At 42.2% G+C, this 68,915-nt stretch overlaps 1 protein-coding gene across 2 annotated transcripts; it reads left to right on the forward strand.

The window, feature by feature from the left end:
• Positions 1-12,062: 12,062 nt before the first annotated feature.
• On the forward strand, positions 12,063-39,178 carry GATA5 (GATA binding protein 5). 2 transcript variants are annotated; one of them, XM_027851508.1, is made up of 7 exons: positions 12,063-12,125; positions 13,510-14,280; positions 19,280-19,455; positions 33,836-33,961; positions 36,479-36,566; positions 37,404-37,525; positions 38,386-39,178. In XM_027851508.1, exons 2-7 carry the CDS (start codon positions 13,752-13,754, stop codon positions 38,539-38,541), a joined length of 1,197 nt encoding a protein of 398 aa, XP_027707309.1. In that variant the 5' UTR covers positions 12,063-12,125; positions 13,510-13,751; the 3' UTR covers positions 38,542-39,178. The 2 variants fall into 2 exon arrangements, with proteins under 2 accessions (XP_027707309.1, XP_027707318.1); XM_027851517.1 differs by having other exon boundaries at positions 38,389-39,178.
• Positions 39,179-68,915: the final 29,737 nt, after the last annotated feature.

Consider the following 68,915-nt stretch of genomic DNA (forward strand, 5'->3'; position numbering starts at 1 on the left):
CTCTCTCTCTCTCTCTCTCTCTCTCTCTCTCTCTCTCTCTCTCTCTCTCTCTCTCTCTCTCTCTCTCTCCCCTCATTCTTCTTCCTCTTTTCCCCTCCTACTTCTCCTCCCTTTTCTCTTCCTTGTCTTCCTCTCTCTTTCCTCTCTAATCTTTTCCTACCTTCTGCCATCCTCCTTTCTTTTTCCTCCTCTACTTTCTCTTCTCTTTCCTCCTTTTCTCTCTTTCTTTCCTCCTTCTTCCTTTCTCTTTTCATCCCTCTCTATTTCTCTTTCTCCATCCTCTCCACTTTATGGAAAATTGAGAGCTGACTACAATTACGTTAGTTCTGTTGATCTCAGAATCTTAAATTAAGGCTGAATGATCACTCGCAGCTAGGAAAAAAATAATAACTCCCACTTACATAACATTTCCTCCAAACAAGCCTGTAATACAGTAGTGAAAATATAAAAATTTTATGTTATTATTTTACAGATGACAGACCTAAGACTTTGAGGAATTAAATGACTTGTCTATACTCCAATGGCTAGTATCTGAGTTAGGAGTTGAAAATAGAAACTCAAGATTCGTCAGGTCATCTCCAGAGCTATGTCCACTAGGCTAAGGGAGACTGTTCAGACTGGTTTTTCACATGCCAAGCATATATATGGAGCCATTGCCCTGGGAATAATTCCCAGGCTTTTGCTGAAACATTCCACTGGTTGTCTCTGTTCTCTACTTTGCTCAAAAGGATTGGCTTTTGTGGTAATCTAGAAAAAGGATCCTTAACTATGGAAATTGGATGAGTGGGTGAGGGACAATACAGGAGAGGACATTGAGGACATGAGCCTGTGAACACTCAGCCAATAATCTGCTCTGAACCCTGATCCCCTCTCCAGGAGCCTGTACCAGTTAAGTGGTCCTCAAATATGAAGGCATAGCCAAGAGTTGCAAGTAACAAGAATCACTGACATTTAAAGCACACACTTATTTGCTCCCTTAGAAATTCTGTGAGATGGAAATTATTCTTCCCATTTTCCAGATATGGTAAGGAAAGTCATAAAGGTTAAATAACTTGCCTAAGGTTACATCCTTGACAACTGGAAGAGATGGGTTTTGGACCCCAAAATGCTCAGGTCCAGTTCCTTTCCAATACACTACCCTCCCTACACAAATCATTAATGATCCCTCATCAGAGCCCATCCTAATGAGGTTACATAAAATGGTTGAAATCCTCACAAAGCCAAAACAATGAAGAACTGTTCCTTTTTTTCCCACCTATAAATTTGTCTGAGTTAACAGTTCCCAAGCTCTAAGAGCCCCAGGCTGGGGCTGAGAGAGAACTTACTGCTGTTGCCGATAGAAAAGTGACAATCTGAAAAGAAACGCAGAGCCAACAGGCAGGGGAGGCAGGCAGACCGGAGCCTGGCCTTCTCCCTTCGAGATTACTCAGACTCCAGCTGCTCAGACCCTCACATTCCCCAAAATCCTAGCAACAAAGTGCTGTCGCTCAGCCTGCCATGAATCATGCTAATGTAACCTTTTCACCTGGCCACCAGAAGGTTAATTCAGCAAAATAGATGTCTTTATTTATTGCCTCAGTGTAGGGTGGGGATGGGGGGGTGGGGAGTGGTGCCTCTGAGCATGCTAAGGAGAGGTTAGCCTCTGAAATACACACACACACACACACACACACACACACACACACACACACTCACACTCCAAACTCAGGCCCACCCATCTCCTGGGGTACCCCTGACTGGCTTAACTTCCAATCTGTCTGCTCAGTGATTAGCATTTCCCTTTACACCCAGTCTGGGAAACCTTCCTGAGATGGCGATGCCAGCCACAGCAAAATTACACAGAGAGACAGTGAAGTGACCCTCCCAGAAAATGTATGCAAAGTAGGGCCTTATTTCTTGGCCACACACCCATCCTCTCCTCCTTTTCATGTACCATAGGGTGGTTAGTTGGCATAGTCCATAGAGCATAAAACTGTTAGCTCCTTGAGGGCAGGAACTGTCTTTTGCCTCTTTTAATATCCCCAACACTTAGCACAGCATCTGGCACATTTTTGTTGTTGTCATTCAGTTGTGTCTGACTCTTCCTGACACCCCCCACCCCCCAACAGGGAGGAATATAGCACTCCAATGCTGTCCTTGGGGTTTTCTTGGCAAAGGTATTGAAGTGGTTTGCCATTTCCTTCTCTAGTGGATTAAGGCAAATGGAGGTTAAGTGACTTGTTCAGGGTCACACAGCTAGTAAGTATCTGAGGTTAAATCTGAACTCAGGTCTTCCTAACTCCAGATTTAGTGCTCTATCTACTGAGCTACTTAGCTACCTCACCTGGCACACAGTAGATGCTTACAATGTGTTTATCATTTGATTGGTGTGCAGTTGGGAAGTCCTGAGTTCAAATCCTGTCTCCAATATTTACTAGCTGTGTGACAGTAGGCAAATCACTTAATCTCTTTCAACATCAGTTTTCTCACAGGAGGATAAAGTGTAAGATAGGAATAATACTGGAATCTACCTTACAAGATTATTGCAAGCATCGAATAAAATAAGATAGTATATGTTAAGTATTTTCAAACCTTAAAGCTCTAGCTAAATAAACCTTGATTCTTATTACCCTCCCTCACAGATGTCCTCTACTCCCCCACATGGATGACACACACCCCTACTTCCCTCAGATTCCACCCCTTTCTCCCTCACACTCATCTCTCATTCCTTACAGCCCCAGAAGTAGTTGGTAGAAAGCCCAAGGTCAAAAAATTAGGTTCATAAAGGAATACCTTGAATTGGAATATTGTTATGACCTGAAAAGTCCAGATGGAGACATCGGCCAGGATAACTGTAATCTTCAAAGATGTAGCTATACTTTAGCCCAATTCATAGCTCTCCTATGTTGCCTTCACCAAATGGTCATGCAGTCTCCACCTTAAGAATTCCAGTGATGGGTAACTCACTATCTCCAGAGACAGCCCATTCAACTTAGAGGTATCTCTAATGAGTAGGAAGTTTTTCTACATGTCAAGATGAAACTTCTCCTTCTACAAATTCCATTGCTCTCCTCTGAGACCAAACAGAACAAAACTAACTCACCTTTCACATAACAGTCCTTTAAATATGGCAGTTATTTAGTCCCTTAAATGTCTTCTCTAAACTAAATATCTTCAGTTCTTTTAAGCAATCTTCTTATGATGTGGTCTCCAGTCCGCTGAAGATTCATGTTCTTTATCAGGATCATCCAGATGTTATCCACATAACAAAAAGATCTAGGATTTCATTCTGTGGGACACTACCAGTTTGGGGACACCCTCCACCAACCCAGATTCAGGTATGATTTCAACAAGCCTTGGGGAGTTGCCTGAGGCACAGAGAGGTTAAAATGCCTTACCTAGGGTCACAAAGCTAGTGAGAGTCAGAGGAGGCATTTGTACCCAGTGCTTCCTGACTCTAATCCCAATAATCTAGTTACTACATACCACTATGTCTAAGGTCCTGGTGTTATTTAATAATTGGGTTATTGTTTGCAAAGATGAATCTGATTATAACTCCAAATCATAATTCTTATTCTGTTGGGATAGTAATCATGGAATTTTAGTATATGCTTCCAGTTTTGTGATTGAAATTAATTGAAAAATATTACTGATATTATCTAATTTAATTAAGTTCAATTTAATAAAAATGTATTAAATTATGAAAAGTAATGATCTAGTCTAGGAGCCAGAAAAGTTCAGGTTGGAGTCTTGCCTATGATACATATTGTCTATGTGACTTTGGATAAGTCATTTAACTTCTGAGTATTCTAGGGCACTTCCTAAGACTATAAATTGCAGGGAAGATGCCAAAATGCATAGCTAGAAGGAATTTCTTCATCAGGGAGTTCCCTACATCAATGAATTTATAGGTCCAGCCCCTATCTCTATTATGAAATTATTATCAGCAGAGCAATCTGCTATGTGCTAGGAATACAAAGACAAAAATGAAACAGTCCTAGCCATCTACCTTCTGCTGGGGGGGCGGGGAGGTGGAAAAACCATGTCAAGCAGAAAGTACCATATTGGTGTTTTAATTTTATTTTTATTGATGTCATCTCTTTTTGCATTACCTTCATTTCCTAATACATCCCTTCTCTTCCCCTTGTAACAAAAAAAAATAAATAAATAAAGGAGAAAAAGTATCATTTCAGCAAAACCAATCACTATATGGATATATAATACTATATACTATTATCATGTAATATAGTATATTAGTACATAATAGTATATAAAATATTCCACACCTACAGACCTCCCACCTCTGCAAAAAGGGGAAGAGGAAGCACATTTATATCATGCTTTGGGGCATGTGTCAGAGACTGAATTTGAACTCAGATCTCACCTTACAGTCATGGTTTCTTTCCACTTTACTGCAGAGATTACTTTCTACTGCGGTGGGGCAGGGCAGTGAATATAAAATGAATATCTATACTGACAGAAGGAAGTCCTGACACAGAGGTACATAGAAGCTTGGCTCTGACTTATCAACTAAATCCTGAGAAGTCGTTTGAAGCATATAGAGGTGGTGACAGAGACACACAGATTGTGTTAACAGTAACACTTGAACTCAGGTCATATAGACAGCCCCAGAATTCTATCTACGAAATGCTTCATTGACATTTATTTCCAGAATTCACCAATATCTCTATGGACAATTGGATAATGAATGAAGACAAGAGTATTGACCCTGATCCCCTAGTTACAAGGTTCCCTTTGACTTCTGAGTTCTCAATTCATCACACCCCAGTCTCCTTTCCTAAACAGCTAGGACTCTGCCTCCCCTTACCCCATCCCTATTAACTAGGGTATATGTCTCTGACCCAGGGTTACCCTTTCATAGTCACTGCCCCTGGCTGAAAAGAAAGGGAAGGAGACCAAAGTGTCTATCTAGGGAGGCAAAAGCAAGCTTAGACTGGAGCCAGTCTGGGGAGACTGGATAAGGGAGAAGTAAAGAATCAGAGGGTTTTAGACCTGAAAAATACCTGAGTCTTTCCAACCCCCACTTTTTTCAGATAAGGAAACAAAAGCCCAGAGAAGCATGACTTGCCCAAGGTCACTCAGGTGGTAAAGGACTGAGCCTAGGTTCAAAGCTAATTCTTCAGCCATCATATCTAGTGAGCTCTGCACTAGGACAAAGGGGAAATCCATGAAAAGTCAGAGCCTCCCTCCACTGTAGCTTCCTTTACAACCCCTGGAACATGGAACCCCCAGTTAGAATAGGAGTTTTTCTTCTCAATCCTTGAGATCAGGGACCATGTCTTTGCCTTGCTTTGTATCATCCATGCTTAGCACAGTGCCTGGAACACAGTAGATGCTTAATAGATACTAGTTAAAACTGACTGAAGTGGTTGGTGGGGCATGGGGGGGGTTATTAAGTCCTCGTCCTTCTGTTCTGCTCAAGTGCTCCGCTCAGTTAAGAACATCTAATTCTCAATGATTCTTCTTTTAGGGGTTCCTCTACTCCCTTTTTCTTACCCAAGACCCCCCTCCCTTATCAGTCTATCCTCTGACCTTCCTGTTCCAGAGAACTTTGCATTAGGCTCATGAAACCTTCGGTCAATAGTGAACTTTCAGTTCAGCCCCGCTGAAGAAATACCTTTCTGCAGGAGCATTTGGCTCTTCAGTCATACAGCAAACCTGAAGAGAGTCGGTGAAGCATGACTTACTGGGTGGAAGGCTAGCCTTGAAATCAAGAAAAGCATGATTGAAGTACTGCCTTGAACACATGCCTTGGCTACTAAGCAAATTATAACCTCTCCATGCCTCCAAACAGTCCTCTAAACATATAAATTCCAGGCCATTTGCCTTGGCGGAAACTCCAAAAAAAGGATAAGTTCAAATTATATCCCACTTCTCCTTGTCCTTTTCCCACTCCAACCCACCATGGGATATGGGACCTGCTGCAGCTGAAGTGGAACCAAATCAGTTGATAGGCGAGCAAGCTGAGTGTATTTGTGTGCAAGTCTATGATATAATTGTGCACAATATGACTGACTACTGTCTGTCTGTGAGAGCAGCTTGGGGTAATGAGCCATTCTCTGAGTGTAGCCCCAAGGCTCAGGTTCCTTTCTCCCACATTTGGGAGCTTGGTGGCTTTGAGCAAGTCATTTTTACCTCTCTCAGTCACAGTTTCTCCTCCATAAAATGATACTGTAGTTAACAGCTGATTTATGTAATAGAACGGTGTATGTGAAATGCTTTATGAAGCCTGTGTAAATGCTAGCTCTTATGAAACTGGGTACTTGTGAGGGGTGTGTGTAATTTGTTTGGCATACAGAACATCTGTGATGCTGTATTTTATAACTGGCTGTTACTGTTGAAATGTATCAAGTTTGGTTCAAAGGCTGGGGTTCCCGTGTGCTACCTATCCTCTTGGTTTAGGGGAATATTTCCATTTTCTGTTTGAAAGAGATGAAAGGTTTTGGGGACAGTATAAGTGACTGGACGCTACAACAGCATACTAAAAAAGTAATAGACACATAATGACCAAGTTGGATTTCTACCAGCAAAAAAGGTTTGGTTCAAGAGAAAGAAAATGGTAAGCCTAAAAGACCATATTATTTAAAAATCACTGTTTACTTAGAGCTTTAAAGTTTACAAAGTACTTTAGGTGCATATTCTAATTTGACTCCCACAACAACCCTGTAAGGTAGGTAGTGCAGTTATTCTTATCCTGGTTTTACAGAGGAGGAAACTGAGGCTCGCAGAGGTCAACTTCCCGACACACCACCAAACGTCATACACAAATGTCAGAGGAGGAATTTGAAGGGAGTTCTTCGCTGACTCCGTTTCGACAACTCTTTCCACTATACTAAGGATCACGCAGGAGTGAGGGTTTTTGTTTTTCTCCCTCTGGAGGTAGCTTTAAGCCTTAAAAGCTTGAGTCATCGCCAAAAGTAGGCATTGGCACTTGGTTGCACTCATCTCCCAGACCTATCTTGGGGCTTCACGGTTCCAAAGTTGTGACTCTGTGTGTGTGTTTGTGTGTGTGTGTTTGTGTGTGTGTGTGTGTGTGTGTGTGTGTACAGGTAGCTGAACCTTCCCCGACCGCACTTCCCGGCCTGTGTCTAAAAGTACAGGGACAATCCCTCCTTTCCTGGAGCTGGGGCAGGGACCCTCTGAGATATAGAATGGCCTTAGAACGAAAGGAGCAGGTGGGGGCAGGGGAAACCCGGGGAGAGGTGGTGAGGAAGGACTGGCAGGGAGTGGATGGCACTGCTTCCCAAAGAAGATCTAAGTCCAGGTCTAGGAAAATCGAAGGAAAGGAGCTGTTTCCACCTTGGAAATTATTTGGGGGTCAAGGAGAAATAGAAGTTTCCTCTAGTAGGAAAGCAGAAGAAAGAAGTCCAAGGCAAGAAATCCTGCCCTGGCTAATGATGCTGTAAACTCCCTCGAACTTGGGTTTTACACAGCGCAAATGCCTGTTGGGGAACCCCGACCCGAGACCACCAAAGCGGTGGGAAATCCTAGATACCTTCAAGTACCCTCCCTGTGTTCTGCGGTTGAAGACCAGGCTGTCAATTTCATTCTCTCTCCCCAATCCCTTTTGCGGATCCTGGAAGACTCGGTCTCTACAGCCAAAACCGAAAATTGAGACTTATCTAGATATTGCAGGACTCATAAACATCTTCCAATGCTGTTTACCGATATCATTCGGGAATTTGCCTCAATTATCTGTTTGCTTTGGCCATGGAGACAAAAAAAAAATTGCATAAATACCTTGCAAATCTTCTTAGAGTTTTCTTTACCATGCTCCCCCCCTCCCCCCCCCACCCCCAACCTCACTGTAATCAGTAACCTTAGAGACTCGGAGCCCTGAAACCCACACCATCCCCAACCTGAGCTCTGGCTGACGCCAAACCCGCACAGAGTGAACGCCTGGCTGGGAGGAGATGTGCTCGAGCCTTTCTCTACCCCTCGTTTCGCCCTCATCTTCGTCTTAGTTCTCCACTTTCCCGCGTCCTCTTCTCCGACTCTGGGATCTATAGCCTTGTATTGGAGACGAACTCAGCTAAATTCCTGCTCCCCCCAAAAAAAGCCAAGCTATGACTTCAGCCATTGAAGCAAGTCCCTTAGCCTCCCGCAAAGGGCAGTGGAAAACCTTGAAGTGGGTCCCAGCGAACTAGCTATCGGCTCACTCACAGCCCCCGCCCTCTACCTCCTAACACCGGGTTCACTCCTTAAAGCTGTTTTGATGCCTGACCCTGGTAGCACGCTCACATAAACCTCGGGCTTTAGACATCTTCACCTGCCCAGGCCCTCAGATCTTGCTTGGAACCCACACCTGCACACCTCAAAATAAGACCTGGTTCAAATGCCCAGCGTCCGGGTGGAAGTTGATCTAATTTTCCAACCCTGGCTCCAATCCCTTGAAACGGGCCTGAGTCCCCGCTCCCTTAGTCTCCTGCAGGACCTTCTCCCTGCCCCCAACTTTTGTGGATGGCCGTGGAGTTCCGAGGCTGGAGGAGACTGGACAATGTAAACTTGAGGGGTGAGGTTCGAAGAAAGACTGGTCGCGTCCGGATGCGACGGGACGGCACTAGATGGGACGGGCCAAGCCACCCTGCTTACTGCACGATAGCCAAGAAAGTAGTCGAAACAAGTGTCCCCACCCAAACAGGGCTCCATTGGCCGAAGGAACTCACCCGGAGAGAGCCAGAAAGTGGGAGGAGGTGCGGGGTTATCCTTTGCTCCCTTCCTGACTCCTAATTTTCCCCGACAATCAGTTTCAGAGTTAGCAGACTCCATTTAGAGCAGTATGCTAAAGCCCAGAATGGAAACGGTGAATTTGCCATAGCTGAAACGTGTTGGATAATATGTGCCCAGCACGTTCCCAGCACCTGGGAAATGTACCCAGGTCTCCCGAGTAGGAACTACTCCGTGGGTGAGGAATAACAAAATATTAATATATTCCCACTTAGAGCTCCATCACAAAATATAATAACACCTCAGTATTTCAAAGGTCTGTGGTTTCATCGATGTGGAGTATTCCCTTCACCAAAGCAGTTCACAGTCCTTATACCATTTAAAAGATGGTTCTCAAAACTCTCCCCGACTAAAAAATTCCTCTTCTTGCAACCAAGTAGGGACTAGTCTCTCCAAACTTAGTTAGCCCGGTCCTTGGACAACAGACTTAACAGGCTTTCATTTAGTCACACTGAAAATTCTCCGGTGACTGGGCAGAACCTGCTAGAGTCCGTGCTTCCCTTCGAGAATCCAGGGTCCCCTTCTTGCCTTGATGAGAACTCAAATTAGAACTTTCCTGGAGGAAGATCTAGGGAGATACAGGTTGTAATCTATAATTATTTATTTACCTATGATAGTTTTGTATTTCACATATGTGTACATTACATATTTTTTGATAAGCTCATTATAATCACACATGCAGGAGATATGTGATTATATATAATCATATATGTGTGTATATAATCATATATATAATCATATATGTGTGTATCCAAATGGTTGAAATCACAAACACATATGCAGAGGGAAGCCTGAGTTGGGAGCTAGCCTTTGAGTTAGAATAACTTGGGTCAGTCTCTGAAACATCCTGGCAGTGCGACATTGAGCAGGTCACTTAACGTAAGTGTAGATAGTGATGATGATTTTGATGCTACTGATGAAGATAGATTTGTATATTCATATATACACATCCATTTATACGGGTATACACATATACACCAAATGTTGTGTCTTACTGGGATAAGATAGAAATACACACACACACTGGGGATGCTTGATGTGGAGAGACAACTTTGTAGAATAACCAAAACACGTAAAATAATGCGTTTGGAGTTCTAGCTTCTCATTTCCTTCTCCTATGTGTGACTGTGGTCAAGTCATTTCAATTCTGAGTCTCCTTTTTTAGTTTGTAAAACTGTAACAGGTTTTTTGTAGGGAAGATTGTGTAAGCTATTTTTTTTTTATTAAAGACAGAGCATCTGATGTATTACTGAAACAAGAGTGATGGGGTAGTTATAGTAGAATATCTATCAGCTCTATAAAATAATATATCCATTAGGGTAGAAGATAATAAAATATCATGTGTATGTGTCTACACATGTATGTGTATATATTATGCCTTATGTGTACCATGCTTTATAGAACAGGAGGGCAGAATGTATTACAAATCATGCCAGCTTCCAGAACAAATATATATATATATATATCCTTATGCATAACACTTTACAACATGGAATAGCATTATGCCCCGCATTTTATGTCTATTACAGGACACCAGTACATTGTGCTATGCCATGCAAATGCTTCTGTCCCGGAGAGATATAACCCCATCATTTGATCTTTAAACCAGTTGGTTTCTGGGGTGTCCCAGCTCCAGGTGGTTGCCAGGGCAGGGCTGCGAGCTTTACGAAGTTGGACTTTCTCCTCCACCTTCTGCGCAATTACAGAAGCCATGTTGCCCCCTTATGTTTTAGGACCAATTTGAGCGAAATTCTCCGTACCCCAAATGAAGTTTTGACAGTTGAGCCAGGGGCGCTTTTGAGTTAATTTGCAAAAGGCCTTATCAGGAACAATAGTGGAGGTGGGGAGCCCAGAGATCTAGGTATTGGGTCGGTGGTCGGATAGACATACAGTCATTGCCTCACAATACAAAGACAGCTGAACTCGGAGTTTGAAGAAAACCTTTCGATTCCTGGCTTCTACACTCACTAACTTAGCGACCTTGTACAAGACAGTTAGCTAAGGCCATTTTATCGTTTGTAAAATGAGGTGGGGGATATAGGGGAGTAATACTTGGATTAATTACCACACAGGTAGTTCTTCACAGTTGTGAAGAAAGTGCTTTGTAAGCCTTAAAGTGTTGCTATTAGTATTAAGCCTGTGTCAGCTGCAGGAACACTAGTGCTGGGTTCCTGCAATAGAGAAGGCTGCTTTGGGCTTCTGGACCCCCAGTAGCATATGGATGACGTGGAGACGCAACCATCAGACCTGACATTTGGTTCCTTTCGTTGACTTTAAAATGTCTTCTGTAGCCCTGGCGCGGCTACTGGACGGTGCTAGGGGTAGGGAATCCAATCGCTGGAGACTTCAGGAAACTGGCCAGGCCCTTCTCCAACAGCTGGGTCCCAACCCTGAAGAGCAGCCTGGGCTTACCGGATGGCTCTTTTTTGAGCTTGAGACCCAGAGTAGGAAACTTTTGCCTAGGGGCTGAGGGCCCTATAGGTGTTGCACTTCAAAGCAGAGACGCGTACACACGCATCTCTTCTGGTCCCTCCAGAAACCCACCTCTAATATCCACTCCCACCTACCACCCCAAGGCTTTTGCTGGGGGCCAGATTAGCGAGTGTTTCCACTTGTTTTATATTTCAAAAAAATCCCACTCCGGTGTAGACAAGAACACATAAGCACATTCTGTCTTGGGGCCCATAATTCCGACTTCCTTGCGCCAGGTGTCCTCAAGCTTTCGCGTGTGTGCGTAATGTTTGTCGTGGGGAACAAATATCGAATTTGGACTCACCCCCAGCTTTCAGCCGCCCCTCCAGGCTTCGGCTGGCTTCCGGATCAGACAGGCATAGGGGTTCAAGATCCCGCTTTGGCTTTTAAAACCACTGCTTAGCCCACTGGGTGGACTGCGTGCGGGGCTTGGAAGCGGACAAGACCCAGGGGGACACACCTCTGGTTTGAATTTAGAATAAATAATCAACCAATTCATCTCTTAGTTGCCTTCTATTCCAACATTGGGAGACTGGGCCAGAGGACCCGGTCCTGGAAAATGACTATTAAGGCCCCTGCCAAAGGAGCCTGGGATTTCTCCTACTTAGCTCCAGCCTGAAGCCAAATTCCCAGAGAAAGCCGAGCAGGGTCACGTGCTCCCTCAGGCCAGAGCCCTGGCGCTGACCCGGGCTGGGGGCTCAGAGCTGCCTGGAGCCCCCCAGGAGGGCGCCGGGAGATGGGGCGGGCCGAGTCGGGCGGGGCCGGCGCTGACCTTTGGAGAAGCTTAGCGACAGGGGGTGGGTTCGAGGGGAGGGGAGGGGAGGGGCTGGGGCCGGCCCGGCCCTCGGCGGGATTCCCTGCGGCGCAGCCTCTGGCTCCCAGTTGCTCGTCTGCTTCGGCTGCTGCCCCCTCCCCTCCACGCCACAGTGAGTATGATGTCTCTGCCCACCTTTTATCTGCCCGCCCGGCCTTATCTGGTACACGGGCCGCCCTGCATCCGTGTGGATGCGGGATCCCCGTGGAAACAACTCTCCCTGAGGCCCCCTCCCACCCCAGCCCAGTTCAGCCTCCCCTTCCCAGTCCGAGCCCTGGGCCATTCAGGCCGCTGCAGGGATCTCTGAGCCGCAGCTGGCCCTGCTGGTTTATTTCAAGGCAAGACTTTGTCATCCCGTTAGGCCTTGATGATGCCAACCCAGGCACTTCCCGCGGGCGTACACTTAGCCCCCGGGGGCCCTTGCCGCTCCTTGGGCGCGCCAAGGAGTATCAGCGACTCTCCTTACCTCCCGATCCTCAAATGCTATCCTGCGACAAGCTGAAGAATTAGGTCTAATGGGTGAACCCAAAGACTACCCTCCCCCTCGCCGTTTTCTCTTTCCCCTCATTTCTCTCCCGAGGAGTCCAGGTCCCTGGAGACACTCGCCTCCGCCGGTTCTTCCCTTATTCTCCATCGTGCCCCAGTCCTAGAAACTTAGCTTCCCGGAGTCGACTCAGTGCAGAGGGTTTCTAAGATTAGTGATGGTTTGGTGGTTCAATTTTTCACAAATTTAGTCCACTTCGGAGTCCCCAACCTCGGAAGATCTTAGCTTAACTTTTTTTCTTTGGAGGGAACCTGATGCCTGCAACCTGGGCGGGGGTAGAAGTGTGGAGGTGGAATAGTTAGCTAAGGCTGATTCTGTCTTTCGTCGTTTCTTCTTGGTCCCCCTCCTCCGGAAAAGAAAAAAAAAGGGGGCTGAAAAAAAAATCATCTTTGGTTTAAGACATTTGCCGGGTTTTAATTAGAAGCGAGTCCGAAAACGTAGTACCCGGGTTATAATAATTACCCCATCAGTGACTCTTGCTTGTCTTGGAGCATAGAGTTCCTAGGTAATAGGGAGTGGGGTAAGAGATGAAGAAGGAGAATTGAAAATTAGCTACATTGAGAGCTGTCTTAATCAGCCAGGCCTTTCAGTCCCCCAATCTCCGAGCCTATTTCACTTTTCGAGGGAGCCGGGCATATTGCCTCTAGTCTCAGCCAAGCACTCTGGAAAGTGTGGAGGGGCTGGTATATCGAACTAGCCGAGCTAAATGGGAAGTAAATCTTCCACTGGTGTTCCAGATCTGGTTGGGGTTTCTCCAGGATAAAGCAGGATGGATCTACCAGAGGTTAAGGAAACAGGGAGAGGACTCAAACTCAGAGGGCAGGTGTAATACTGAAAGCTGGTGGAGTGTTTGGGGGAGGAGGGTGATTTGGGGGTGCAGAGAAAAGTTCTGGGTCCATAAACAAAAGAGACCAAACTGATGGTCTTGTTTCTCTTTTTCATCTCCCTCCAGGTAACATCCTTTCCTGGCAACATCTGGATACCAGTCCCCTAAGTCGACTCAGATAGCCAGCCAGATAAGGGAGAGAAAAGCACCCAAGTCAGACACTGGGGGAAAATATAACCGAATTCTAACGCTTTGTTCCTTTGGTCTACGCACCTGGTTCCTGCTATACCCCTCCCGCTGAGCTTCCAATTTTAATCACACCTCCAGTCGCCCCTTTCTGGGCCAGGAACTACGAAGCCTACCTAGAGATGTACCAAAGTTTGGCCCTCGCTTCAAACCCTGGCCAGGCGCCCTATGCCCACGACTCCAGTAGCTTCCTACACTCTTCAGCGACTAGTTCCCCCGTATATGTGCCCACGACGAGGGTGCCTTCCATGCTACCCACGATGCCCTACCTGGCGGGTTGTGAGGCTGCACACCAGAGCCATCCACTGGGCAGTCACCCGAGTTGGGCCCAGGCAAGTGGTGAGGCCTCAGCTTTTAACCCCGGCAGCCCCCACCCGCCTTCTGGTTTCTCCTACTCTCACAGCCCTCCTGGGGGCAGCGGCGGAGGACGGGATGGAACCTACCAGAGCCCCCTGCTCCTGGGCAGTGGCACCAGGGAGCAGTATACCAACCCGTTGGTGCGCTCAGTCAGCGGAACATATTCGAACGCCTACCCAGCCTATGTAAGCCCGGATATGGCCCCCTCCTGGACCGCAGGCCACTTCGAAAGCAGCGTTCTACACAGCCTACAGAGCCGCCAAACTGGCCTTCCCGGCCGGAGGTCCACCTTTGGTGAGTTCTTTTCTCCTTCAGCCAGCCAGTGCCCCTCACCATGTTTTCCTTTGCCTCGACTCCGTACTCCTAGTCGTTCTATCTGTGAGTTCCCCACCACATCTCCGAGACCCAACCAGAATTCGTCCCTGTTGCTCCTGGGGTGGAGTAGGACGATGGGAAGAGCAGAATGGTGGGAAGTAGTTGGGAGGGTAGAAGACTCTTTCTGGAAAAGGCTACCTAGCAAAAGGGTGACAGGGGAGTGTGTGTGTGTGTGTGTGTGTGTGTGTGTGTGTGTGTGTGTGTGTGTGTGTGTTTAGAAGGGAAAAACTCGCTTCTCTTCTTTATCCTTATTTTGGAGCAAATTATATTTTTATTTTTCCAAAGCTGCAAGTCCTGGTCACCTGCTCCCCTTTTCTGAAATATCTTACTGCCTGAGGTCAAGTTCAGAAGCTCAGAATTAGTCTAGAGGAGTTCCCATTCCCACCCTTTACCCCCCAGTCTAGGGGGTTAGGGGATTAGGTCCAGTGTCTTTGAGATATGAGGCTTCCCTTGAATCTTTACCCTTCACCAGAGAGGCGGGATTAGGATAAGGATCATTTCTTTCAGGGACTGGCACTTTACCCTTTCTACCTTACTCTAATCCCAAAAATCTCACAGGTTTCTGAAATGGTGGCACATATCCTCAACTGTTAGCCTTGCCTATACAAAGGAAGTGTGGAGATGTTAAATTGAGAGATTCATTATTTGGTTATTTAGATAAATTGAAACACTCTCAGCCCAATTAAAAAAAAAACCTCATGTAAAAAATAGCAAAAACTTTCCCTCTAAAAACTCCCTTTCCATCAATAAGAGGAATTTGGGAATGAATTGCCTTCATAATTATTCTGAACACCCTTTATAGCCATGCCAGGCATAACGTACAGGCCACCCCACACCCTCTCGGAAGTCTGAGGATTGGGAAAGGGGTTTTTAGCCTAGGTGGTGCTTTGCTCTAGCTCAGTGGAGGAAAACGTCTTTGAAAGAGTCTGTAAGCTCCAAGCTTTCCGTATGAGACCTTCAACCAAAGTCAAACTCTCCAGGATCTTTTTCTTTGCCTTCACTTGGGCTCAGTGACCCCTATCCACTGAGTTGAAGGCCCAGTGTTTAAGCCAGAGGAGCATATTTACAGGGCTTTAACATTTAAGTAATTTATTGAGGTAAATTAGTTTATATCTGAACAGACTTTTGGTCTGCTAATTCAGCTTCTTCCAAACAATTTCCAAGTTGCCTTGTTCTCCCCCTTCCAAGGAGATAGTGAAATTCAATTAGGCAGTGGTCAATAAAAGCCACTTGGGTTGAGGGCCACTTTAGCCCATTCTTTAAGCCACCACCCCCTCCTTTACACACACAAACTCACACACACACAAACACACACACACACACACACACACACACACACACACACACTCCCTTGTCACCCTTTTGCTAGGTAGCCTTTTCCAGGACTAAGTGTTGCTTCTTCTTTCCAGGACTAAGTGTTGCTTCTTCTTTCCCTATACTGCTCAAGACCCTTTCTGCAATTGCTGAAGTTCCTCAATTCTCCTCTCCTCTCTGTTTCCTTTCCTCCTCTCTCTCTTCTTTTTCTTTCCTTTTTAGTCCTCTCCTTCTCCCTGTTCTCTCTTCCTCTGTCTTTTTCACATCCTTTCTTTTCTCTCCTTTTCTCTTCTTTTTTCTTCTTCATGCTTAGTGCTTAGTCTCCTTCTCTCCCTCTCTTCCTTCATTCTTGCATCTAGCTCTCCTTTCCCTTTCCCCTCCTCTATATTTACAACTGTCCTGTCAGTCCTCTCCCACCTCTCCTTTTTCTCCACCCTTCCCCTCCTCCATCCTGTCTCTTCCAGCCCTTTCCAATATGAAATCCCCAATTCCACCCCCTCCAAACTTTATGTTTTGTTTTGAAAAGCACTCCAAGCCCTAGGCAGAGTTATCTCATAGCCTGCCACCCTCCCCTCCCCACCCCCCATCAACTCCAAGCCTGGGCTCCAGCAAGCTTATCTCTACTGAGAACAAAGTCACCCAGAGAAGAGGGTGTGAGGCCTCCGCCTTCTCTATCCCTCCTCCCCCACAATTGCTTGGCTCTCAACCTAAGTTGGGAAAATATTCTGTCCCCTCTCCCCCTGTCATAGACCCTATCTACACATCTTAATTCAATGGATAATTTAGATACACTCAGTCCCTTCCAAGACTCAAAGTAACATCCAAATAGACAATGATTGCCTTAAAGCCAACATAACTTTCCATTTCCCTTCTGGTTTGTGCTGTGTGGGATATTCTGAAGATTCACCTTGGGGTAGAAGGAAAGGAGAATTTGGGGCTGAATTTTGGTGAGCGCGATAGTGGAGAAACTTGTGGTTTAAGATCCAGAAACTGAAAAGCTGAGCCTTTCTTTGCCTCACATTCACTAACCAGCATTGCCTTCCCTAGTGAAGCTTGGAGTTCCATAATGGCTCACCTATTTATTTGGTTACTTACCACCACAGATTCCCAGTGCCTCCTCTCCTCCAGGAATGAACTGCCCAAGAACTAGAAAGACTCTCAGTCAGCTACTGGGGAAATGGAGTAATTGGCCTGAGAAATTCCAATTCCGGTTTACATCTGGGGGGAATATCAGATAGGAACTAGCCTACCTCTACACTCCCTCCTTGCCGTTTGGATGCCTGCTGCTTTCTTTATGCATTCATAAGGTCTACAACTGGAATAGATGTTAGAATATAAAATGTCAAGTGCTGGAATGGGCTTAAGAACATAGAATGGCAGAATTGGAAGGGACCTTAGAACATTTATTGTTAGAGCTGGAAAAAACGAACTTAAAGAAGGGAACTAAAAGATCTTGGTCAAAACCCTTCATTGTACATAAGAGAAATGGAGACGCAGAGGCAGAGGAAGGGAAGTGACTTGCTCAAGGTCACATATGTAGTAAGTATCCAAAATGACCAGAACTGAAGACTACAGCATACTGTGCTGCTGAATAATTAGGTCATCAGCGAATTTTAGTTTCTTGAGGTTTATCCATCACCTTCCTTGGGTAATGTTTACTGGAGGAATTGGGGAGATGCTTCGGAGCTAGATAACACAAGGGAAGCTGAGAGTTTCAATTTTTCAAAAGGAAGTAATCCAGCTCCAACAATCTATGCATGTGGCCTCTAGCTGCTACTAGCCAGAAGACAAAATAGAGCAGTCTAACCCCCGAGCCTCGTCCTTCTCAGCTCTGTCCCGATCCTAGGTCTAGGGTCTCTGGTCCCGGGTCCAGTACCGCCTCCTCTCTCCCCCACCCCCGCCCCCATCCTGGCGCGGCTCCTCTGTCGGTCCGTGGCAGCCGGGCCCGAGGTGTGATTGATCCTGCGTCACCTCCCCCTGCTCATCCCCCCCCCCAACAGCCCTAGCGCCCGCGGCCCCCACACACATTCCATCCGTCTTGGCCCAGCCTGCGCGTCGCCACCAGTCAAAGCCCCCAAAGGTTTGATGGAAATCAGGGAAGCCCCCAAGTCGGCCCCCAGTCCCTCCCACACCCACCCACTCATCCACCCCCGCCTTTAATCGCCTTACAATAACATCGCTTCTGAGCCCTGTTTAGACAACCCGGCCAGTGGGCCAGTTTGTTCGCCGTGCCGGCCTCAAAGTTCAGCCGGCCCGTGGGACGCGCGGAGGCCAAGGGCTGGGTTTAGACTGCCAGGGCTCCGGCCTTGGAAGAAAAGAAGGCAAAAACCGCAACATTAACACCCCAAGCTAGGGGTGGGGGGAGGAGCGGGGGTAGAGTGAGGAAAGAAGGAGAAGGAAGACGGGAGGGAGAGGATGCGTGGGCGTAAGGGATAAAATCAAACTTCTTAGCTCGAGGCCCAGGAAGGTTAAGTAGAAACGAAAACAGGGAGACCTGGCTAGGCTTTGGTTAGCTGATCCGTGCTAATTTCCCATCCTCACCCCCAGTTCCCCAGCCCTCATGTGGTAGGGGTCTTCCTGGGAGCTTTCTGGATTTCCTAAGACCTCGATCTAGAGGGAGGGGCAAGGATGCTTAGCAATGTGAATTGGTGAAGAAAAGACTAGCCCAGTAAAACGCAGGGAAAGATATCGGTCCCAGTGGTTCTTTGCTGCTGTAGACATTCCTTCCCTAAGCGACTCTGGCACAGAAGAAAACGAATAGGGGAGATACTTGTCAAGACAACCCAGAACCTGGGTTTCTGGGAGTTCTGCTTTCAACTCCCCATACTGATACTCACTGCCAGACTCTGGATAACTAAAATGTAGTGGTAAGACCTTGGACAAGTCACTTGTACTTCCTGATGTCTCAGCTTTCCGAGATTGTAAAATGGGGTCCTTGGACTACATGATCTCTAGTTCTTTCAGCTCTGAATTCTGTATTTTGGAAAGTTGGCTTAGGATTCCACCATGAAGAAGGTGGACATGATCGCACTGAATTCCATGTCGCACTTCCCTGTTCCTTGTGTTTCAACGTGAAGTCACAAACCTGAAGCCAAGGCTTATAGAAGTCGAAGCTTCGGGCCTTTAGGATTCGGTTTTGGTGCTGTTGTGGTTGTTAACACACAATACGTTCAATTTTTCCTTCTTCCTTTCCAATGAGAAAAGCCAAAACCTATCATCTCCTACACTCTTCCCTACCTACCCCCCCCCCCCCAAATAACATTCAAAAGCCTGGAAATTAGGTCAGTCTTCTGTCCTTGGAGATCGAGGACTTAGATATAGGGAGAGATTAAGGAGGAGGAAAGAGTACTGGATTCTTAAGTCGGAAGATGGATTTGGTATTGAATCCTGGCTCTGCATTAACTGACTAATCTTAGATGAGTCACTTTACCGCTCTGTCCTCAGTTTCCCCATCTGCAAAGTCGTGAGTTTGGCGTAGATGGTCTCAGAAGTCTTTTCTAGCCCTCAATGCTTTGAAGTGGAGGGAAGGGCCTCCCCGGCTCTGCATATGCAGCATTCCCCTTTCTCAGCGGACAGATCCTGAAACCCTTTCCTCTTCCCTCAGTTTCAGAATTCTTGGAAGAGTTCCCGGGTGAAGGCCGCGAGTGCGTTAATTGTGGGGCTATGTCCACACCGCTGTGGAGGCGAGACGGCACAGGCCACTACCTCTGCAACGCCTGTGGCCTCTACCACAAAATGAATGGCATCAACCGGCCGCTCATCAAGCCCCAGAAGAGGCTGGTAAGTCAGAGCTTGGGAAGGCAGGCACGTCGGGGTGTCGCGGCCAGTCACTGCTCTTTCTATCTGGGAGAGAGACTAGGTCTCCACCCTGGGGCTAGGAGCTGAGGGGATTAAACTAGTGAGGCTAACAAAAGCAGCATTTTTCTAAGTCTTTGAAGTACCTGGGAAATTCACTCCGGGTTCTGTTCTGACTTGGAGACCCAGAACACTGAAGCGGAGGAAGAGATCTGGAGGGAGAGGAGTGGAGGAACCGGAGGAAGGTTGGGGTAGGAGGGCACAGGAGAGGTGCTGCATCTGCAAAGCAAGGCCAGCTAGGTGAGATTTCTATCCAACCCCACAGACCCAGAGGCAAAACTGGTGAGCTAGGGCTGACCTCTTGGGATGGGAGAGATGGACTGTGCAGTTTGTGTTAGAGTATCTCTTCCCCTGCCCCCACCACCACCTTGGTAAAACATCTGGGCAGAAGACTAAGTTCAAGTGAATAACAGAGCTGGATGGGACCTAAGAGGCCACGTTGTAGTCGAACTCCCTCATTTTACAGATGAGGAAACTGAGGCCTAAGGATGTTAAGTAACTTGCCCAAGGTCACAAGATAAAGCATCAGAGATGAGATTTGAACGCTGCTGCCCAATGGTTGGTTTCTATTCAGGCAGAGGGAGTGCCTGCCCATTACAGAGCTCTGGAATAAAACAGGAAACTTTTGCTTGACTCTTTCCCACTCAATTTAGGGTAAATGGGTGTGAGATTTAACCTGTCAGTGTCTCCTTCCTCACCTCTCCCCTCTTCCCTGCGGCTTTCAGACTAAGCCTTATTTGACGACTTGCACTTTCTAGTTGACCAGTTCAGGATAGACTAACCAGCAGGATTGTTTTCGGGGAGTGTAGTCGAGGGTTTTTAGAGCACTTCTGAGCTTGAGGCAAAATGCTTATAGCTGCCAGTACCTTCGAGCCTGCCCCAGCCACAGGGGAACTCACAGCTTTTAGAGAATTTCTCAGTTTGGCTGATTAAGAATTCACCAACTTTGCCCTTTGGAAGGGTACAATTATAAATAAACTATTTTTAAAAGACGTTTTCCTACCCGTATGAAGTTGATCTTTCTGGATTTTGACTGCGGACCATAAGAATCGTCCCGTTAGGAAATATATTCAAACAAAATTTATAGAGCTCCTAGAGGAGGCTCCCAGCTGGGATTGTGACGTCGTGAGGGGTTCTAAACACTCCAATATAGGATTTCTCTGAAAGCAAATTCTCTGTGATCACTGAGCCAAAGAGGTTGAGCAACCTGGGGTTGTCCATACCAGGAAAAAGTGTAGACTCCGGAAATACTGTATCCCCAGAGTTAGTTAGAAGTCATGTCTGATGTTCTATTTAAGATATTAATATGCTTCTCTCTGCAACTTTCCTTCTTGTTTTCAAAAAGAAGCTAGTTAGTGTGGTGCAAAAAAAAAAAATTTAAATTGGGAGTTCTTGACACATCCTGACAAGTTTTACGCTCTCTGAGTGAAACAGCACTTCTCAGTTTGACTCACACCTGCCAAAAGGCTACTTCTTAGGACCTTGTATAAAAATGTAAAATTATTCTTCCCCAGAAAGAGGGAAAATATTCACAGAAGCAGAACTAAAATGTTTCAGCCAAACTGAGAAATTCTCCAATTCCTCCTGCAGAGTTTAAACTACTGGAAGGCTAAAAAAAACTAAAAACAAAAAACAAACAAACAAAAAAAAAAACCAAGCCTAAATGAAATACCTTTCTAAATTCTTTCGCAATTAGCCATTTTAATGGTATTGGATTTCTGCCCTTAAACTGAAGCCCCAGAGCAAGTGGCTGAATTTTCGTTTCTTAATTTGGAATGGATTATCTATGTTGGTTTCTATCTGAACTTTCCATTTGTTTTGAAATGTTCAGCCTCTCATGAAAGTGGAGAGCCTAGGAGATCTGGGGAGAGAAAACAGAAATTGTCTTAAACTTCTGGTTGGTTGACATTGATCAGAGACCACTGGCTTCAGAGGGACAAGGAAGCTGCTTGTCTTTTTTAATTTTCCACAATCTAAGATATGGTTACCTTTGGAATTGGGCTGGGCTGAGTCTAAAGTAGTTTCTCTTGTGTAGGACTTGGGACTAGATCCTCTTTTTATGGCAGTTTGTGAGCTGGCTATTTGGTTTGGGAGTAGGTGTTTAGAATATATTTTAGACATTTCCACAGTACAGTCAGGTTTGTGTTCACTTTTCCTTACAGGGTGCTGAGTCCAATGTACTCATGCCCTCAGCTAAGACCAAATAACCAGGTTTAATGCTTGATCCCATATACCAAGAGTTGAATACATTTATATTTAAATATTTTGCATAATAACAGTAAATATGGAGGAGGCAGTATAAGAATTAATTCAACTGAAAAATATTTATCTTAGTCTTTGTCACTATCATGAGGATCAATTGAGAAAATATATGTAAAGTACTTTGTAAACCTTCTAAATGACTTCCTAAAGTGCATATCTGACCATCTCTCTCTCTCTCTCTCTCTCTCTCTCTCTCTCTCTCTCTCTTTCTCTTTTTCTCTCTCCCTGTCACACACACACACACACACACACACAACAGTGGAGTAGCCCTATCAAAAACAAAACCCTCTTTTTGGGATTTAAAGGCCTTCTTAACTTGGTTCCCTCCTACCTTTCCAGTTTTCTTACACCTTATACCCCTTGGATGTCTTAATGTACTAATATAGAGTGTCCCCAAAGTCTTAATGCATTAACAGTTTAATATTAAACATTAAAACTTGAGCTTTAAGAACTTACAGCTGCACTGAGACTTTTGGGACACTCTATAGCAGAATATTATTAAACCAAATTTGGTTGATTAAAAAAAAAGTTTTGAATTATCATCTATTCACCAGCTGATTTTGTTTGAATATAATTCAATGGTAAAAATCCATTAGTTCCAAGCCTTTTCATGTTTTATTTTTTTTTACATCTTTCATTTTGCTTTAGTAATAATAACTGACATTAATATACAGGGTGTCCCAAAAATCTTAGTTCTGTTTTCAGCTTTAATAGCTTAAAACTGAACTAAGAGAAAAGAATAAGCATTTGCCAAGTGCTACTCTGTGCCAGGCATTGTGCTATAAGATCTTTACAAATATTAGTTCATTTTATTCTCACAATAATCCTAGGAAATGGGTGTTATTATTATCCCCATTTTACAGTTAAGGAAACTGAGGCAGAGAGAGGTTAAGTGACTTGGCCAGAGTCATATAGCTAGGGAGTGTCTAAAGCTGGATTTGAACTTGTCTTCCAGATTCTGGGTCCAGCACTCCATTCACTGTGCCACTTAACTGTCTCAAGACATTGGGGTTACTCTCCCTATATAGACCTTTAAAGTTTTTTTTTAAAGCATGTTACAGTCATCTTATCATCAAGTCTCACAAAACCCTATGAAGACGGTACTAAAGGTGTTATTATTCCCACTTTTCATATGAGAAAACTGAGGCTCAGAGAAGTTAAATGACTTACCCATAATCACTAAGCTAGTAATTCTTCAATGAAGTTTTAGACATCGGCTGCAGTAGTATCAAGTCTGAAATTAAGGCTGTTGAGCAATTCACCTAAGGGGTATTTTCACGCCTTATTACTCTGAAGAAAAAAAATTCCAATGTCCTGGATCAAGAGTAAGATGAAAAGATTTAGGATAGGACTAGAAATAAGGAAGCCCTAGATGGGGCTCAGCACAGTTAAATTTAGGTACATCATAAGTGCTCTCAGATGAAACATTCAGGTAGTTTCTATACAGGGTTTCCAAAGTAGCCATTCGACTGAATCTGGCAGCCCATTTGGTCGTCTGATTTTCGAAAACTGAGTTCGGTGTTTGTTCTGGAAATCTATAGACTTTTCCATTAAAATAATTTCATGGAATGAGGGAAGCTGACTGGGGGGTTGGGGATGGCTTGATGTAGAGAATAGCTAGCTAGGCTTAGAGTCAAGAAGACCTAGGCTTTCTTCCTCTAACAATGGCAAGGCAAGTTTCTTAACCTCTATGAGCTTTATTTTCCTCATCTCATGAGGATACCAATATCTGTAGTACCTACCTCAATGGATATAATTTAGACAAAAGGCTTTGTAATAAGTGTGTATATGTATGTGTTATGCACATACATATATATCCACACAATATGTATATATACATATATGTATATGTACAGATAGATATATAGGTATCAGTTATTACTTATCTAAATCTACTAAAATCCCTCAATGAAGTTTTTCCATTAATGGAGGGGAAGGGTCATTGTCTTGAAGAAAAACTAGAGATCTAGTCATGTCATTATAAGATATCAGAGTTGGGAGAGGTGAAGTATTCTAACCTCATTTTTTGGGGAAAGCTGAGGTTCAGAGAGGGTAACTGACATACCTATGTCACACAGTAAGTCTCTCTCACACACACACACACACAAACCCAAAACCCTAGAACATAGGTATCATGACTGCCAATGAATCTTCTGTAGTACTACTTTTGGAGGAAAGGAGGGAGGGTGCAGACCCTGCTCCAAGGGACTCACCTTATTTGTGCCACAGTTAATGTGACAACTCAATCAACTTTAGCCCTACATGATCAACTTTAGCTCAGAACTCTTGAATTCAGGTGATCCATTAGCCTCAAGGTTCCCCAGTAGCAGATATTATAGGCATGTGCCACCATGATGTACATATTACTTTTAGAAGAATGGGTATAACTGATGGAACCATTTGTTATCTTGTACACTAAATGAAAATTTCCACTTGATAACCTACTTTAAAGATCCTGAACTAGATGCAGAGATTCTGCCTAACACTTCTGACCAGCAAAAAAAAACCAAAAAAAAAAAAAAAACCAATGGCCATTATTTAAAAATGTGGAGGAAAACTTTGGTATTATTTAGAAGCAAATGGGGTGAGGGGTGACTTCTTAGGTAGAATAGTTTTTTTTTCTCACTATCTGAGAATGTGAAGGAATGTTTATTTTATTTATGATTGAGCCCCAGGAACTTAGGGGCTGAGTGTAATGTAGTATATTGTAGCCTGATAATTTCTAGCTTCCTTCTTCATGGATGGCAAGAGAATCTTGCATCTTTTTCTCCTCTTTCTCATCCCATCCAATGCCACCCTTCAAAAGAACTAGGAAAGGGCCTCCCCCTCCTCCACACCATGGTAGTTCCATGTTTCTCTCTTCTTTCTCATTATCTTCCAGTCTTCCTTTCTAAGACCCTGGGGTCTCACCTCTGACCTGTTGTGGAGCAGGAGGAGTTCAACTTGATTTTTCATCTCCATTCTTACAAGGCCCTCACTTCAGGTCCCAGACTTCCCTGGCTCAGAATCCACAACCTGAATTTAATATCTGACATCTTCCAATTAGGGAGTTAGTAAGATGATCCTCGGTACTAGAACTTAAAAATACACAATTAAAGAGACAACCTGAGAGACCATCAACCAAAATTAGCATTTCTTAGGCAAGCACCATAATTCAAGTCTCAGAATCTCTCAAACAGGTAGAGGGGTGAGTGGAGGCAGAGGAAATATTACCATTTCTTAGGCAAGCACCATAATTCAAGTCTCAGAATCTCTCAAACAGGTAGAGGGGTGAGTGGAGGCAGAGGAAATAATAAAGGGTATAGTTACTTTTTTGGTGTTATAGTTACATTTTTTAAGCTCAAAGACACCTTAGTGCATCTCAGGGTGAAAAAAGTCATTCAATCCTGTATATGAGTATAGGAACTTGGTTCAAATAAGCAGTATCCTCTCAAAGTTATGCTCAAAGCATCCAGAGGACATTACTAGAGATATCATTGAAGGCTAGGAGGCTTCTTGACATCTACTTTTTTTTTTCGATATCTCTAAGCTTTTGGGCCTAGTTTGGAATTTCATATCTCTGAGTCAGGTACATCCCAACCACATTGCCAAGTTTAAAACCAAGCAAAAATTAGATCATGTCAAAGGTGATGGTGGCCATCAATCAATCAACAAACATTTATTTAGTGCCTACTGTGTGCCAGGCACTGTTCTGAGCACTGGGGATATCAGCAATAATTGTCCTGCTTCATACAACTATTAGAGTCTTCCAGTCCTCAGCTTCTCCAGCCTGCCAATGCCAACAGCAGTTCCAAAGGCAAACTTTCTGGTGTTCACCTCACTCATTCACTTGATCATTCATTCATTCATGCATGCATGCATGTATGTATGAGTTTACTTACTCCCCTCATCAAATATTCATTCATTGCTTGTTGTCTGCAGAGCCCTGTGCTAGTTATTGGAAGAGAGACAAAGTTTAAATAAGACAGGCTCCCTGGTCTTATGAAGCTCATTCTCCAGTAGTAGGCGCTGATATAGATAGCTACAATATACCTATTATATGATAAGTACCATAGAAAGGGGGCAGTACAAAGTTTTCTAAGAGGTCTGAAGGGGAAGATCATCAATGAGCAGGGCCACTTCACTGGGGCTCTACAGTGGAAATCCACAGACTAAGGAACTGATCTCACCTAACAAGGATGTCTTCAGATGTGTTCCTAGGATGCAACTATCACTTTGTGGAGGGAAATGGGCCCCTCTGCACTATTTTGACTACACTGGCTATATTTTTTAATGATGCACAAGTTCCCCATCCTCCAAGTTAAAGAGGCTGGTTTCTATCATTGCTTCTAATTGAAGTTCTATTGGCTTCTCTACTATCTTTGCAAGTGTTGTTATAAGAAAAGCAATCAAAGGTGATAGTCCTCGAAGAACTGTCCCATTGACTCATAGGGGACATGTTCACCATTCAGTAAACACAAATCATTTTCTCTTCTGTTCTCTTCTGTATTTCATTGTGAAAATACTTCATTTGTTCATTCATTCATGAGGCAGTTAGTGGCATGGTAAAGAGAGCACTGGGCCTGGAGTCAGGAAGACCTGAGTTCAAATTCAAGCTTAGATACTTATCAACCATGTGACCCAAGGCAAATCTCTTAACTTCTCTCTGCCTCAGTATCCTCATCTGTAAAATGAGGATAATAGCACTTATATCCCAGTATTATTGTGAGGATCAAATGAGATTATATTTGTAAAACACTTTGCAAACTTTATATAAATGGTAACTAATTTGTTCTTTTGGTGAAGCAATTGGGGTCAAGTGACTTGCCCAGGGTCACACAGCTAGTAAGTGTCATATGTCTGAGGTTGGATTTCATCTCAGGTCCTCTTGACTCCAAGGTCTGAGCTTTGCTACCTACCTGCCCCTATGAACGGTAATTATTGAAATGGGCATGATACAGCTGATATTTCATTTTATGGTGCTACTGCTGAGCAATGTGGTAAGAACAGAGGATCATCCTAGTTGATGCCATAAAGTAGTGGGTGTAGAGGAAACTGGGACTGGGGCTTATGACCCTCTCAGGCCATTGAAGTCCAGTTTAGGAGAAAACTTCAGTCATTATCCTTCGGCAATTCTGTCACTAGGAGCAAGCAATACTCCATAGCACCAGACATGCCCTAAAATCATCTTTCATGATGTGAAAAAAATACAGGAAATAATTCAGATGCATTCAGTTGAATTGGAAAGGGAATTAGATGTTATAGTAGCTCACTGATTGATATATCTGGTAGCTTCCTTGTTTTAATGATTTGTTTTTATTAATTAGAGCTTAAGGTCAGTTGCTTTTAGATGTATGTTATGAGCCCTCTAAATTTTAGTGTCTGTATGTAAAGTTCCTATGGCTATACCCTAGTTATAGTTCTGCCTCAGCTAAGTGAACTGAGGGCCCCGAGCCCTCTCATTTCTCCACTAATACACCTGTGCTTGAGTAATCACAGGAACTCAGGGAAAGCCAGCCTGAATTATAGTAGTAACCTATTACACATAATTGCCAGTTACAGGTATTTATCCAGAGAGGCAGGGAACATCCACAGTACCTATATCAGAATGTCCATGGCAAAAGTTTGTTATAAAAGTGGTTAGTTACTCAGACAGGCCTCCATCCTGGCTCAAATTGGACTGGTATTGGACATCAGTAAATGTCTCCCACCTCTCTGCTGCATCTTCTTACATTGTAGAAAGTTCCCTAACCTGAGTCATGGAGGCTTGAACTATTCACTATCTTATGAATTTTGTATCAATCTAAATTATATGAGCTTCAGTTTATACATCCATAAAATGAAGGAGTTAGACAAGAGGATTTCTAACATCCCTTCAAATCCCCAAATGCCAGGATCCCCTGACTACCAACCTGGTTAACTGAATTATTCCATTAATCCAGCAACTTCACCCCTAAGCCCAGCTTCCACCTCCCAACAAATAAATAACCTAAATATTTTCCCCTCCTTGGTTAAGTTTTCCCTTAATTATATGGATGATTATCTCAATTCTCTACTTCATCTTACCTGTATGGACATAACCATAGTTCTATTTCCTAGACCTTATAAACAGTTACTTAAAGACTTCAGCAGCATCCTGTCACTGAGATCTGGTGCCTTGCAGGGACTGAGTACTAAATTTATGTTTATCAAATGCATAAGAAAGAGGAGAGGGAGTGAAGGGAAAAAGAGGAAGGGAATAAGCATTTATATAACAATTACTGGTATAATGGATAGAGCGAGCTCAGGGTCTGGAGTCAAGAAGACCTAAAGTCAAATCTGCCCTCAGATACTTACTAGCTGTGTGACCCCAGTCAACTCATTTAACCCTCTTTGCCTCAGTTTTCTTACCTGTAAAATGAGCCGGAGAAGGAATGGCAAACCACTCCAGTATCTTTGCCAAGTAAACCCCAAATGGGGGGTCACAAAGAGTCCAGCATGACTGAAACAACTGAACAATAACAAATATGTCAGGCATTGTGCTGGCACTTTTTACAAATATTATCTCATTTAATCCTCATAACAACCCTATGAGATAGGTGCTATTATTATCCCTATTTTACAGTTAAGGAAAGTGAGTTAAACAAAGGTTAAGTGACTTTCCCAGGGTCACACATCTAGTAAGTATCTGAGGCCAATTCAAACTCGGGTCTTCCTGACTCCAGGCCCAGTTCTCTATCCACTGCTCCACCAGCTGCTGAATGAATGAACGAATGAATGAATGAACAAGTGAATTCCTTCCCTAAGGCAACTGCCCATGAATATAAATGACAATGAGGTTTATATGAGGCTCTGACTTGTTTATGAAACCTAGACATTCACCATGTAGGTGATATAGAAAAGAGAGCTCTGGACTTCGGTTTGAGTCCTGGCTCTTCTTTTATCTATAAGGCCTTTGGTAGATTCCTTCACCTCTCTGTGCCTCAGTTTCCTCACTCTTAAAATGGGAATCATAATACCTACCCTGTCTACTTCACAGAATTGTTATGAGGTTCAGATGAGTTGGAAGATACACAGACATTTAGAAAGTAATTCCATGTTTGTGGAATTGAGTAACACTGCTGTGTTGAGTTCATATCGTACTTTGCAGTTCACAATGTGCAATGTCCTATGCTCGGCACTGGGGTTTCAGAGAAAGGTGTAATGTAAAGGCTCCAAGTTTATCACTTGTTCATGACTATGACGAAATTTCCCCCATCAAAGAAGGGGTTTCCGGAAGAGAGATCTGAGAAGCAGATGTCCCAGCTCCCCTTACAGCTGGTCTTGCTGCTGGAATTTTACTTCCAGAGTCTCTTATCCTAAAGCCTCATATCCCAGGAATGAAGAGGAGAGAGCCATGCTATGTGAAGTCATTCCTAACCAAGGCTCCTTCCTGTACAAGGTCTCTGATGTGAGAGCCCTCAGACAGAATCTCCTCACCTAACAATAGTGCCACAAACAGCTACATCCAGATGTTTTCCAATGCATTGACCCATTGCCTCTCAAGGCAGTATCACAGAAGGTTGTCTCTAGCACTGCACACCCTAAGCTTTAATGGAATTTTGGTGGTTTATCAGTTACACGTGGTGTTGGAGGAGGGGCGGGGGATAATTGCTAGCTATGTTAAAAAAAAATAAACATTTGAGCACAATGTTGAAGGCAACAGCTTCTTAGACAAGGTCATCATGTGGAAGAGGGGCTCCGAAGGAGGGGAAGTTGGCCCAGGGGCCCTGCCTTTGGAGAAAGCTGCTGGTAAATTCAAAATAATGTATTAAGCTATTTGTCCTTCAGTGAGCAGAATTGTAGCCTTGATAGTAGTTCCCGCCTCCCTCAGGATGATGAATCCCAGCAGAGAAAGCAAAAATAGATTGGAAGTAGGCCTTTTAGTCCAAGGGTGATGATACCTCCTGAATTTCTTCAGACTCTGCAAATTCAGGTTTCATGGCAAATGAAACTCCCCGATTTTCATTGAATTCAAAGTTCAAAGAATATTTCTCTCTCAATCTTTATAACTAAGAGGATTCCCATCAGAAATTCATAGCTGTTTCAAATGAAAAGAACCAAGAAACGAAGAATTTTTTCAATTTTTCAGTCTAGTGATTCATATACTTTGGTATTGTATAACACAGGTCCATTTAGGATTCTAACTTTTTTGTTTTAATTTTTACTTAGTGATGTTCATTGTATCTTAAGCAATGATACACTATGTACTTTAGAGCAACAGAATATCATTTCTCTTTTAAAAAAAATGTTCCCCTAACTGGGAGCATAATATAATAGAAAAACACATCTATATTTATTTTCAGTTTCCTCACAACAGTGCTGTGAGATCATACATATTATCACACTCATTTTATAGAGACTGTGAATGTGGTACAGTGGAAAGGGGATTGGATTGGGGTTATAGTTGTATTCCAGTGTGAACTTTGCCTTTGGGGCAAAATATTCCACTTCCCTGTACAACAGTTTTCTCATCAGTCAAATTGAGACAGTAACACCTTCCTTTTCTCCCTCAGAGGGTAAAGTAGAGGTGAAGAAAGGGATGAAAAAAATGTAAAGTGCTATGAAAGAAAGCCAGGATAATTGCATTTACTAATTTACTGTGTGGGGGAAGGGAAGAGAACAAGTATTTATTATACCTACTATGTTGCCAGGTACTGTGCTAAGCACTTTTTACAAATACTATCTCATTTGATCCTAACAACAACTCTGTGAGATAGGTGCTATTATCCTCTCCATTTACAGCTGAGGAAACTGAGGCAAACAGGTTAAGTGTCTTGTCCACGGTCATACAGCTAGTAACTGTGTGAGGCTGGATTTGAACTCATCTTCCCAATTCCAGGTCCAACATTCCATCCACTGCACCAGCTAGCTGCCTCTTTGGGGTGTCCATCCTTGTATTCAAAATGCATTTAGCAACATATGCCTCAGGTGTTTCTCACCAAAACAAACAAAAACCTCTGAGTATTGTTTGTTTATTTATTTGTTTTTTTTTTAATAACTGTTATAAAACACTAAAATGGAAATATTCCTGAAGCATGAGTCAGGAGAGCTGGTTTCTAGTTCTAGCTCTGTTGTGTCACTAGAAAGTTACTTCATTCCTTATCCGCAAAATGGGGATACTACTGCAGCTCTCTGACCAACCACTACTATTACTGCTACTAATGATGATAAGTATTCTCTTCCTCTTGAAATTATTTTGCATAACTTTGCATAAGCTTTTTATGAATTTGTGCATATATTGTACTCTCCCTCCACCAGTAGGATGTAATTTCCTCAAGGTCAGGAATCTTTTTTTTTTTTTTTGGCCATTGTGTCTCTAACAAGCACAGTATCTTACACACAATTTAATAAATGTTTGTTGCATTGCTTAATTTAATTCAACGATTGCTGAGGGCACGTTTAATTTATTTCAGCAAATGTGTACTAATGTGCATGGTAGCATGGAGTGGTAGTTAGAGAGCAGACTTCAGTCAGTAAGGCTTGGGTTCTGATCTGTTCTTGGACTGAGCATGTCTCTGAAGCATGCCCCCAGGCAAGTATATAAAAACTATAAATTGTAAAACCTGAGTTGATCAGCATTGATAGAGGAGGTTTCCTCTCCAAAAATTTCCTACATACCATGTATGAAATCACAGGTACAGACCACATGCAAGATTAACTCTGTTTTGGAGCTCTACCAATAAAAAAAAGACACCATCTCTGCCCTCAGTGAGCCTATGTTCTACTAAAATAAACTGAAAGTGCTTTGTAAAGGAAAAAGAACTATTGAAATGAGGTGATATTAGAACCAAAGGCCTACTATCCAGTAAAAGTTAGAAGGGGTCTCCTAAAGCAGCATCTGGTCCAACCACCTTATTTCACAGAAAGCTGAATTCCAGAAACAGGAAATGACAACAGAGAATGGACTTCATTTCTTCTGATTCTCTGCCCAGTGTTCTCTTCTAGGCATATTACTGCATGTTGTTTTGGTTTGGGTTTTTGCTGTTAGACAAGAAATGAAATTAAAATCCTCTTCTGAGGAAAGTAGATATGTTCTGCCTTCCTTCTTTCAAACCTAAACCCAAATCTCAAAGGGATTAAAACTCTCCTTCGCTCTCCTTTTCTGTTGTCTTTGAGATGTAAAACTGCGCTAGATACAGTTAACTAGAATGGGACCTCTATCTGCCTTTTCAAAGTACTCTCATCTTTACCAGGCTCCTGGCCTTCCTATTTCCTTCCCCTTTAGTCCATTTATCATTTAGCCCTGGTGGCTGAGATGATTTGGCGTCAGTCTGGAAAAGTAAACAGGGCTGGAATTCTTATAAGCATGCCTCATTTCTTGCCCAGTCACTGGGTTAGGCCTGGGGAACCCAAGAGGAGGAGGCATTCTGGGATGGGTTTTAGGGTTTTATGGATTTTTTTTTTGGTAGGGACTGAAGAATATCACTCTAACACCTAAGTGGAAAGATAGCTCACACTCTGTAATGTGACTCAGAGATACACGGACACTCATTCCAGGCTCCCATTAACATTGCTAAAATGCCTTTGGTCCCCAGGCATTAATAGGAAACACCCCAAGTGCTGAAGTTGACAGGTGAAGGCTAGAGAAAGAGTTGGCAGCCCCATCAACGTGAGAATAGAGTAGGGGAAGGGGGGAGCGGTCTCTTCTTTAAGAAAAAATTCACAGCAGGACAGACCAAGCAGAATTGTGTTGGTCTCGTTAGAATCATAAAGGGTCAGAGATGAGAGAACTTTTAGAGATCATCTAGTCTCACCCTTGTCAGAAAATTGACTCCAGGGAGTGACTCACCCAATGTCACTGACTAGAGGGGTACAGAAGGAAGTAGAACCTAGGAAAAACTTCCCAAAGGATATTCACATTGAGATAAGCCTTGAAAAATGGGGTGGGGGGGAGGAGAATCTCAAATTCTTGAATCTTTAATTTGTCTTTTGACATCACTCCTACGTGATTTGATGGCAGATGGTCAAGAATGCTGAGTTTTAATTCTGACTCAGATGCTTACTAGCTGTATGACCCTGGGCATGTCACTTAACCTTCCTTAGCCTCAGTTTCATCTTCTGTAAAATGAAGATAATATAGCACCTGTCTCATAGGATTGTTGTGAGAATCAAATACAATCATATTTCCAAAACGCTTTGAAAACCTTAAAGCTAATATGTAAAGATTAACTTGCTATTATTAGTTTTCTTATTATTTTATAGTATTTCTAAGGGAGGGGGGAGGGTGTGGAAACTTTTCTCAAGAATGAACTGAAGTACCCTGAGCTCCTAATACTATGTCAATTGGTCTGGTCATGGAAGATAGGTTTGACCAGTCCTAGAGACAACCCACCTTTAAGCAGACCACATCACCAGGTCACTGGGCTAGGATGGAGGTTTCCTGCTGAGACTGTCCTCAAAGAAGGCTGTCAGCTCTTCAAATCCTCCCTCTCCATCCCCCCTCCCCACCCTGGCCCAGAGAAGGAGATATTACACACACACACACACACACACACACACACACACACACACAGAAAGAGAGAGAGGCACACACTTCTTTCTTGGTCATCCACTCCAGTATCTCAAAATCTTTTTGCTAGAAAATACAGCCCAAATTCCAGCCTGGTTCTCTACTTCTACATTTGCTAGGAAATCAACTGAAGAACCTTTGGAAAGGGAGTGAGGTTTGCACCCTAACACTCATTTGAATGTCTCTGGTTCCAGTCAGTTCCAGGCACTTAAGGGCCCTCCCTGGCTTAGGCCCTCCCCACCCCTCTTTTCTCCATTATGAAATATGAATGTGACAGCCAGAGCCCATACATTCTCAGGCAGAGAGGCATTAGGAATCTGGCCAGGTTTATCAGCTTTAATGAAAGGGCTCTGGGGATGAGGGTGATCTCAGACATGGGCTATGCCTTTCATCGGCCCCTTATCTCTCCCCTGACCCCTTTCCAACGTTTTCTTCTCCTAGGAGAAAGTCATGGGGCACTGAAGTCCAATGGGCAAAGAAATCCCTCTTGCTGCAATCAAGCTCACCCTCTCTATCTCTCTTTCCCCTGTTTAGTCCTCAACTCGCCGGGCTGGACTTTGCTGCACTAATTGTCACACAACCAACACCACCCTGTGGAGGAGGAATGCAGAAGGGGAGCCAGTGTGTAATGCCTGTGGGCTCTACATGAAGCTTCATGGGGTAAGTGGGACCTTGGGGCCAGAACTTGGTTATGGGTGAGTGTGAAAAGGTGGCCATCTAACCAGAGAGGTGAGATAGGTATTCCATGTCCTGCTGAGTCTTTGGTTCCTATCTAATTACTCTCCAAAACCAACACCCTTTTTAAGACCTTCCCACTCATCTCAGAAGGACTACATCACAACTTTCAGAGGAGTGAGTGAAAGGATGTCTCTGGTCCCTTAATAATCACAGACTATCAGGTCTGAACAGGACTTCAGATACCATTCACTCCAGCAGTTCTCAAAGTCTAGCTTGAAGTTCCCTGGGGGTAAAAACTATTTTTCCTATAATACTATGTTAATTGCCTTTTAAAATTTTCTTCCATTTTTTATCTACATGTCTGTGTGAGGCCAGATTTTCTTCACATACTTTAACTAAAACAATATCTTGAAACAAACTGAATGCAAAAGCAGATGTGACAATCCAGCTTCTATTAAGCTAGACATTAGAAAAAGAAATGTGTAAAACAATACCACTTCTAAATTTAATTTTGTTTTTTAAAATGTAGAGATTTTCATAAAAATAGGTTATTTCTGTTCACACGCAATAGGTTTATTGTGGATTTTAAATGAATATTTTAAACATTTATCAGTTATCATAACATAAATATAGATAGATATGTCCAACATTTAAAAAAAAGTTCTTTGGGGTTCTTAATATTTTTTGAGAGTGGAAAGGTTTCCTGAGACCAAAAAGTATGAGAACTGCCAATCTAGTCCAACAAATGGGGATATTGAGACCCAGATAGGAAAAAGGACTTGCTGTCCTTTAGAGTTAGTCCACAAATCCGTGACTCATCAACAAATATTTGCCAACCACATACTGGGTGCCCAGCTATGGGAGAAACATGTCAAAGAGAAGGTATAGTTTCATGATAAAATAAGAAAAAATCTTTTAGAAAAGTATATTAACACATTGAAGGCAGGGACTTGATTTTGTATTTGTACGCCCAGTGCTTAGCAGGGGGCCTGATACACGATATTTAATGATTTTTCATTGAAAAAAGATACAGAATGTACCCTCAGGAAGCTGGCATTTTAAGATTTGCATACTGAGCAGCCGCTGCTAGGACTCAGTGTGTATGACTGAGTGCTGCCTTATGTGACACCGGAGAACAGCACAGCAAGACAGGAGGGGGAGTGGTCAAAGAAGGCTTCATGGGGAAATGAGAGAGGGGGGAAATTCTGATTATAAATGATGAAAGGAGGCCTGTGAGGACAGAGAAATTAGAAGGAACCACTACAGCTCTGGGAAGAACACATGCTCAAGCCTCAGGTTTCTCCCAGTGCTACACTAGATAATGACAATGGGCTTGGACTATAGAACTGACCTGAGGCAAGGAAGCCCCCCTGGGGGATAAAAGCAGAGTGCTAGGGACCTCAAAACAAAACAGAATTTGTCTGTTCCCCAAAATACTCACTTCCCTTTACTTTTTTTTTTGGTGAGGCAATTGGGATTAAGTGACTTGCCAACAGTCACACAGCTAGTGAGTGTTATGTGTCTGAGGTCGGATTTGAACTCAGGTCCTCCTAACTCCAGGGCCAGTGCTCTACCCACTGTGCCACCTACCAGCCCTTTCCCTTTACTTTTGAAGGTACCACTATCCTCCCAGTCACCTAGGCTCACAGCTCATCATCCTCAACTCCTCACTCTTTCTCACTCCGCCCTTATAAATTATCAGTTGCCAAAGCTTGCCATTTCTCCCTTTGTAACATTTCTCATCCATGTCCCCCTCTTCTTCTACTGACACTGCCCACTGCCTTGACTCAGGTCCTCATCATCTCACATCTAGACTATTGAAATAGCCGGCTTATTGGTCTCCCTGCCTCAAGTCTCTCCAGTCCAATCCATTTTCCAGTCAGCTGTCAAACTGATCTTCCTAAAGTACAAGTTTGACCATGCTGCCACCCTCCATTCAATGAACTCTAATGGCTCCATATCACCTCCAAGATCAAATATAATTTCCCTCTCTGGCTTTTAAAGCCAAGTCTGGCTCCTTCCTACCTTTCCAAAGTCTTCTTATCTCTTCTTTCCCATACTCTTCCATCCAGAGACACTGATCTCTTGTTGTTCCTCAAACACAACACTTCATGTCCTGACTCCAGACACTTTCATTGGTTATCCCGGATGCCTGAAAATATCTCCCTTCTCATCTTTGCCTTCTAACCTCCCTGGCTTCCTTCATGTCTCACCTAAAGTCTCTTCTTTTACAAGAAACCCTTCCCAGACCTCCTTAATCTTAGTGCCTTTCCTCCAAGATTACCCCCCTCCCAATTTATCTGATGTCTTTTTTTGTAAAGAGTTGTTTGTATACTGTCTTCCCAATTACATTGTGAGCTGCTTGAGAAGGGGAACTGGGTTTTTTGTTTTGTTTTGTTTTGTTTTTGCCTTTCCCTGTATCCAAAAAGTACTTAGCACAGTGCTCAATAAACTCTTATTGTTGTTGACTGTTATTGATGCTTCTGTGTTCTTGTTAAGGTACCTCGACCCCTTGCCATGAAAAAGGAGAGCATCCAGACACGGAAACGGAAGCCCAAAAACATTGCCAAAGCCAAGAGCTCCACAGGTACCCATGGCTTGAGCCACTAATCAGTGGAGATAGGATGGGCTATCTCCAATACTGTGGGGAGGAAGCTTCCTGCACTGTTTGGGGGGTGGGGGGAGGGAAGTACCTAGGGGTGAGAATAGGCTCAGTGTTCAGGAGAGAGGCTCAGCTCCGGGCCAAATCTCTTATGCCCTATTTCACATTAGGGTTCTTTAGAGAGTGTGTTTTTCCAAGTAGGGAGGGACTTCTGGTTAGGCAGAGTATGTGACTGCCTGCCCAAAGTGATGAGAATAGCATCAAGAGTCATGATCCAAAATATTTCCAGACCTACCTAAAGTCCCACTATTAGAGATTCATTATTGATTTATTTATTTTTGGAACAAGCATTTTTCTCTTAAAATGCACATACCCCTAGGAAGGGTGACCCACTTAATCTCCAAAACTTCAGTAGAAATGAGATTTTTCAGGCTCTTGGGACAAACAGGTTTAAAGCCAGAAAAGGTTCCAAAAAGAGAAAGTGGAGGGGTCCCAGAGAAAAGCAACACAATCCTGTCCTGTGATAGCCAAAGTGGAAAAGGTGGAGAAAGAATGAGGCTAGATGGAGAGGAGTTGGACAAGGCTTTTGCATTGTGCAAGGACCTGTAATCTAGTATTCAGAGAGAGTTGCATGAAAGTTGAAAGTCTAATAGAAAAAATACAGGATTTACTATGGCCTTGGGGAAGTCACTTAATCTCTCTATGGCCCAGTTTATCCTAGAGGAAGAAAAATTGCTAGTTGGACCTTAGATCCATGGGCTTCATATAAATACGTTGCCAGGCATGCATATCTTCAGGAAATTTATAATTATCTCTCTGCAGGGTCAACAGCCTCAGCCACAAATTCCCCATCTTCCATCACCAACTCTGACAGCACTGCCACTTTAAAGTCTGAGCCAAATCTGACAACCCCTCAGTATCCAGGACAGACCATCATTTCTCAGGTAAGACCAGGAGGGGATAAAGGGTTCAGGGAGACCAGACCAGAACAGTCAGGGGTAAAAACTCTCACAGTGCAGTCAGTTCAGGGGATCTAGTCAGGTGCTCCCCAAGAGCTCTCTCTGAAGTGAGGTATAGGGGAAGAGTAAGGGTAACTTTCACAAGGAGAGGGCACAGGGAGGACCTCTCCAACGTGGGCTCTTTATGGAGGGTCATACTTACTTAGAAGTGGGCAAAAGGAATTACCTAATAACCCTCTTCAGCCACAGGTTGGCTAGTCCACTATTGGCATAAACTTGAATTAAGCACTGTGCTTTCTGCGCCTCTCCAGCCTCAAACCCAGATCAAGTCATATTCCCCCCCAATCCTAATTTTTTCCTAGGGGTGTGGTGTTGGCAGGAGACAGGGTGAGGATGGAGTACAAAATGGACACATCTCTGAATTCATCTCTATTAATCATATGTGGCTTATTCACAGATTTCTCTCCCACCTACCCCCTTTCAAAGAGGACCCCAATGCTAATTCACTATCATGATTTTGTAGATTGCTGTGCTCTTATCCCTCTAGTTTTTACCTTTCCAGATTTAAAATCTCAAACTCTTAGTTTGTCCCCACCACGGCCCTGTCCTGCTCCACCCAGTTGTAAAGCAACTCTGGAACCTTCACCATAAGTAGTAGTAGATATATGTATGATGGAACCATCAGCCCAAAGGAAGGCAGGAGTCTACCTGCCCATTAAGACTGAGTCATAGAGGATAGCAGGCCTTTGCTTGATCCAACTTTCAGGGCATGTGTCAAAGAGAGGGCAGGCCTATTCCCAGAACAATGTGTCTGGGCCTCCCATGCACACTTCTTATCCCCACAGCAGGGTCCTAGCCCAGCAGAAGACCCCCTGGGTCCCAGCCACTCGGAGTTCAAGTTCGAGCCTGAGGATTATACTTTCTCGTCCTCCGTGACCTCCCAGTCAGGACTCAGCGTGCCTCTCCGCCAGGACTCATGGTGTGCCCTGGCGTTGGCTTAAATCCCGGGGCTCCCAGGAAACATCCTTTTTGGACCAACCTTCCTACCTGTCCCTCTGATGGATGACAGAGAGGCCGGATGACAATTCACTTATGCACCAGACCAGTGAGAGACTGAGAGATCCTGGGGATACTTGGCTGATTTCTGCCTTCACCACTCACCCTGCTTGGTTCTATCAATTTTAACTCAGCAGGAACAAATTGGACATACCTCCTGGGAGCAGGAGGGATAGATTTGTTTGAGAAGACCCCATACTGTCCCTCAACACTGGCACAAAAGTCCCTAAATCACATGTTTATTCCCAATGATTTCTTCCTCTTCTGACTACATGGAGTGCAATTTGTCCCACTTCTCAATAAAGACTGATTATGTGGCACCACCTAATTTAATGTTTTTGTAAACAGAGTAGCCATCAGTTCATCTAAAAACACAACCTGTTACTTTAAACCTTTACTGTATTATCTTGAAAACAATCATCTCTAGAGTGTTAGCTTCTGAAGCATGTGTATGCTCACCCTGAAAAGTCACTGGAGATGCAGGCATTGCTCTTCCTACTTCCTACTTCCAAAGGATTTTTATGAAAATGATGAGCAACACAGCCAAACACGGCTAAAGAATTTGGAGAAATAAAAACTTCGAAATCCTGTCTTCTTTGCATCATTGAGCCATGGGAATTTTCTGGGACAGTTTCCGTCCTTTGGTGCTTCCACAATAAAGAAGTTCATTCAGCTTTCCTTTTCATTCTACCCGCCACATTCAGAAATCATTCCCCGAACAGATTTGGTTGTTTCAGTGCAAATGAGCTGGAGTGCAGTTGTGAGGAATAGAAATAGGGAGAGAGGCATTTTTCTAGGCCAGGGTTCTCCTTGAGGAGGGACCAGAGAGCAATGAGACTAATTCTTCTCTGGTGCCATGCAAGGTTACACTTGACATCAAGGTGTGCTAGGTGAAGGGACTATTACTAACGAAGAAACAAAAATGAAAGTGGCTGGAATGTCAACGGTGGAGTGGGAATTCAGGTGCAGTTGGAAGATATAGAACTTGGACGATAGGAAGTAAAGATGAGGTGGAGGGAGAAATGACAAGGGCTGGAGCTGCACATGACTTTTTCCATCTCTCTCTCTAACTTTGTGTCTGCTAATGCCCAAAATGGATTCCTCCTCATTGTGTCTTCAGAGTGAATTTTATCTCCTTCAATACAACAAATTTAGTTCAATTCAATAAACATTTATGGGGCATTAAAAAATGTAAAGGACACTGTGTAGAATGTGGGGTACAATAATAATAACCAGCATTTATCTAATGCTTTAAGGTTTTTAAATGACTTTACACATATTAACTTAGTCTTCACAACAACCTTGTGAAGTAGGTCCTATTATCATCCCCATGTTTCAGATGAGAAAACTGAGACTAAGCCAGAGACATATAGCTAGTAAATGTCTGGAACAGGATTTGAACCCAGGTGTTCTTGATTCTAACTCCAGTGCCCCATCTGCTAGTCCACCTAGAAAATATTTTTTAAAGAGTTCCTGACCTTAGGTAACCCTGAAAGACAGTAAAGGAAAAGCACTGGCCTAGGAAGTCAGGAGACTAGTGCCAGCTCTGTTACCTGCCAACTTTGTAGCCTTGATTAGGTCAATTACCCCACTCTAGACCTCATTCATCTATAAAATGAGGAAGATGTACTCTCTCTCATTCCTTCCAGCTTCAATAGTCTACAAGAAGGGGAGATTTGGCAGTTGCAGGGTTAATCTAATATGTTTCATACGTTCCTTTTGTCCTTCTTCTAAGGATGTGCTGGTAAATGTTTAACAATTAGTTCTCCAGAGGGGGAAAAATGTTCACATGATACATTTTTAATAGTATTTTAATTTTTTTCCAATTACATGTAAAGGCAATTTTTAACATTAATTTTTTAAAATTTTGAATTCCAAATTTTTCTTCCTCCCTCTCTCCCTCCTTCCTCTCCTCTTTCCCACCCCACTCCCTAAAATGGTAAGCAATTTTATATAGGTAATATATGTGCAATCATGTAAAACATTTCCATATTAGTCATCACATGATACATTTTAAGGTTTAATCTGCATTATTAATATATTTTGTCTCAACAATCAAGAAAACAACAAATGTAGCCATAATTTGCAGCTTTTACTGATTTCTTAGGTATCACCTTCACAACGAAAATTTAATATTTGTTTACAGCATATATCCCTTCCCTTCATCCCATACAAAGTCTATCCAACCTGCAAGAATATTCAGCTCAGGTTCTGCCTATGAGCATTCTTCCCTGTCCAGTATTAGTCACACTGAGCTCACCATCTCTGGATTCCTGAGATACTTATTGACCAGTTCTATAAAATGAGGCAGTCAAACTAAATGACCTCTAAGGTCTCTTCCAGCTCTAGATCTATGTCTTCTATTCCTTTCTCCTCAGAATCTATTGCCTTATAATTATAGTTATTCATTCCACATCTCAGGTGTTAGGGGCACAGCGCCTCCAGGATCTGGAAAATCCACGTAAAATATTTTGGGCCTCCCTTTGTACCAGAATTATTATGGCACTAAAAAATAACAATATGTTGATATTATACAATACTATCTATACATTTTATGCATTTCTGAGTTTCTAAACTTTTTCTATGTTGTCTGCTGGTCATCCTGTGTCATCTGCAGCTTCTTCAAAACTCCCCCAAATTTCCCATTTAATTTCTTATGCCAACCCTCGATACATCAAAACCAAACCATGATGGGGAAAGTCATGATGTGCAAGGGATTTATGGATGGTACTCAGTAATTTAAAACTGACTTGTCAGTATAGATAACCAATCCATGTATTTCAGGTTATTCAATGATAAAAATATGTTCCAGTCCCACAACAATTATTGCTATTACTCCTAGTTAGTCCAATTTGGAGGCCAGGAGGCAGCCTGGTACAAGAGCACCTCACAAGCAGCCGAGTCTAGTCTAGTCCCTGTTATGGGACCTTGGGCAAGTCACTTAAATTTTAGGTCTTTGTTTTCCTATCTGTAACATGAGGATAATAAATCTACTTTGTCTTCCTCACTGGGACAGTAGAAGGGTCAAAGCACATAGTCCATGTGGAAGTACTTTGGAAAGTATGAAGTATTCTATAAAGTGAAGAATTGTTATTACAGCATCATCTCCAAGATCTGGAACCCTGGAGCAGTATATTCTAGAAGAGTGAGTTTTCTAGATAACTTACAGATAGTGGATGGTTGGGGAGGGGGTGTTTTGTTCTGCTTTGCTTTGTTTTGTTTTTTAACCTTGGAACACACAGCCTGAGAGCCTTGTGCAGCTTGCAACACTCCTGAGTGTGGCCCAAACCAGATTAAAATGTAATTGGGCAATATTTAACAAAATAAATAGAAATACAAGAAAATAAAACATGTTAACATTAAATTTTAAAAACCATCAGTACGCTGCCCACAGGGATCATTATGTGGGGACTAGTAGCCCCTATTTCTATTTAAGTTTGACATGGATGATCTACTCCAGCCCTTCATCTCCCATCCCCATTTCATGAAGGAGAAAACTGAGAACTTAAAAAAGCAAGTGACTTGCTAAAGGTCACAAAGTAAAGGTAAAGCCAAGAACCTTCAGATTCCAAGTCCAGAGCACTTTGCACAGTTGAAATAGATTTTTTTTCTAAGATGTCACTGACATTTTCTTGACCTCTTAACCAAGGGGCACTGAAGAGAATTTAACCTTTTCTTGATGACTTGGGGTTATCATTATAAATATAAATTATTACACTATGTGATAATGCCCTCACAGTCTATTAATGGATGCAAACTGCTTTCCCTGACATGAAATGTTATTTGTCTGCTGTAGCCTTTTAATTCTTCTGCCAGCTTTTTATACCTTTTCCGTCTCTCCTCTTTCCATTTTTCATTGTTACTGCCCATAACAGCTTCTTTCCTCCTTCTGAATTGTTGTTTCTAATCTCTGAGGGCAGGTTAACCAGCTAGCCAAGTTCATTTTTTTTTAAGCATATAAAGTAAGAATAAATCACTTAGTTTATCTGTGAAGTAAAGGAGAAGGAGGGTTTTCTGTGATTAGAGCTTTAGTGCATGAGCTTTGTGCATTTGTTTTGGCTCCTTAGATGTATTGTCGATTTTAGCTGAATTCCTACTGGGCAAGGGGTTCCTGAAGGATCATGAAATCGTAGAATGTTTGAGTTGGAAGGAATTTAGAGGAAATCTAGTCCAAACCTCTCATTATATTAATGAAGATGTTCAGGCACAGTGACCGTGGGATTGTGGGATTGTTTTATGGTGGGATCAAGGTCCCATAGGTAGTAAGTGGTGGAGCCAGGATTTGCATCTTGATCATCTGGCCCCAAATTCAACTCTTGTTATCTTCCTAAAGTGCAGGTCAGACCATCTCCTGCCTCCCCCTACACACATACACTCAATAAACTCCAGTGACTTCCTATCATCTCCAGGATCAAATATAGAACCCTTTGGCATTCAAAGTCCTTAATAATCTGATCCCTCTCCCCACCATTCCTAATCTTTTTACACCTTCTGCTCCCCATGTACTCTGTGATCCAATGATACTGACTTTTTTACTCTTCCTTGAACATGACACTCCAATCTCCTAACTCCAGGTATTTTCACAGGCTATGCCCCCAAGCCTGAAATGCTCTGCCTTCTCATGCCTACCTCTTGGCTTCCCTGATTTTCTTCCAGCTCAGTTAAAATGCCATTTTTCTACAGGAAGCCCCCTTAATTCTAGTGCTTTCCCTCTGTTGCTTATCTCCAATGTATCCTGTATATAATTTGTTTGTACATAGTTGCTTGCATATCGTCTCCCCTCCCCCCATTAGACTCTAGCGCAGGTACTATCTTTTGCCTTTCTTTGTATCCTCAAAACTAGCAGTGCCTGACATGTATTAGCTACTTAATAAATGTTAAGTGACTGACAGACCCAGTTAAAGGAAAAGTTTTGTCGGTGTAGGCAAGGATGGAAAGTTTTACTCTTATTTTTCCTCTTCTCCCCAATGAGAACCACCAAAGGGAAGATTTCCGATGATTTGGCCAGATAGAGAAAGTAGGCTCAGTTATCACTGTCATTTGGTTAAACAGTACTGGGGCTTGGAGGCAGCTAGGTGATACAGTGAGTGGATAGAGCACTGGCCCTAGAGTCAGAGGGATCTGAGTTCAAATCCAGCTTCAGACACTTGATACTTACTAGTTGTGTGACCCTGGGCAAGTCACTTAAGCCATTGCCATGCCAAAAATAACATAAACAATATTGGGGCTCATCTGTATCATAAAGTGCCCTGGCTCTTTTTTATTGGCTGACAGGTAATCAGGAATGCAGTTCCTTCTAAGATGTGAATAAAAAAAGACTCACAAATAAAATTCAACAAATATTTTTAAGCACCTAATTTAAACAGGGCTTAATGCCAAGTGCTTTGTTTCTATTTCTTTTACACATTTATCATGTATCATTTTATACTGCAGTTATATCCTTCTATTAAACTATAAGCTCCATGAGGGCAGGGATTATGGTCCCTTTAAGACTAAAGAAGATACTGTCCCTGCTTTCCTGGAATTTATAATCTAGACATATATTATCACTCTCTTGTCCTCTATTGCCACCATGATGAAATATAAACTCCTCAATCTGATATTTAAAGTTCTCTACAATCTAATTCTAGCTACTTTTTCAGATTTATCTTATAATACTCTTCTTCACAGACTCTACATTCCATAATTTGTGTCCCCACCAAACCAGTCCATACCAAACTGCACTATTAGCTGTTCCCTGAACTCTGAAGTCAGTATTCCTTCTATGCTATCAGTGAATCAGCTTATAGGTCACAGCCATTCCTAGGGTCTCACAGAAATGCATTAGCATCTCCCACCTTTACCTCTTGTTTCTTAGAATCCTTAACTTCTTTCAAGGCTCAGATCATAGTCTACTTCCTACAGGAAGGCTTTTCTGATCCCTTTTAGACATAGGTGCTATCTCCCTCCAAAAATTACCTTGTACTTACTGACGTGTATATTTTGTATTCCACCCTCTTCTCCTCTCTCCAATAGAATGGAAGCTTCTTGAGGACAGAGATTGATTTGTTTTTGTCTTTAAATCCCCTTGCCTGGCACATAGAAGGCACTTAAGATTATGGAATTGAAATGCAAACAGTTATAATTTTAAAATGGATGATAATAAAAGTATAAGAGAAGTAATAAAAAGTGCTATGTGAAGTCTGAGAAGGGAAAGATAATCCCCAGCTAGGAGGATTAAGTGTGGCTTCAGAGAGGAAGTGACATTTCAATTAGACTTTGACAGTCTGCTAGGATTTCAGCAAGCAAAAATGTGATGAAGGTTGTGGGAATCTGCAGGAATAGGGAATGGCATGAGGAGATCCTGACAGAAGGACAAGAAAGCCTGGGATCTATACAGAGGCACAAGTCAGCTCAGGGTAATGTAATTGCTTACAGCTTTGAAAAGAATAAGGGTCCTTGTGGGTTTTTTTGAAACCCTTGCTTCTGGGTGCTGCTACAAAGTCAAACAAGTAACTCCATTATGTTGGTTACAAGTGATTTTTTTGATCCTTTGAATTACAATCGCCAGTCTAAATGGCAAGGTTTTCTTTCTTTTCCTTTGCTTTGAGGGGCAGAAAACCCCTCAGTAGAGACATGTAAGAAGGTACAGCTCAAATAGGCAAGAGTTAGCAATGAAGAAAAACTGAAGTGTATTCCTCCTTCCAAGTAACGGAAAAGTTCAATGCACTTTTCCTGTGGCCCTCTGGGGATTCCAGTGGCTCACAGAGGGTCATAGAAGGTCCTAACAGTCCATAGATGCAATATTCATACTAAACTCTAAATTTCAGTGGATTCCGTGATCTCTTCAATATGGCCTCATTCTTTCAGCTGATGAAAAGCACAACCCAAACATGTCTTCTCATCCTATGTGATTCTTGCTCATTTCTTTTTATAAATCTTCTATAAAGTATCCACCTCACACATAAAAGCCTTCCTCTGTGTCATGCTGAATATTTCAGGGATGCCAGTGCAACACCTAGACTGGCAAGGCGGCTATATGGCGGAGTGGACAGAGCACTGGGCCTGGAACAGAAAGATCTGAGTTCAAATCTAGCCTCAGATACTTATTAGCTATGTGACCCTAGGTAAATCACTTAACTTCTGTTTGCCTCAACTATAAAATTGGAAAGAAAAAAAAAACATTTACCTTGAATGGTTGCTGTGAGGATCAAATGAGATAGTATTTGTAAAGTGCTTAGCATAGTGCCTGGTACATAGTAGGTGCTTATCTCTCGCTTCCCCTTTTCTTCCCCCTACCCCCACCTCTGTATGTCTGTCATCCCTCATTCTTGCTACCTGAAGGTCCCATTTCCTTTTCTTGATATGTGCATACTGAAAAGTATCTTTTATAACACTTCTTGTGCATGCCAAAGTTCTTGTCAGGAAGAAACATTGTTCAATTGAGAAGAATCATGGTACTCTGCTGGATTTGGAGTCAAAGGATCTCAGTTCAAATTCAAAATTTTTAAATCATTAACTTGTGAGCTACCTTGGGTAAGTCACTTAATCTCTCTGGGCCTCAGCTTCCTTCAACTATCTGTAAAAAAAGGTAGTTGTGACAATTGCTGTAGAGAGTGCGATTGGCCAGCCAATATTTATCACCTTCCCTCCATACTCCCTTTGTCTCCCCAGATTTAATTAGCAGCTCCATCTTATAACAATTAGCTCATTTTTTTAAGGTTAGGAACAACATAAAGGCCCCTCAGGTTCAAGTGGTCTCTTCCTCTGTTTCTTTATAAAATTTATGTTAAACAAAAAGCTTAAAGTACAATCACCATAGCTCTGAGCCCCTAATTAGTATAAGCCCTAATATTTAGGTCCTAAAGAGGCTAAACATAAATTCAGAGACATTTGGCTCTCTGCCCTGATTTAAATTTATATTTATCTGTACTTATGCCTGGCCTCTTTATGATTGAGGCAAAAAATCAGATTGCCAGAAACACAGGGATAAAGAAATGAATCTAGTATTTTATCATGTCTGTTAATGGACAAGCATCAAGAAGGAAAGTTTGGGAAGAACAGATCTTTTCTTGGAACTCCCCTTAGTTCTTGAAGAGATGAGTACAGCTAGTACCTTCTGATGCAGTGCCCTCTTTGCTCTCTTCCTTCACTAACAAAACTCAGCTCCACTTTTCCTTTCTGTCTTTGCTTCTTGCCCCAGTGCTGCCAATTCTTTCCAGCTCAAGTATGGAGATCTTCCTTCAATCTGCCTCTCAAAGACTGTGTGTCTCTTTAAGAACTCCAGGCTGTGACTCAATTCCACCTTCTGATTCAAAGACAGCAATAATTCTTCATGGCGCTAAAGACTGAAAAGGAAATGCCCATCCCTCTGAAATATAAATCTCAAGATGCCAATCAGTCCTCAAACTTTCGTTGTATGTTAAATTAATGAATTACAACACTAACTCTGTGATTCTATGACCACAAATCTCTCCATTGCCCTGTGGGTCATCTGCTATTGTGATTTTTCTGAGATAATGGTAATGAGTGATTTTCAGCCATAGAGCATCACAAGGACAACATTAATGTTAAAAATAGAAGAGCAGTTTAGGAACATTGAAGGCAGAGTAATGTTTCTTTTTTTTTCCAGAGTAATAGTTCTTGAATGTAATCCAGTCCATTCTCCACTTCCCATTCAATCCTGGACCTAGATTACAGTTTATCTCCAATCCACAATGGATTGAAGATGAGTTAATGGACTCACAGAGTAAAGTAATAAATAAGGTGAAAGGAAAAGTGGATCACTTAAAAGAAGAACCTTGATTAGAGAAGTAGTTGGAATTAGGGATTCAGATTAAGAAGGAATTTAATCATGTCTGAATCTGAGACATGAATTAGGAAGGGATCTTAGAGAACATTTAATTCAATCCCTCCTCTTCCTTTTATAGGTCCCCCTGAGTCAAACAGCTGGTGGTAACAAGCTAGTAAGTCAAAGGGTTAAAGTTTAAACCCAGAGGCTCTGATATTAAATTCAACACTCTTCCTTCTAGACCCACTTTCTTCTGGATTCCCACACTGATTCTCAGGAAGTGCTTTTATAGTTCCCTTCCCTTCTTTCTGACTTCTCCTGTCTGCAAGATAAAGATGGATATGACTTCTGTCGGGCCTCACTCATTTGAACTTATTTAGAGGAAGGTAAGACTAATTTGGTGACTAGTCAGAGTTGCACAATAGTCTCAGAAATGAAGTCCTGTTTCCTTCAAGAACTACATACAAACTGAGATATAAGGGAGTCCTCGAGGAGCTTGCTTAATGGTGATTTGTAAACGAGCTATTCATTGTTTCTTTGTGAAGGGTCCCTCCTGAAGGGCATGGAAACTGTTCGCTCCCTTAGTTCAATTCCATTTGATTCAATTCAATTCAGCAAACATTTTTATTAAGCACAACTGTCTGTGAGCACTGAGCACATACTGGAGGTATTACCAAACCTTGGATTAGACTAATTATTAAAGTGAGTGCGTAAGAGAGGTGATAGCAATGTCCTATGCCGGGGCTGAGAGGAGAAAGCTAATCTAGAGGTGGGAGGAGAATCAGGGAAGGTTTCCTGGGAGTATTTTGGGGTAGGACATGAGGGGGAGGCTAAACATACCCTATGTAATTATTATCTCACTTTCCATTTGCTTACAAATATAATGGGGAAAGTCCCCTCTGTTAACGCATGCTCAGAAGCAAGCTTACCAGGTTATATTGTATCCCTTACATGGTTCCTATGCACATGTTTATGTTAACATAGATGTCAGGCTAGCCTACCAATTAGAAGCGTCTGAAGGAACGTAAGCTGGCTGCCTTTATGATTAACAGGATGAGGAAGAGACTGTTAGTATGGGGGAGCAGACACTTGGAGATGCAAATGAATTTTCAGAGCGGTGCCTAGTCTTCATTTCCTCTTAAAAAACACACAGAAAGAGATGGGCTTAACTTGCAACAAGAAGGAGTCCAGTTGAACCTTAATTTAATTTAGAAATAAGACATTCCTGATTTTAGGGAGCAAAACAACATTTCTTGGGGGTGTACTATGGGCTTGATCCTGTTCTAGGAATTACGGGACAGGGGAAGGAAGGTTTAAACATGTATAGATTACAGTCCCTGTCCTTGGGGGCTTACAGCTTAGTTGGGAGAAAAGACATGTAATTATTTTTAAAAATTGATTATTTCGTTGGTGGAGATAACCCTAACGTCAGTGAATACCATGGACCCTCCCTGTCTTAGTATACTATCTCATGAATTTCAGTGGTCAAAAAAGATATATCATGGTTTTGCAGCAAAACCCTCTCTATTTCAGAGTCTTGCCTGGTCTTTGGACAACCATCAATGGGGCCGTATCTGAAGCCGTTTTAATTTGGCAGGACTCGAGCCAAGCTTGCGCTCAACAAGCCTAGCTTTCATGACCCTCGAGTCACCTTCATACCATGATGAGGTATCAGAAAAAAACAAACTCATGGAGGAAATGTTTTTTGTTGTTTTTTAAAAAGATTTTATGGATATCCTTTGTTTTTACATCTTCTACATTTCCCCATTTCCCTCCCCCTAGCCTTATGGCCATCCTTTACAACAAGGAATTTTAAAAGAGGAGGAAGAGAAACAGCAAAACCAATCAGCACTCTGAAGAAGTCTGACGTTTCATACAATGGTCCCCGGTCACAGACTCCAACCTCGGCAAAGAAGCAGGGGGAAGTATCATCTCATATCTCTCCTTTGGGGTCAAATTCGGTCATTATAATTTCACGACATTCAGTTTTGATCATTTTGTGGATGTGATTTTTTTTTATTTACATACTTGTCATCATTATATATATTGTTTTTCTGCCTCTTCTTATTTCAGTCTTTCCATGCTTCTCTGTGTGCCTCAGGTTTGTCATTTCTTACAACATAGTATTATTCTCTTACATCTATATAACACAACTTGTTTAGAATGAGCATGATTAAATCATAATACAAAACAAAGACCAGAGAAATGTAAAAGGCAACCCATGATCAATGCTATGTGAGTGGAAGACATTGTAGAAAAATAGGAGGTCCCAGAGGGTCAGAGAAAACTTCATGGAGGAAGGGAAGTTTCAACAGCGTCTTGAAGGATGAGTAAGATTCATTTGAAATAACTGGTGCATACAAAAATGTGGAAAGCCTAAGGCATGTGGGCAAGTCAGTGAAGAGACTAGATTGACTAAAGTTGTGTTCTTATCTGTGAAATGATATATTTCATTCAAATCTGTGAAACTATAGATTTAGAGCTGGAGGAGACCTTAGAAGTCATGGTCCAACTCCTTTATTTTGCAGATGAGATAATTGAGGTCCAAACCAGTCCAAGGTTTTGCATGCATAGTAAATGGCAGAGGATTTGAACCAAGTTACTTTGACTCCAAATCCAGCACTCTTTCCAGTGTATCCATGCTGTTTTCCAGTTTTATCATCTGATCGAAATGGGAAATAGCCAAAAATATTCATTTTTCTCTATTCTTATTTTAGTTTTGAAGAATGGGCCTAGCAGTGAAGCAAGGCCTACAGAAATTACCTTTACAGTCACTTTGCAGCTAAATTTAAAGTCATCCTAATGAATTAGCTATTCATGGCCAGGAAACTGTCAAGCAATAGGACCTTAATATAGCGGCCACAGGGTACCAAGCTTCCTGTAATGCCTCTTCCGCCTGTCAGAGTGAATGCTCTGCCCAGTTTTTATTATAAACAACATGATAAATACAATGACTGGTGAGGCCTGGCAAGAATGAAAAGGGTTCTTATCAGAAGAGGGGAAAGAAGAGGCTTAATCTAAGAAGCATAAACTGGTTTCATCTCGTTTTTGTATCATGCTGTTTGGAGATTTAACAGTTACTCCTAGCAAAAGTGCCATTACAAAGAAATTGCCACTGTGTAGTGGAAGGAATACTGTGTTTGGAATCAAAGGGTCTGGGTTCTGTTTCCGGCTTTGACACTTATATCGTGGTGTGACCTTGGACAAATCACCTAACCTTTCTGTGTCTCCATTTCAATGGATTTGTATGTTTATATATGTGTATGTATATATATAATACATATGTGTGTGTGTATATATACATATATGTATGTATATGTATTATGTGTGTATATTATATATATATATATGATATGTAAAATGGACTGTTAGATTTAGAGTTAGAAGAGATATCAGAGGTCATCTAACCTAATAGCTACACTTTGCAAATGAGGAAACTGAGACTCATAGGGCCTAAGTGATTTGCCCAAGGTTACACAGCTGGTAAATAATGGAGCCAGGATTTGAACACGTATTTTCTAACTCTAAATACAACCCTATTATTTTTGCTAATAATGTCTGCATTAATCACCTCATGTACTTATTGGGAGGTTGAGACAAGTAATTCACAGAAAGTGCTTTGTAAACTTTCCATCCATTCCAAGTCAATAAGCATGTAGGAAGAGCCCACCATGTGGTGGTAGGCATTGGTGCTGGAGATACAAAGGCAAAAATTTGATCTCAAGGAGTTTATATTCATCAAGTGCTACATACAAATTAGCTATCAAATCAGTTTATTTAGATTCTGAAGAGACAGCCATATTTGAACTGACGGAGGAGCAAATACTTTATTTTCCCTCTCAATAAATTGCCCAACACATGTAATCAAGTGACTGCTATTTGTCCTGATTGCGACACACTGTGAGAGACACAGAAGTAGTCCTTTTTCAGAGAGCAATGCAAGATGGGATAGGATCAAGCACTAGACTGGACGTTATAGACTACAAGGGCAATGGGAGTTCAGAAGAGATCAGTGTAGACTGGAGAAATCAGGGCAGGCTCCATGGAGGAGGTGGGAGCTGAGCTAAGCCTTAAAGGATGAAGTAGTATTTGACTACTAAGAAAAGAGAAAAGAAAAAGCTTATCTCTATGAACAAAATCAAGAGGCAGAGATGAGCCTAAAGGGTACACAAATAGTGAAGAAATGGGTCTGACTAGGAGGGACAGGGTGTTATGGTGGGGTGTTATGGTGGGGACTAGATAAGGAATGAGATAAGTGAAAGTTCAGGTGGGGTAGAAATTTGAAGGGCCTTGAATATCAGTCCCCCCCCTTTAGTTATTATTTGGAAGATGGTTTTACTGTTCATGTCCTTCTTTGAATTCATGATTTAAATGCATCCAGCCCCACTGGAAATCCCCTATCCCATCCCTACTCCATTGGTTAATGAATTCACAAAAAAGTGCAAAGAAACTATTGTTGTGCCTAATCCACTCTAGACTCTGTCTTGGGCATGGGAGAGAGAAAAGCAGCATACTGACCAACTGGTTCCCAGGTGTTGGCAGTGCGGTAGAATAGCAAGAGACACTGGTGATGCAGTAGATAAAGCGCTGAGTCTGGAGTCGTGAGGACCTGAACCCACAGTCAGCCTCAGATACTTAGTAGTTATGTGACCTTGGGCAAGTCACTTAACCTCTGTATGCCTCATTTTCCACAATTATAAAATGGGAATAATAATAATATCTATCTCTTCAGGTTGTTGTGAGGATTAAATGAGATAATATTCAGAAAAATCATTTAATATATTACCTGGCATATAATAGTTGCTATATAACTGCATCTCTAGATATAGAGGCAAAAGATTTGGATTAAAACCTGACTCTGGAAAATAGGATGGAGAGAAAGACACAGATAGTAATCATAACTGTGAATGTGAATGGGATGAACTCTCCCACAAAACAGAAGACGATAATAAATAGAGTGGATTAAGAACCACCATCCTACAATATGTTGTTTAAAAACTGAGAAAGACTTGCACAAACAGATGCTGAGTGAAATGAGCAGAACCAGGAGAACATTGTACACAGTAACAGTAACACAACACACAGTTGTGCGATGGCTGACTCTGATAGACTCAGCTCTTCTCAGCAATGCAAGGATCTAAGACAACTCCAAAAGACTCATGATGGAAAATGCTATCCACATCCAGAGAAAGAACTTTGGAGTCTGAATGCAGATGGAAGCATGTTATTTGCTCTCCTTTTCTTTTGTTGTTTTGTTTCTTCTTTCTCGTGGTTCTTCCCATGAGTGCTAATTCTTCTTTACATCATGACCAATTTGAAAATATTAATATTAACATGAATGTGTAAGTAGAGCCTATATCAGATTGCACACTGTCTTGGGGAGAGGGGAAAAGAGGGAAGGGGAGAAAATTTAAAACTCAAAATCTTATGGAAGTGAATATTGAAAACTAAAAATAAATTACTTAAAAAAAGAAAACTTGACTCTGTCTCTACCCATGTGACTTTGGGTTAGTCACTTCCTCTCTCTGGGGAAATGGGACTAGACCATCTCTTAGATTCCCTTCTAGCTTTAAATTCTATCATATTCTCTCCTCACTCCCATTGATTGCTTGACATCAATTGATTGCTTGATATCAGCCTCTATGTGATAAATATAGGAATTCAAGCAGAGCCAAGCATGGGAGCCTTGTGGCCTCTAGCCTTCCCCCACCCCAACACCCACCTCCTCCTTTGACAGCATTCTCCTTGCTATCTCTGTATTGATTATTTAAGAGGTGAATTACTTACTAATGCATTTCCAAGAACCTTGCTGACTAGTTCAATATGTCAAATGCAAAACTGAGTTATAAAAAAATCAAATCAGACTTCTTTCTTTTCACATTTTTCCCCTTGTTCTTTTCTAAAATAATAGTTTTGTTCCCCTGCCACCTCATAGGACAAGCCAAATGCAGCAAGCATGGCAAATGAATCAGCAACCTGCTCACCCCCTCTCCATCTCCTCTCCCAATTCCCGGACTCATCTTCCACCTCCCAAGCTCAGAGTCTCTAAAGCAAACAGGTCTTCTGAGGCTTGGCAACTTTGGAGCTCAAGAGAAGGGACAATGGGAATGATGATGGGACAAGGAAATTACAGGCAGTCAAAGAACCTCAGGCTAGAATGGGCAAAGATTCATTCTAAACTGAAAGCGTCACATCCACACTTCTATGGACCTACAAGCTTTAGATCTGTTTGGGAGCATTAGATTAAGAATAATAGGATTTGGATGAGGGGGAGATCTTAGAGATTTTTAACCTTTTCCCCTCATGGACTCCTTTGGCAGTTTGGTGATATCTTTGGGTCACTTCGCAGAATAACATTTTGGTTGCCTAAATTCATAACTATAGAAAGTGCCAAAGTTTAGTGAGATGTTAATAAAGATTAAGATGTAATTTTTTTCCTCATTCAATTCACAGACATCCTGATCCACAGACCCCCTTGGGGGGGGGGGGTTATAGACCACAGGTTAAAATAATATAAATTGGAGTTGATGGCTTTATCTGAAGTCCCTTCCAGTTCTAAATCTGATCTAGTACAAAGGTATCAAATATGGGTTGCTTGTGGCCCACAGCACTCCTGAGTACAGTCCAAACCAGATTAAAACGTAATTGGGCAACATTTAACAATAACAGAAGCCCCATAAATCATAGATAATATTCCATTTTAAAACTAAGTAAATATGCAGCCCACAGGGATCCTTGTGTACTGTCAGTGGTCCCCATTTCTATTTGAGTTTGATACCACTGATCTAGTACAATCCTCCCATTTTGCAAATGGGAAAGTTGAGGCCCAGAGAAATAAACTCACTAGCCAAAAGTTGCACAAATAACAAATTTCAGAACTAGGATTTGAACCTATGTCTGCTTGGCCCTAGAGGGCAGAAGTAGAAGCAAAAGAAGGATTTTGCAAGGGAACCTGAATGTTCTTTCTCACTTGGGAGATCTAGGGCAGAGGATAAAAGGGAGTAATAATAATAATTATTATAATTATTATTATAAATAACTTCTACTTGTACAGTACTTGAAGGTTTGCAAAGCACTCTGTATACATTATCTCATTTGATTTCATTTGATCCTCACAACAACCCTTCAGAGTAAGTACTACAATTGTCATTAACTCCATTTTATAGATGATGAAACTGAGGCTAAATGAAGTTAAATGATTTGTCCAAGGTGGCACAGTAAGTGTCACAGGCAAGATTCAAATCCAGGTCTTGTCTCATTCTGAGTCCTGCCCTTTTCCTACTGTACCATGCAAAGCTAGCAACATTACTGGGGAACAGGGGAATGGGCAAGTAATAACAATAGTACAATTACAGAAATAATTCAGAAGCTTGTGCCAGTTACATGCAAATACAGGGCCAGCCCCAGTTCCTGTATAGGGCTGTGTCTTCAGGATACCCCAGTGAGGACTTTTGATTCTGAGTGGACTTTCTCCTAGCATTCTATGGCACAAATTTTCTTAACCTCATGGTATGGTAGAAAAATTATATGATCATGAGATTAGAGTTGGAAGGGGATTTGGAAATCATCTAACCAAACTCCCTTCTTTTTACAAAGAAAGAAATGAAGGCCCAGAAAAATTAAGTGATTTGCTCAAGGTCACCCACCTAATAAGTGGCAGAATCAGATTTCAACCCAGGTTTCCATACTACAGATCAAGGGTTGTCTAGTATAATTAATTTTTGCCCAGTTTCTCTCTCTCTGCCTCTCTGCATCTCTTTGTCTGTTTCTCTCTATCTCTCTGCCTCTGTGAGTGTGTGTGTATATGTGTCCGTCTGTCTGTGTGTCTGTCTTTACCTTCCTCCTTCTCACTCTCTTTTTACTTTGTAACCTTGGTAAATTCTTTCTTCTCTGTGGGTCTCACTTTTCTCCTCCTTGGAATGAAAAGGTCAGAGGAAAGCAATGGTTTCCAAGCCAAGTCCCTGGTTTTCCATGTGAATTTAGTGAGATTCAGTGAGATAATTTTAAGGCTAACACTATTTTTCCCATTAAAATACTAAGCCTGAAATTATACTCACATGTTTGTATATAGGGTATACATTATATATAGATATATGTGTGTGTATTTGTGTGTGCATACACCAAATATGCTTACTGCAAGTGGCAATTTTTTCAGCATGTAAATAAGCTTAGTTTTCTCTATTTGTCCTCCCAAATTTTCCTGAACTGCCCTACATCCTAGGGAAATAAAGATAGAAAGGGATGTTTTATACTCCTATGCTCCCTGGACCAACATTTCTAAATTATAGACTCATAGGATATTAGAATTGGGAAGGACATTAAAGGTCATTAAAGTCAACCTCCTCATTTTACGAAAGGTACCCAAAGGAGAAGAAGCAACTTGCTCAAGGTTAGGACATGGTGTGTGTGTGTGTGTGTGTGTGTGTGTGTGTGTGTGTGTGTACACATAAATTCATATACATACACATATGTCATATATTATGTGTATTAATTTTTTTATTTTATTGATGCCTTTTTTGTTTACAAAAGTTATTCCCTGAGATATTCTCTTCTTCCACCATTGAACCTTCCTTTGTACCATATTAAAACAGTAAAATAGGGATGCCCATCAATTGGGGAATGGCTGAACAAGTTGTGGTACATGAACATAATGGAACACTATTGTGCTATAAGAAATGATGAGCAGGCGGACTTCAGAAAAACCTGGAAAGACTTGCAAGGACTGATGCTAAGTGAAGTGAGCGGAACCAAGAGAACGTCGTACACAGTAACAGCCATGTTGTGCAATAACCAATTTTGATAGACTTAGCCCTTCTCAGCAATGCAAGGATCTAAGACATCTCCAAAAGTCTCATGCTAGAAAATGCTATTCACATCCAGACAAAGAACTATGGAGTTGAAATGCAGATCGAAGCATACTACTTGCTCTTTATTTTTTCTTTTGTCTTGTTTTGTTTCTTCTTTCTTGTGGTTCCTCCAATTGGTTCTAATTCTTAACAACATGACTAATGTGAAAATATGTTCAATAGGAATGTATATGTAGAGCCTATATCAGATTGTATGCCATCTTGGGGAGGGATGCAGAAAGGGAGCGAGAGAAAATTTAAAACTCAAAAGCTTATGGAAGTGAATGTTGAAAACTAAAAACAAATTAATAAAAAAAAAAACCTAGCAAACTAACAAAACAACACTCTGGCATCACATACAACATTCAACATTTGTAGTACCTTACCAAAAGAAAGCAAATGTCCATTCTACAAGACCTTGACTAGTCATTGGAATTCACTTGAGTTAGGCTACCTATAGTTGCTGTGTTTATTATTATTTTAGGTGTGCTTACTTCACTGTACATCAGTCTATGTAAGTTTCCCAATGTTTTTCTGAATTCATATATATATATGTGTGTGTATGTGGGTGTATGTGTGTGTACATGCATGTAATCTATATATGTAATGTAATATAAATACGTATATTTAAGATGTAATCATATTCCATTACATTCACTTACCAAAATTTGTTTAACCATCCTGCAGGCAGCAGGCTTCTACTGTGATTCTAGTTTTTTGTTACTACAAAAAGTGCTCCTGTGAATATTTTGGTGATCTCTATAAGGAACATTTCTTTCTGTCTTTGACCACCTTGGAATAGAAGCATAGTAATGGGATCACTAGACCAAAGGGTATAAACTTTAGTAATTTTTCTCATATAATTCCATGTCGTTTTCTATACCAATTGCACATATTCACCAATGGTGAACCTGTATTCCAGCAGTCTCTCCAGCATTGTTTGTACCAATCTTTGATCGTCTTTGCCATTGTAAGAAACATGAGATGAAACCTCAGAGTTGTTTTGATTTATATTCCTCTTATTCATTACTAAATGAACTGTTTGTTTATTTCTTTTGTTAGTATATCTCAAGCCCCCAGATGTTCATGGTCATATTAGTCTGGGAGATACTAGATTCAAAGATCCCTGTGATCTTTTCCAATGTAAACATTCTGTGAATCTATGAAGAGACAGGTCAGCCATAAGCAGCTAAGATATAGAAAGCTAGTAATATAAATGGAATTCTCCCTGGACCTGCTATTGCTGCTACCCCCTGAGTTTTCCATGCTTCCCATCCCACAGACCACACAACTAAGTCCGTCACCTTTGCCAGAAGCTGAGGCAGCATCTCTATATTGCAATTGTAGCTCAAGCCACTGGCCTAACTCAGAAAAAAGGACATGCATTGCTTGTGCTCCAGGCAAAAGGCCAGGCTGACTCGCAGATGGGCCAAGTGTTCCTGGGTGATGCTGATGTAACAATCATAACAATAGTCCTCCTGTTGGGATGTCAAAACACTGACAGACATTCTGCCCCGTGTATGCTTGCAACACACCTGTGAAGGAGGCTAGACAAGGACTCTTATTCCCATTTGACAAAAGGGCACAACTGAGGCCCAAAGAGGGCAGGCCCAAGGTCAGACATCTGGCCATGGAGGCTCTGAAGCTCACTTTCTGATATGACTAAGAAAGTGTTAAAGCCCCCTGATTCTCTTGAGGCCTGGAAAGGGAGCAGTCCTTGAAGAGGGGAGGGGTGATGGTGGTGGCAGCAGGGCCAGGAAAATGCTGGGAAATGGTCAAGACAGGCCGCTCAAGGCAAACATGCCGAGATGTTGACACTGATGGCTCCAGCTGCCTTATTTATTATCTGATTAAGTGCCTTCAGCTAGGTTTCTTTGGACAGGCAGTCTGGCCTTGCTGGGGCCTAGACTGAAAGACCAAGGGATTGAAGGAACCTCCCTTCCATCAACTTGTTAAAAGTCCTCTTACACCTCCTCCCCCAACACCCCTGGCTATGGTGGTACCTCCTTCACTAGCAGGGCTGGGCTTGGAGCTGCAAGACTTTCCTCTGGATAAGGGAAAGACTTAACTTCTTGGCCCCTTTCCCATCTTCCCTATTGCTTCAAATCTCCCCCTCTTCCCCAGATTAGACCCTCAGTTCCAGCCAAGCACATCTCTTTCCTGTCTTCTGAACACGTCACATCCTTTCCCAGCTCCACATCTTTACTCAGACACATATACCTACTCCACCCCACTTTCCACCCAGTCTCTCCACCTCTCTAAATCTTGCCTACCCTTCAAGTCCCAGCTCATGCACCATGAGCTTCTCCAGGAAGCCTTTATGGAGAACTTAATTCCAGTCCAATGACTGTCCTCTAGATTGCTACATTGTCAAGCAAAACAAACTCACTCATTGGCTGTGTTCAAATAATAGATGTCCCATTCTGCACCATGCATCCATTACCTCTCTGTCATCAGGTGAATAGCATGCTTTTATCATCAGTCCTCTGGAATCATGGATGGTCATTATTACATTGATCAGAATTCTTACTGTATTCAAAGATGGTACAGTGGATAGAGCACCAGGTCTGGAGTCAGAAAGACCTGAGTTCAAATCCAGGGTCAGACACTTTTTAGCTGTGTGGCCTTGGACAAGTAACTTAACACCTGTTTGCCTCAGTTTTCTCATCTGTAAAATGGGGATAATAATAGCACTTTCCCCCTGGGGTTGTCATGAGGATCAAATGAGATAATAATTGTAAAGTGCTTAACAGTTTCTGCACCTGGCACTATATAAATGCTAACATTATTGTTTACGATGTTAATATTAAAATATGAATTGTTCTTCTGGTTCTGCTTACTTTACATCAGTGCATACAAGTCTTTCTGTGTCTCTTTGAAATAATTTATTTTCCTCATTTCTTTTTTTTTTAATTTTTAGGCAATTGGGGTTAAATGACTTGTCCAGGGTCACACAGCTAGTAAGTGTCATGTGTTTGGTCTGAGTCTGGATTTGAACTCAGGTCCTCCTGACTTCAGGGCTGATGCTCTGTCCACTGCGCCACCTAGCTGCCCCTATTTTTCTCCTTTCATAGAGCACAATAGTATTCTTTTACATTCATATACCACAATTTGTTTGGGCATTCACCAGCTGATAGGCATTCCCTTAGTTTATAGGTTTGTTTGGTTTTTTTTTAATCACCATAAAAAGAGCTGCTATAAATATTTTGATACATATAGGACCTTTTCCTTTTTCTCGATTTAGCAGTGGTATAGCTAGGTCAAAGGGCATTCACTATTTAATAACTTTTAATATATAATTCCAAATTGCTTTCCAGAAAAGCGTGGCTGTACCCATTCACAAGCCCAAGAACAACGCATTTTTCTTTTCTTTTCCATTTGGGTGGGGAGCGGGAGGGAGAAAAATAGATTTGCTAATATATATATATTGCTTTTTGGTGAGGCAATGGAGTTAAGTGACTTGCCCAGGGTCATGCAGCTAGTTAGTGTCAAGTGTCTGAGGCTGGATTTGAACTCAGGCCCTCCTGACTCCAAGGCCAGAGCTCTATTCACTGCACCACTTAGCTGCCTCTAAAAACATATTTATAAAAAATCTCTGTGGCATTTATTGTCTGTGCCATTCGCATTAAGTTGCAAAGAAGATATCACTAAGTAGAATTTTCTCACTCCAGTCCTGTTAATATTGATGAAATGGCAGGTCCAGTCCCTATCTTTTCCATTCATATTGGTGCTGAATCACATGGTCCTAAGACTTAAAGATGGAGCCTTAAAGATCATCTAGTCACCACCACCTCTCTCATTTTGCAAAAGAGAAAACGAAAGTGCAGAGAAGAGAAAGGATTTGTCCAAGGTCACACAGGGGAGGAAGCCTTGTGTTTTCTTATCAGCCCAGTTAATTATGAGATCCTCCCATTCCCTCTTCCTCTTGATCCTCCCATAGCAGAAACTCCCCTTCTTGCTCCTCTCTCCACAACTAACTACAAACGAGGGACTAGATTAAATGTCAGTGAAATTCCACCAGTTTTAAGATCCACTAGGGACAATCCTACGCACCACTATGGGAGCTTGGGGTAAGGCCATTTCCCTCTCAGGATCTGATCATTTTCACAGGACACATCCCTAGAATGGGATTTTAGAAATCTTCAAGTCTAGTCACTTCATTTTACAAATGAGGAAACTGAGACCTAGACAGGAGAGGCTGGTGATAGAACACCAAGTTTAGGGAATATTTGGTGGCCCAGTCTGGCTAGAATGTAAAGTATATGAAGGTGAATAATATGAAATAACTCTGGAAAGGTAAATTGAAGACAGCTTGTGAAGGGTTTTAAAGGCCAGACTGAAGAGTTTTCATTTTTCTTTAAGTGCAATAGGGAGTCATTGAAGGTCTAGGGGCAGAGGAGTGACATGGTTACATCTGTGCCCTGGAAATGTTATGTTGGCAGCTGTGTAGAAAATAAATTAAAGAGAGGAAACCTTAGAAGAAAAGAAATAAATTAAGAGTCTGTTAAAATAGTCCAGGAAGAAATGATGAGGGACTGAACAAGGATGCTGTCAGTAGAGAGAAGGGAACATGATATGAAAGATGTCATCAACATAGAATTAACAAGACTTGGCAACCAGTTGGTTGTGAGGGATGAGGGAAAGAGAAGCGTCTAATATAACTCCAAGTCCAGATCACCATGAAGCTAATGGTATCCTCCACAGAAATGTGAGTGTGGAGGAAGGATAGTTTTGGGGAAGAAGAAACCCGTCTCATGAGAGTTTGACATGTCAGTTGGGATGCCCAGTAAAATTTATAATCTCCCGCACATCCCATACAGGATATTCCATCTCCTCCCTTCATGTCTATATACAGGCTATCTTCCATGCCTAGAAGTACACTGCCTTTTCATCTTTGTCTCATAGAATTTTAATTGTCTTTCAAGGCTCTGTTCAAGAGCTATTTCCTATATATGGACTAGTCTGATCTCCTCTCCACCACATCCCACCCACAGCTGTAGTGTCCTGGCCCCAGAAATTACTTTGTATTCACTTCTCTGTGTAGTGTTGTAGATTCCCCCCCCCCCCATTGAATAGGAAAACACTATTGGTGGAACTGTGAGTGGGTTTAGCTACTTTGGAAAGTAATTTGTAGCTATATACCCCAAAGCACTAAACTGTGCATTCCCTAGGGCCTAGGCACATACCCTAAAGTGATGAAAGAAAAAGAAAAGGACTCATATGTATACAAATATTCATAGTAACACTTTTTGTTGTAGCAAAGAACTGAAAACCAAGCAGGGGGTTCATACAAATTACGCTGTATGAATGTAATAGAATATTATTGCCCCCTCAAGAAATGTTGATAGGGATGGATTCAGAGAAACCCAAAAAGACTTGAATGAACTGATGCAGAGTAAAGTGGACAAAATCAAGACAATCATTTATACAGTGACTACAATATTATAAAGAAAAATAATGTTGAAAGACTTCAGAATTCTGATCAATGCAATGACCAACCACAACTCCAAATACCAATCATAATAGCTAAAAGTAACGGCTAACCTTTACATAATGCCTACTCTGTGTCAGGCATTGTACTAAGCACTTTGTACAATTATCTCATTTGATTCTCACAACAACTCTGTGCAGTAGGTACTAATAATATCCCCATTTTACAGATGAGGAAACTGAAGCAAATAGAAGTTAAGTGACTTGCCCAGGGTCACACAGCTAGTAAGTCTCTGAGGTTAAATTTGAACTCAGGTCTTCCTAATTCTAGGTCCAGCACTTTTCCCATTGCACCACCCAACTGAAGACCTCATCCTTCAGACACATATTAGCTGTGTGACTGGAGGTAAGTCATTTGACCTCTGTTTGCCTCCATTTCCTCAACTATAAAATGGGGATAATAATAGCCTACCTTCCAGAGTTATAGAGATAAAATAAGATATTTGTAAAGTGCTTAGCACAGTGCCTGGCACATTAGTAGGTCCTTAAAAATGCTTGTTTTCTTCCTTCCCTCTTTCCCTGGGGACTCTGGATCAGCAGGTTCAGGAGATGTTTAGTCTGGAGAAGGCTGGCTGAGGAGGAGGAGGAGAGCAGAGAACATGAGAACTGTTTTAAGTATTTGAAAGATTCATATGGAAGAGGGATTTCACATGTATTGTTGAGCCTGAGGGGGCAGAACTCAGTGTAACAGGAGGAATTTGAAAGGAAGCAAATTGAACCTTGATGTCATGAAGAATTTCCCAACAATTCTAGCTATCCAAGAATTTAATGGGCTGCCTTGGGAGAGAGAAGCTTCCTTCTCACAGGAGGTCTTCCAGAAAAGACTAGATACCATTTGTTTGGGATCTTATAGTAAAGATTCCTCGGAAGATGTGTTTTAGACTATATGGCCAAAAAGGGATGAGCACTTATTAAGCACTTATGTGCAAGGCACTGTGCAGAGAACTCTACAAATCATTACCTCAGAATAAGACAAATTTAATCCCAGGCTCACACTGCTATTAAGTGAGGTTGGATTTGAATTCAGGTCTTTCTGCCTCTAGGCCCAGTACTCTATCCACTCTAAAATTCTGGTGTTATGATGGATCTGGCTTCTACTGGCTTAGTTGTGCCTTCTGGAGTCAAAAAAACCAAATTTAATCCCTATTCCATATAACAACCCTTCAAATTTCTAAAGACAGTTATTATGATCTCCTGAATCCTCATCGCTGCTCAGTCTCTTCAAGTTAAATATCCTCAGTTTCTGCTACCGACAAGAACCTGACGATTTCAGGTTCTCCCGCTTTGTGCTTACTTCAGCTTGTCAGTGTCTCCCATAAAATGTGGGGCCTATTCCAATTGCTGGCACCTTTACTGTTGTCCAGCTGTTCCAGAAGATGCAGGCTCAAAGATCACTGGGCCAGGCGATTTTACAGCCAGGCCCCGCTGCAACAATTCCTCCTGGCCTTCCCTTCTCTACCTTTCCCTTTACACCAGAGGTTCAGTCCGGTCCCCCACCCTCACAAATACCCCCAATCCTGATTTATGACTCAACTAATGGCAGACTCCAAGCCTGTCGGCCTCCCCAGAGGGATCACAGAGGAAAGAAGAGGCAGCAGCTGCCCCAAGACCTTTACACCCTGAGGCAGCTAATAGGCTGTCATTTTTATGAAAGAATGGGACAGACAGGTTGTTGTGCTAGGAAATTATTTTCAGAGGAATAAATGCAAATAAAGCAAGAGATCCTGTCAGGAAGAGGGATCTGGGAGCATCAGTCCAGCTTCTAGCATCCTATAGGATACCTTTTTTCAGTTCCACCTGCCAAAGGTGACACCAAAAAATTACAGGAATGAGAATAGTATTTGCCCAGCCTGAATTGCACCATGTATAGATGCTTCCCTTGGAGAACATGACCCAAACTCTCCCTTCTGACTATTCAAGTACTGCCTATCCTTCAAGGCCCAGCTTAGCACAACTGTCAGTTGGTTTCCATTCCACTCTCCAATCCATCCTCCACATGGCTGCCGAAATCACCCTTCTAAAGTAGAGATCTGACTAGACCATAGAAACCTTCAGTGGCTCTACATCACTTCTGGGATAAAAAAAAATCCCTTAGTCTGACATTTAAGGCTCACCACACTCTATGGCTTTTGAAGGGTGGGTCAAGTTCAAAGTCCTTTCTATTTGCTCTTGGAAAGACTTGGCTGGTCACAAGTATCCCACGTGCTGGTATTTTTCATAAGCCAACTGGCACCTCCATGCTGTGTCTATGTGACAAGGTGATCATAACACAAAAGGCACCCCTGAAGTCTAACCATAGAGTCATTCTCTGTCTCTGTCTCTTTGTCTCAGTCTCCGTGTTATGTTTCTCTCTCTCCTCTCCTCTCCCCTCCTCTCCTCTCCTCTCCTCTTCTCTCTCTCTCTCTCTGTGTCTCTCTGTCTGTCTATCTGTCTCTCTGTTTCTCTCTCCCTCTCTCTCTCCCTCTCCTGTGTGTGTGTGTGTATGTGTGTGTCTTCTTTGACTAATAGCCAGTTATCAATCCACAGCAGAAGGTATTGGGGGGGGGGGTATTCTTAACATTGGGGTTGTTTAAAAATAAACACTGCTTGAGGACTTGATTCGGCCTCCCAGCATGCCTGGAAATTGGCTCAGGGGAGCGAGACTTTGGTCTCCTGGTGGTTTGAAGGCATTTGGCAGCCTCCCAATGGGTCCCAGATCCAATATCTGTCTACACTTAGTCCTTCCCCACCCACAATCTCCTGTGGACCAAGGAAGGAAGATTTCCCAAGCAAATCACCCAGAATGAAAAAAATGGGACAGACAGGTTGTTGTGCTAGGAAATTATTTGCAGAAGAATAAATGCAAATAAAATAAGAGATCCTAACAGGAAGAGGGATCCAGGAGCACTGGAATTAAACAATGGGCTTTTGTCCTTTTTCAAACTTCCCTGTGGAAGGACAGAAAGAACTACCTGGCAAAGACTTATTCTGTGTAGCTCCAAAGGGCAGAGCAAAGACCAATGGGTGAAACTTGCAGATTGCACCTCAATGTTAGGAAGGACTCTTTAACAATTAGAACTATCAAGAATAGAATGAATGTGTTACTTCTTTGCATCATAGAATGAAAAAGAACCTGAGAAGTCCATCAGGCTTCTACCTGCCTACTCCTGCCACCAGAAATATTCAAGCAGGGGTTTGGTCACCTCCTATGGGAGTTGATGTAGGAAGAATTCCCCCCTAGAATGGAAAGATCTGTGGTTTCTGTGAGTCCCCTGAGATCCTGAGTCTATCACTCTCACAGGCCTACTCAGCTCAATTCAGTTCACCACATGTGTACTGAGCATCTACTGAACATCTACTGAACAACTTTACTTCTGGACTTGGCTAAGTGGGCATCATAAGGAAAGCATAAAATGTGATCCTTGACTTCAAAGAGCTTATAGTTTTACTAGGGGAATGTCTTTCATTGTGCCTGCAGGGAAAATAGTGAGATAATATGGTGGTATTGTCAAAATTGAATATAATTAGTGACTCACTGGCAAAGCATCATAAAGATTTGACTAAGCAGAAGTCTCTGGAAGACTCCATCTCTTTGCAAACCCGATGAAGCCCTCCTGTTTAGGTATTCTTTTGACTGTATTGGCAGCTTGGTGGTACAGTGAACCCTTGTGCTGGGCCTAGAGTCGAGACCTGAGTTCAAATCCAATTTCAGATACTTCCTAGCTAGGCAAGTCACTTGACCTCTGCCTGACTCAGTTTCTCATCTGCCAAATGGGCATAAAAATAATACTTACCTCCCCAGCTTGTCGTGAGGACCAAATGAGATAATATCTGTAAAGCACTTAACATAGTACCTGGCAGATTGTATGAACTTAATAAATTCTTTGGTTTCCTTTATGGGCAAGGTCAGCCTAGGAGAGAGGTATACAACAGTTAGAGTTTGTACTTGCCTCCTGAGATCATGAGACAAGTTTAAGTCTTGTGCTCCAGATGCAGGGCGCATGTTGACCATCATCTCATTATTTTCCTTCTCTGATGAATGACATCAGAAGATAATTCCATGTCTTTCTTGGGAATCTCTGCTTTCATATCCATTAAATACTTTCAATTCACTAAAGGTCATATTATCAGTAGAAATCAAAAGAGAAAACAATGGTCTTGGCATTGCTGGGAAGACCAGCTCGGACTAAGAGGCCAGAGAAGAAAAATAGAACGGAGGCACATCCAAGAACACAGCTCAGTGTGCCCACATCTTGTCTGTGGAATGACCCAGGTCAGAGTAAGACAAGTTAACTCCTTTTGCAGACATAATCCATTCTGGCCTCCCGTGCCTGGGGACAATCCTGGTAAGGCTGACCCCAGGCGACTGCAGGTACTGGAAGTTGCTTAAAGTCATGACTAGTAACTGCATCATTCAAAGTCTCCAGAAGTTCCCTAGGACCTGAATCTGCCTTTAAAATCCCCGAGAAACTTTTAGGAAACTGAACTCAGATGACGAGCAGAGGTACCATCTCTCATAAGGACTTTCATCTCCAAGTTGATGATATACAGCTTGAATTTGGCTCAACTTCTTGGGGGGAGGATGCCATGAATTTGGGAGAGCAGAAGAGAGGGAAGAAGCAGGAAAGCTGTCAGAATGTCTGGTCCCCATTCACAAATGGATAGTTGTAATTTCCTTCAATTTAGCTGAGTTAAAACCAAAGTGGCTCCTCTGACTGCTAACTAAAGAGGATTAACTGTGATAGATGGCCATTGGGTGGCTATCCTGTCCCTCAGTATCCAGCAGATTGGGGTCCACACTGACTCTAGCAGGGATTTGGGGGTGGGGAGAGTAGCGTCTGGCTATCATTTTGCCAACACTAACAGTGCTCCTCAGCTAACATGGTGCCCAGTCCATTCTGAAATTCGGAATCTTCCTTCTCCTGAAAACTCTTGCTTGCAAGAAGTAAATGCAAGAAGGCACTCTTCAGCACTTCCTGGGGGACAGTTTCCTGATAATGACAATGTTTTTCATTTCTTTTCCATTTTACACTGCACACTAAAAATTTCCTGCTTTGCCAAATAGTGACTGGAACTAGCCAAGCGAAACAATTTCAATCATTCAATTTGGGGGAAAGGGGAAAGCAGGCAGAAGATAATGAGCTTTTCTTTAAGATTATAAACTAAACAGAGAAAACACTTACTTACCAGTCTCTCTTATTTTAACAACAACTTTTATTAGATTGAGTAGTTCCTCCATGATTAATGGATGTTTTCCTTTGAAAGTCTGGGAGCTTTTCCTAGACACTGAGAATCCATGGTCCCCTTCCTTCAACGTCCTGCTTCCTACAGGATTTTCTGGTGAAAGATTTAAGACAATCAAGCCCAAACATGTTAACCTTTCTAACTAAAATGTTGAATCCAACCATTTCCTGGATGTGTATAATTTAAAAGCAGGCACATTTACAGGTCAAGTTCTCCAAGGCAATTTACCATGCTTCTTGTCCTATGGACTCCTTTAAGAAAACACTGAATGAGTTTACAGTCGCTTTCAGATAAATCAACGATGTTTATTTTATGAATGAAAGAGGAAATTAAATACTCAAATAAAGTTGTACATCTCCTTGCCAGAAGCTCACCAGCCTCTTAAATTTTCTTGTCCTCTTTGCAGAAACCCTTAAAGAGAATTTATGGGCAAGAGAAGCAGATTAGCGTATGGCTTCGGCAGAGGGCTCTTCCTACACTCCCTTCCATAACTGTGTTTTTCATTTAAGGGTTCCTGCCCTTGAGGATGGGCTAGTTTGGGGGAAGACCCACCTACCTCATGAGATCTCAAAGGCAGCCCCTAATGAACTGGGAGAGCTCGGACAGAACTCCCCAGTCCTGCATGTAAACAAGTTTAGACCTAGTACCGGGCATACCTAAATTACAGAAAGGTACCTCAGCCTAGCACCTCCCTGTTTTCTGATCCGCTGCATTATACTTTTGTCTTCCCAACTAGATTCAGAACTGATGAGAGCACAAGAACCATCATTTCTCCTTCTCCATATATCCTCTGAAGCTCCTGGCACTGGACTGGATGCACAGTATGACCATAGGACCCCCAAACACTCCCTACTCAAAAAAACCTCCAATGGCACCTGATATCTTCAAGATAAAATACTCATTAGCCTCCCCCATCAACACCTGGCTCCTACCTACTTTTTCAGACTTTCTTCCTATTTCTCCCTTTTTCTTTCACTCTATGTTCCAGTCAAACTGACCTGAGAGTTGTTTCCTCTACCCAACATTCCATCTCCAGGCCTCATGACTTTGCCCAAGATATCTGACATGTCTGGAATGCATTTCTCCCTCCTCACCTCCACCTGGCACAGTCTTCAAAGCACAGATTCAAGTGCTGCCTCCTATAGAAGTCTTCCCTGGATCCCCAGACCAGTTACCAGCATTTTGTGCATATTGAAATTACTTTGTATTACTTTGTATTTGCATTTTTTTTTGCTTTGCATTTATTTACTTATATACATTTTGTACCTACCTCCCCAATAGAATATGAACACTTTGAGGGTAGGATTTTTTTTTTGTTTTTACCTTGATATCCCCTGCCTAGTGTCATGCCTTGTACATAGTAGACACTTCATAAATGTTTGTTAAATTGAATTGAATTGAAATTGAATTGAATCTTCTGCTCCAAGTAGATCCTCAGTAAGTGTTTGTTGATGGGTAGATTGATTGATTCTCCTTTTTTTCTTTCTTTCTTCCTTCCTTCTTTCCTTTTTCTTGCTCTCCCCCTCCTCCTGTGACTACATATACCTCAAGTATCCCAGTGGCCTCCTTCAGCACCAAAGAGATTGCTATTCTCTGAACTATACAATTTTTTAAAGCCAGTCAGTCTCCAGGGAAAACCTCCAAATTCCCTCTCTGCTAAAATGAATGAATTCCCTGCCCTTCTAGTTAGCAAAGATACATTGCTAGGAACATTGTCAGAGCAGACAATAGCCACTAAAAATATCCTGAAGGCAGGAATTTACCAGCAACATTTGTAAGTTTTTGTAGAATCGGAAGTTATAAATACTAAATAATGTTAATTCGGGGTTGTTAGTCATCTGAGGACACAAATGTCCTTTGGTGGGACAAGGGGATGTTTTTCCAGATACCTAATTTATTACTTCTTGCAATTAAATCCAGCTCAAGCAAAAAAAAACCCACTAAAACACACACACACACACACACACACACACACACACACACACACACA

The sequence above is a fragment of the Vombatus ursinus genome, unplaced genomic scaffold (assembly GCF_900497805.2).
Source record: "Vombatus ursinus unplaced genomic scaffold, bare-nosed wombat genome assembly UNPS02000580.1, whole genome shotgun sequence".
Classification (NCBI taxonomy): Eukaryota; Metazoa; Chordata; class Mammalia; order Diprotodontia; family Vombatidae; genus Vombatus; species Vombatus ursinus.

Coding starts and splice junctions, on each gene's coding strand:
- GATA5 (XM_027851508.1), top strand. CDS start 13,752: ATGTACCAAAGTTTGGCCCTCGCTTCAAACCCTGGCCAGGCGCCCTAT. Junction 14,281..19,279: donor CGGCCGGAGGTCCACCTTTG/GTGAGTTCTTTT, acceptor CTCTTCCCTCAG/TTTCAGAATTCTTGGAAGAG. Junction 36,567..37,403: donor CAAAGCCAAGAGCTCCACAG/GTACCCATGGCT, acceptor ATCTCTCTGCAG/GGTCAACAGCCTCAGCCACA.